Source organism: Orbicella faveolata, unplaced genomic scaffold (assembly GCF_042242905.1).
Source record: "Orbicella faveolata isolate gen_17 unplaced genomic scaffold, um_ofav_v1 contig_4, whole genome shotgun sequence".
NCBI lineage: Eukaryota > Metazoa > Cnidaria > Anthozoa > Scleractinia > Merulinidae > Orbicella > Orbicella faveolata.
The window spans coordinates 4,842,463-4,913,819 of record NW_028301569.1 but is presented as its reverse complement, the minus strand read 5'-3'; the positions used below and the strand labels follow the sequence as shown (position 1 = coordinate 4,913,819).

The window sequence follows — 71,357 nt, the reverse complement described above, 5'->3', positions numbered from 1 at the left end:
GCAAAGCAAATGTGTCAATCAGATTTTTCAAGCTTCAAAACGATTTCTTACGTCTATGGCTCTAGAGATATCACAAGGTTTTAAATCACTGCTAGACCGGGTGAATACTGGGAACAATCTTAGTTCACACTTAATATTTTCGAGTATTTTAAAGGTAAATACAAGAAAAACAATTTTGCTTCAACCATATTGCTTTGAAATGACGGAGGTGTCTTTTTATATTCTGTTTGGTTTAGCTAATTCTGTTTGATATGGCTTAAAAGCTGCATTACTGAGAAATACAACGTCTTGGCCTCGCTTGAGATGTAACCTTGTCTTCGGGTTCCTAAATCCAACCCTGACGCCGAGGCTACAATCAATAAATGAGTGGAAACAATATGTAATAAGCGATGTCTCAGTAATTTAGTGTTTATAACTTATCGATACACGCCAGATGTCGTCAACCAAAACTGATCTGGGATTAATTGGAGAAGACAATTTCTTGAAGCTCGAGAGAGGCAAGTGAATATTAGTACTGCATTTCATCTTTTCGCAAAAGCCCCGAAGAAACCATCATGATCACTATGGACTGCACTTAACAGTACTTTTGACTCGTATCATCTTGAGACTTGACCTACCCGATAGAAAGGTGTGAACATCAGTTAAAAATCATAATTACATCAGAACAGGTTTTACAGACGAAAATGGAGATTTTATTGATTGAAGATGGAAAACGCGATGATTACAAATTTCAAAATCTCATAAAGATTGCAGTTCTCAGTGCAAAAAGATCCTCATTGTTAGTAACACGTGCAGTACCCTACCGAAAAAGAGGTAATAGAATAGCGCTTAAAGAGCCCTCTAACACTAAGGCTTTAGAAAACCTCCTGCACGGAAGTTTCAAAACACAAAAGGAACGTTTATTATCGTTGAAGAATCACTGTACTATAATGATTGAAATGAACGATTTTACTAAAGGTTTAAATTACACGACAAATCAAAAGTTTTATTGCTCGACAGCTATTACGACCCTCATCTAAAGATGATTATTTTACCATTTAACGTCTCCCTTTCCATCACTACATTTGTGAGAAACTTTTTTATCTTTGCTGCCTAACACAAGGTACATGTATTGTATCTTCATTCACCATGAAAACTTCTTTTTCTTGTCTTGCAAGCACCGATCTCTGTGTGGGTCTTATCACATCGCTTCTCTATGTTTTCCTTATTGTGTCTCTAGAGCCCTCTCAACGCTGTTTCTACGTTGGTATCTTTTCAAATACTATGGGCCTAATTTACTGCTATAAGTGTAGACTGACTTCTCGCCTTGTTGTTGGGGCTAAGATAAACACAAAGAGCATAGGTCTAGATGGTTGTTGTTTTTTGTTTTGGTTATTTTCCGCGGGCAATACAACTTTATCCTTCTTTATCCTTCTTCTTAGTTTTCGTATCGCTGCAGGCATTTAGCGTACTTGGTGCTATCATCTTGTACAGCACTAGCTCAGCCTTCTGTTGCACAAAACGTGATCTATAGATCTTACTCTTTGGCATCACTGAGCAAATGGACAAGGCTTCGACTGAATTTCTCGTGAAACAGAAAAACGGTGCAAGTACACAGCATTTTCGGGTAGCATTGGTGTCTTGTTACAATTACTTGAATAACGGAATTCAAAGCTGGGTTTCCGCCTGAACTATTGGGTCTAACAAAACACACAAAGTAATTATATATGCACAAGTCAAGCGGTAAAAACAATTTATTTCGCTCTGGTTTTCCGAGTACATTCTGTTTGGTTAAAAAAGATAATAAAATATTTAATTTAAAGCAAGTATCAAGTCTCATTTTTAACACCAGCAGGTGTTTTGTTGCTGTTAAAAAGGATTGTTGTTTGTATACCGGTTTCACCATGATCAAGTGGACCAAGTTGATGTGTGAAATTGAACCTGAATTTCCATCTAAATACTATTAAAGTACTTATAGAACCGACTGTCCTCAGTACGTTGTGATGGAGCCGACTGTCCCTTCCATTTTCTCCTTCCCAAATTTCCAAAAAACGGGATCCCTTTTGTTTTTTGTTTTTTTACCGGAAACTAGTATCATTTGATTTGACTCAAAATGTACATGAAAATAGAAACGTGACATAGAAGCCTAAACCTCGTTGGAAAAACAGCAGGGAATCGCATAGACCATTTTAAATTAAAAGAACGAACTTGGTCTATATAAAAGACACACAGTAGTGTGGGCATTCAAATTCAAGATTTCCTCACAGTTTGAAGGTGTTCAATAAGATATTGCCAAGTTTAAACTCCATTTTTTTTTTTTTTTTACATTAATGACACAGGAGGTCCTTGTTGAACCGGGAGATTCAACCCAGGTCTGGAAAGAATAGTTTACCTAAACAGTTTGGACTATTTTAAAGGTAAGTACACATTTAAAAATGATTTCGTTCAAGCCAAAGTGGTTTTCGACTGCGCAACTGACTTTTTATTTTCTGCATAGTATAGCCAGAGCTATTATTTCCGTCAATGGATTACTAACAAATACAATGTCTTGGCCTTGCTTGAGATGAAACATTGTTTTCCCGTTGCTAAATTCATCTTCTTTTAGCGATAAATGCGAGAAGTTTCAATGATTTGATGTTTCGTACTGATCGACGCACGCCAAATTTTTTAACCACATGTACAACTTGTTAGTGATCGAACAAAACAACTTATTAAAGTTAAGACTAGGTGAATAAAGATAAGTGTAGTATTTAAACGTTTCAGAAAGCCTTGTAAAAATCATCACTATCTGGGTTAACTTTGCGTTCGATTCGTATCAACATGACAAGCCTCTCACCTGCACGATCCGTGGGAACATCTGCTCAAGGCAAAATGTCATTATATTCTTACCACAGAGACCAAGAAACAACCTTTAAAGACAAAAATAACGACATTTACTGATGATGGAAAAACAGTTGCTACAACTTATTATATTTTCTTTTCTTTCAGCGAAAATAATCTAAAACGGTGTCACGAGAGGCAAAGAGGCAAAGAAATCTCGAGAGGCAAAGTAATATTTGAACAGAGGATTTTCAGAACACTTTTGGTTTAACTAACAAAAAGACAGTACGTATAACATTCATCGCTAAGAACAAAATGTTAAATTTAACTCACAACAGAAACCTAACTAGAATTGAAGAGTTTTATTTCTCGTCGAGTCTTACCGAAAAAAGCCAAACATCACTGTTTCAGCGATTAACATTCTTCTTTCCATCACCGCGTTTATTAGGAACGCTCTGATCATCGCTGTTCTTCCAAAGGCGTCATTCCTTCATCCGCCATCAAAACTGCTGCGAGGTTGCCTTGCGAGCACCGATCTCTGTGTGGGTCTCGTTGCGCAGCCTCTTTAAGTTAACTATCTCTTGTCCTCAAAATGCTCCAAGCATTGCTACTATTCTTTACTACTTTTTAATTTCACATGTACAGTTTTTTGTGGAGTTTCTTTGATGACACTGACTGCAATAAGTATGGACAGATTACTCGCCGTTTTGTTGGGGTTAAGATACAGACAAGTAATAACCTTGAGGAGAGTATGGGTTTTTGCGGTTACAATTTGGCTTCTCAACATTGCAAATGCCGTAATATTGTATTACATCCCTCTTTATCGCCTTAGCATCTTGTCTGTAGAGGTGATCCTGTGTATAATAGTCTCAGCTTGCTGTTACATGAAAATCTATCGCATACTTCGCCACTACCAAGCTCAAGAACAACAGCATATTCACCAAGGACAACCGAACGGAGGAGAAATTCCCTTGAATATAACACGATACAGAAGAACAGTGTCCAGTGCGATATGGGTGCAGATGTCATTAGTGGCTTGTTATCTTCCCTTTGGTGCAGTGGCAGCTTCATTAGTTATTGACAGACCTCTCCCTTTTACACTAGATGGTACATTAACTCTTGTTATGTTTAACTCTACCTTGAATCCATTCCTGTACTGTTGGAAGATGAAAGAAATGAAGCAAGCAGTAAAGAACACGATCAGGCAAAAGATTGGCTTTTCCTCTTAACTCTATCGTGCATGCGAAGCCCTGGCATTTTTTTGACATCAACTCATTCATCTGTTAAGAAAAAACCAAAGTTCTCGAGTGACACGTAGGGGCCAAACCACCCCCCTAATGTTTCTTGAAGGCTATATTTGCTTGGTTTATATATTTCTGAACCAAGTTTGGCAGATGAGCTTTCTTTGTTCTCCAGTTTATTTCAATTTGGAAATTGTGACAAAATGTCAGATTATGACGTCATAATTGATGACGTCACCGAAACGTGCTATAATTTTTTGTAAAATCTGATAAAAAGATTATGTCATTGGTAAGGCCTTGACTTGAGGAGTAAAATGCCGGAAACTGTTTTTAGCTATCATGATTATTTTTCGAGATATGGTAAGTTAAATATTTTTTTGTTGTCCCCCCCGGAATTTGCTTAACCATACTGTCTTTCTTAAGTCAGTATCTCTGGTTTATTTTTTTCAGTTTTATTCTAGGAGGGCTAATAATCTAGAAAAATAGAAAGCTCGTATGGTTTTAGAAATTTGATTTTCGGCTTTGTTAGGATGGTATTAACGGTAAAAAAACGGGTGACGTCACCGGTTATGACGTAACAAAACTAATTTTAACGCAATAACACTAGAGATAAATTTTTATTCCGATTTTCTTCTTTATTTTTGCTTTAGTCATCTGGCACATCACATGTGCAACATAACTACATTTGCTAGAACAAAATTACGGCTCCAATTTGGGGATTTTTCTCAAGGGGGGGACCACATATTTTGCAGAATTATTTTTCATATTTAAAAATGCCATATTTCATTTAATTTTTGTGATATGGACTAGGCTTTGGTAGATTGTGCTCGAAAAAAAAGCTTATTATGCTTTTAGCAGTGCTCATATTTTTTAGAAATTATGCCAAAATTATGCTACTTTCTGAAAATTATGCTCTCTGTCACCGAAGTTATGCTACTTGGATTTTAAGGAAAATAAAGATCGCCAGTAGCTTAACTCTATCAATTTTGACTTTAATGAACATTCAGACAGTCCACCTTCCAGTCTTACAGTCTTCAGCATGGCAAATACGCATGTGCGCACCTCGAAAAGCCAAATGATATCCAAATCAACCATTTCTGGGTTCTGAATCCGGGTCAGAAAGTTACTTGTATATACTTGTTTTAGACGCCATCCAGGCAAAGCCCTCAGTTTAGTATAAAGACAACTATGCATGTTGTTAATCTCTCTGTTATCGGTTATTGTACTGAAGCATTACACAAGCCTGTAAATAGTCCACGAGAGCATGCTCTTGTGAATCATTGAACGATGAGTTAATAATAGAGAATACTCGTTCAGCGGCTGCAGACGAGGGCTGCACCAGCAGAACCTTCATAACTGCAGAAGACCAATGGGGTAGGTTATCAGATTGTTGCCTCCACCACTTCACTTTATCTTCTTCGCATGCCATTATGACGTCTTGTGCGGCGGCAAGATAGTTGGGCATTTCCGTAACGAGGTCATTAATTACATCGTTACTGTCCAAGAACGGAAACTGCCGTAGAGCCTCCACATTTGCTGGTGTCGGCCGCAGCCACTGCACAGTTACCGGACACATTATTCGTGCAGCCTTGAATGTGCTCAACGTGTCGTGCAATTCCACATTAAATTTACGCAAAAACCACTCAATTGCAGGCTGGACACTCCTTTTGGCCTCCTGTTCCAATGCTGCAACATTCTGTGCGGGATCAGCGTCGACCATAGCTACAGCTACGGCATGGACATTGGGTAAATGTACATTCTGACATGCATTGCAAACTCCTTGTAATGTCTCAAAGCATGACAAAACAAGAGGGCCATCGCCCTCTAAAACGTAAGTGGCCTTAACAAATACTTCGCCAACATCAATGAGTGCTGCTAGTTCAAGCTTGAGACTGATCACCTTATTCAGATCTGCGAAGAAATCAGCCAACTGACGCGAGGTCTGAGGAGCAACCTTCTCTCTAACCATGTCATCTATAAATCGTTGTACATCACCAAATTGTTCCATAAGCTGTTTGTACACTTCCCATCGGGACCACCAGCGAGTTTCGGAGTAACTTTTCGGCTTACGTCCAGTCAGTTCCTTCCACATTAGTCCCGCTTTGTGGCTTTGCGAAAATAAGCGGATCCACAGATTGCCAAACTCTGTCAGATTGGGGATAACAAAATGATTACCGACATTGTCCAGAGTGTGAGAGAAGCAAACAACATTGAATGTCTTAGGGAATATAAACTGGATGCGATTTAACGCAGCTTGGTTTACGCTGGCCCCATCTCTCATTGCAGCTATCAGAGATTCTCCTCTCACACCGTACTCGATACTTAAACACTCGTTGAGCACTTGAGCAAGCTGGTCACCATTCACTGCCTTGGCACAAATATTGATTCTGATCAGTCGTTGAACGATATTCCAATCATCATCGACAAAACGGACCAGGATCACGATCGCTTCACCCTGTCTCGTGCTGCCATCATAAATGACAGATACGTCCCTTGTTGATACTCCTTGGCGAATTTCTGCTTTAATTCTCTCAATCTCCTGCTTGTATATTATCGTTACGTAATCCATCATGTTCGAACTGTGACTCAGCCGATAGCCTTGCCTTTCAAGAAGCTTCGAAGTTTGTCCATCTTACGTATGGGTATTCCAGCCTTAAGAAACTCCTCTACCACCTGTAAACGGTATGCTCTCTCCTCGACTGGCAAGGTGCTATCCTTGTTGTGTTTTTCTTTACGAAGTGCTTCTTCGATCGTTTGATCTCGCTTTTTTGTCACTTTTAACTTCTCTTTGCCTGCGGCATGTTTTTTGGAAGCAAAGTGGTTTTTGAGAATGCTCTTTTTAGGGCTCAATATCTCCTTACACCCATTGCAAAACAGTTTTCCACCTCGAAGACACAAATTTTCCTCTGGAAATTCTTCGATTCGATCACGAAGACTCATGTTCTTTGGATCTGAGTTACCTCTTTCCTTGTACTTTCCAGTATTACTTTTAGGAACACGTTCTCTAGAGATTGAAGCTCTCGGTACGGCACTGGGAGTGCTGGAAGTGCTGGGAGTGGAATCAGTGGATGTACTCGAGGACGACGCCATCTTTGATCTAAGGCCTGAGGGGCCGAGCCGCCGAGCCATAAGCGTGGTGGCCTGAGGAGAGTCTCAGCCTCTCAGATATGTACGGGGTGACCTAACTAGAGTCTTCCAGACCTCGATATTTTCCAATAACAATACAGAAGTGAAGTACAAACTGAATTATTCTAGAACTATGATGGGTTTTTTTTTGTTTTCAAGGCATAAAAGCTCGGATTATGCTAGCAGTGCTAAACTGAAATAAAAGCTTTAAATTATGCTCGTTTTTCTAAATTATGCTAAAAATTATGCTAGCACAATCTACCAAAGCCTAATATGGACAAAATTTTTTCAGGTTTCAACTCCCCTTGATGTGCTCTTTCGAACACATTGTAAATAATATGCATATTAAAAACTTCAAAAGTGGCAAAAAACATGACGTCATCACTGTGACGTCACAACTTTGACATTTACTGACATTTTTCACGTAAATATAATTGGCAATAGGTCTCCTGTTCATCTGCCAAGTTTGGTGTAGAAACAGTCAATACTTTTTAAGTAATGTGAAATAATGTGAAATACCCAAGAACTGACGAAACATTTGGGGGGTGGTTTGGCCCCTACGTGGACGTCGAAAATATTACTTGTCCTGTATACAAAAGAAGATAAAGGCTATACTCTGAGAAAAGATAGCTGGGGTTGGATATAAACGTAAAGCAGTAATAAAAAATATTTTCCACTTATTTCTTTTAGTTGGTGAGACTCGGCATGGTGTTTGTTAATTACATCAATATTTACAATCCTCCGTATTTACTATCATTCACTTTTCCCTCGCGATTCTGTTAATATGGAAGCAGGATAAGATCGTCCATTGTTTGTTTCATTCAGTTGTCAATATCTGTAAAAGCCCTGAAGACTATTTTTCTCCCTAGCAAACAAAAAGAACACACAACTAAACTTTTATGTACTATTTGCGATTTATTTTAGAAATACCAAGTAATTATCTGCTATTACTGTTCTGTTCAAGAGAGTAACGTCCTCTAAATGTAGTCCCTTCAGCAATTACGATTTTTTGGCGCTTTTGTGTTCTGTACAAAGTCACATTTCGACTTATCAGTGTTCCGTTTACTTCTATATTTGCGATTTAAGCCTCGAAGTCATTGAAAAATTCCACTGAAAAGCGAACAAACCTGCGCGGCTCGTTTACCACTCTGGAAAATTCTGTTCCATTCGCCCCAGAAAATTTCCGGAAATTCACACCGGAATGTTTGGTCAAATGGAAAGCGCCCCTATATTATCACCTAAAATTTAACCGATAATTAAAATCCCGCCAAGCATATCCAGACTTTCAGAAGTTGTGCGTAGCCGTTAAAAAGATTCAATTAAAATCTGTAACAAGTTGAATAACTGTATTCGATGCCAGGTTTTCTTAACTATGGGGTCTGGCAGTACACAGTAAGCAAACAGCTGTAAGAAGCTGTAGTTTCCTTACTGCCTTCTGGTTGGTTGGAAAGTATCAATGCAAGTTATATGGACTCTCATTTTCCTCACCAGCAGGTGCTTCATTGCTGTGACATAGGGTTATTATCTGTGTACCAGTCTCATCGTGATAAAAATATACACAGTAAAATGAACTGAGGGATGAAACTGAATCTGAATTTGAATTTCAAGTAGTGCTTCAAATGAATACTTTGGAAAACAATTTTAGAAAATTTAATTAAAACAGCTAGACTACCAGTGGCTTCATGTTTGTCTGGCGGTGATAGAGATGACTTTCTTTATGTCATCCCTGTACAGCAATTTTCCTCTCTCCTCGACTTTGCAAAGAAACTATGTCTTACAAATATCTTTGCCCGAAACAGATAGTTTTAATTGGACTGAATAGTTGCATGTAAATGATAACGCAGGTGATATATTTATTAGCTCAAAGTTCGTTGATGACTCTTTACGGAAATGGAATCATCAAGCTGACATTTGATGACATTGGTTTAAAGCCGCATGAGATAGATCCACGGAAATGTCGACGAAAATGTCTCAACCTAAAGTAATCAGGACCACCAAGGGCCGCGAGTTCGATTTCCTGTTAGTGAAAGTTTATACGCTCTCTACTCGGAGTTTTGTTTTTATCAGTACCTCAGGAACTTGACATTGGGGACGTCTTTTTCAGTAATCAAAAAAGAGCCATTGGTCAACATATATGTTCAATTCTTTTTAGCCCACGAAAATCGAACATCAAATTATGACAATTAATCTTACTTCAAGCGACAGGGATCAACGTAAATTGAAACGCTTTCAGCTACTGAAGTTTAATCATAAGCAGCATTTGTGAAATTTTCATATTCCTCAAAGTTGAGAAGACTGTATTTTACTGAAAGAGGCCTCCAGAAGATCAGATCACTTTATTTTGTACCCATCGCTCAGGTAGGCAGTTGAAAAAACAGAATGGAAATGTGGTACATTGTGGACTCTCTTTGCCTGCTACAGCCTGAATTTGTCGGGAAAAAAACTTACATGTACATGTTTCAATTATGTTTGTTTGCTGTGTTCATCTTATTTTGAAAATTATTCTTTAGCAGCCTCCAAGTTCAGTTGAAGAGCTCTGTTAACTGGATCAAGAAAAAAAGGTAACTACAACAATAATGTATGTCGACTCACTCAAGATTTCATCTTCTGTATGATAATACTGTACGACGTAGAGTCGCTAAAAACGACTAGGAGCAGCAAAATACTGTTAGCAAACACGAAGTTTGGGAAAATAAAGTTTTGCATCTTAATCTTAAGGTTACCGTAGACCTTCAGAAGGGGTCTTTTGAGAAATGTCTTGTACTCGTATCACTTTTAACAAAACTATACAAGAATATATATCACCGTAAAGCCAATCAAATGAAGAATCAGAAGAAATAACTATTTTGAAGATTTCAGTTATTGATAGTGGGCGCAAGCCTTCAAACGCAAAACTGACAATGGTTGCTGAACTCGGTTGCCTGGATTCGCGTTGGCACTCACGATAAAACAAGCTGCATCTTGCCCATCAGCCGATGAAGGACTAAAAAAAGTGCGTGAGGCTTTTTCGATATTCCTTCTGGTTAATGAGAGAAGATATATTAAATTAGACGGATATAATATTATTTGGCCGATCTTCGCGACATGAAAAGGCCTAAGTAAGGACATATTTGAAATATCAAAAACAAAACACTTCGGCGAATTGATAATCGAGGAACATTTTGGTCAATTTTAGTGAAATATACCCTATTATATTGATTCAAAACTGAAGCCCGAGTTTTTGTCTCATACACTTTTGCAAGCTTACCACACCTTATCAAAAAAAATATCGACGCTGTCATGCTGTCGGCCAATGAAACACAAGCTTGGAACAAGATAGGCAGTAAAAATAACCCATTGCAATTTGATGGAAAATACTATTTTGCATTCATATTGATTTGCGATGACGGAAAATTGAGATACAAAAGAAAGGTTTCCGGCACAAGAAAACTGAATAGCAACAAAGTACTCTCTTCAGCGAAAGGGGAAAAAAAACGAATGCGAAACTAGCAACTAAAATCGATCAACCGCCAATCCGAAAGAAAACGAGAAAACTGTTAGAAACTCAGTAAGGTGAGCTTTTACCCAAGTACTATACTTAGAATCTTTTGGAGGCCATAGGTTGGTGGAACGATGGGCCTTTGTCGCTAGCGGTGAGTTCCGTCTTGTTGTTTTCATGGAACAATCCTTCCTCTTTACTCGTTTTGTTCGGCCCGGGTTTCTTACCTCATTTTATCCAAGTGGCAGGTGTTCTGTCTTGACAACGAACTCATAGGAATCATTTTTCTCCAAATTTCTTCTCCAAACTTCACTGGTCTTTCTTTAAGCGACGCGCAAAAGCAGTTGTAACTCTCAGATAAAAATGGCAATTTTAGCCCACGGCAGAAACCACAACAGAATTATAGAAACGCCAAGACACTGTTCTGATTGAAGAATAGTTTGTTGCTCGTAGTGAAATGGTTACTTTCTTTTTACTCAGTATCACTCGCATATTGACATACGTGAGTCCATATTCTGTGACATAAGTGAGATGCAAATGCCTGGGTCGTTCACTAAGGGCTGCTCAATGTTAGTTGTCTAGGAAAGCTACTTTCCGCACTTAACTTTAAACTTTTTTGTTTTGTTTTGTTTTGTTTTTTGTTTTCAGGAAAGGCAGATGAGGCTGTGTCATCTAAAGTAGGAATCTTCGAAAAAGACTCTGGAGATAAGAAGTTTTTGATAACAGAAAAAAGGGAATAATTATGATGCCGAATTTCACTGAAATTGGAAATTGCACGACAATTCAAGAGTTCCGTTGTTTGGAGAGCCTAAAGGAAACACATCGAACAATTATTTCAGCATTGAATATTCTCCTTTCCATCCTTGCTTTAATGGGGAATGTTCTGATTTTTGTTGCGCTTCAAAAAGTCTCTTCCCTTCATCCGCCATCAAAACTTCTCTTTGGTTGCCTCGCAAGCACAGATTTCTGCGTGGGCCTAATTTCACATCCTCTTTTTGTAACCTTTATTTTCGCTCCAGAACATTCCAAACTTTGCTACTATTCTACCATACTTTCAAATACAATAGGCTTCATTTTCTCCGGAGTATCTTTGTTAACAATATCGGCAATAAGTGTAGACAGACTTCTCGCCCTGATATTGAGGCTAAGATACAGGCAAGTGGTAACTTTGAGGCGAGTATGGGTCCTTGTGATCTTTTTTTGGCTTCTTAGCACTGGCTTTTCAATAGCAATGCTCTACAAGCGTCGCATAGCTGAAACGATTGCTTCCATAATAATGCTATTATGTCTAGTAACCTCCATATTTTGCTACATAAAGATTTATCTTACCCTTCACCGTCACAAAGCTCAAGTAAAGTCTGATACGTCCCAAGGAAAACCAAATGGAGCACGAATTCCACTGAATATAGCACGATACAGAAAGACCGTGTCCAGTGCTTTGTGGGTACAAATGACTTTACTTGTTTGTTATCTACCATTTGCTGTTGTAACAGGCTTGCGTGGCGTGCTTGGGTCACACTCAACAAATCTTCACCGAGCCCATGCTGTAACGATTACCTTTCTTTTGTTGAACTCCACGCTGAATCCATTCCTGTACTGTTGGAAAATAAAAGACGTGAGGGGAGCAGTTAAGGACTCCATCAAGAACTTGAAGTGTTTTCCGGGTTAGCTGTCTCGAAACCCTAGACGGTAGGGCAGACTGCTATCAAGATCGAGTCATTTATCTGTCAAGAAAACACCATTTTTCTTTTGGACTGATATCAAAATTGCTCCAAATACAGCTATCGATATCAGTTAGCAATTTGTGTGAAACTTTAGACAAGATAACATAGAAAAGTAAAGTTAGTTAACTTCAGGCATGATAAGATGTTATTTGTAAATAAGTAACGCAAGATATTAATGAATTGTAATCAATGTTAGAAAGTTGTGTTAGTGGATGCCGCCCCCCCCCCTTCCACCCGCGGATTGTTTAAAACTTTGTCAAGAGGATTTTCTCTAGGCACTTGTCAATTTGAGTAGCTGTTTGCTTATCTTTGAGATTATATGCTGAAAATTTGGTGAAAATCGGCTGACAAATAGTGGGGGGGTTTAAGGACAAGTGAGGTGTGGTTTATAGGTTTTTGTTACTTACGAGAAAATTGATGTTTATGATAATTATGTAATATTGGAAGCAGTCAGAATCATATTCTGGACCAGAAGTATGTTTAAATTATAAGAAACCTACTGATGTAGTAAAACGTCGAAAAGGTAAGGGGGTAAGTTTCTAAAGAAACTGTGGTGCTGCGTCGGTGGGGAGTATAACAAGATAATTTGGTTTTATCAACTGAGTTGATAAATATGAATTGGCCACTGTAAAGAGCTTCTCGAATCTCTTTACGTTGGCCAATTCACACATGATTATCAACCCAGTTGATAAAACTAAATTATCTCACAATATTATACCATCAGCCTGTAGGCGACAGAAATAGGTTATCTATTAAAGTGCCTATAACACCAAAAAGTTTTTTGCGCTTAATTAAATCTCTGTACGGAATTGGGAAAAATGTCGCAAAAATTTTTTAATTCGGTTCAAACCGCGATTTTTTATGATTTTTTAAAGATCGGAAAAATGGCACTTTTTCAAAACACGACCGAGTCACAGAGTCACTGAAAAGGGTCTGGGTATAGCGAAACTTGTGATGTCATTCCAGGCCATTGATCGCTTTCTTGTTTGGAACCGCGTTTGCTTCGCTTCGGAAGGTCAGAAATCTTGAAAATGCCAGATAAATGCGTTGTTTTCGGCTGTAATAATAAGCCAAGTAAGGCAGAAGGTATTTCGCTTCATCCCATACCTTTTGAAGGGGCTGATGAACCGCAGAAGCGAAAAAGAAGAAAGCAATGGGTTGACTTCGTAAAATCTAAGCGTGCTCATTGGGAGCCCACGAAGTACTCGGCAGTGTGCTCAAAGCATTTCCGAGAAGAGGACTACGAAGTAATGTTCCCTGGATTGACAAACGTCAATATGCAAAGAAGACTACGGAAAGATGAAATTGGCATTTGTGTTTGCCCGACGATCCAAGCGCCTTGTGTTTCGGGCGGAAGTAAACCAGAAAGCAAGCGAGCTGAGAGAAAGGTGAGAAATGCACATGTATTTTCTGCCATCGGCTCATTCGCATAGGCATCTGGTTCATCATCTGAGGTTTCGTGTTCGCTCAGGTTTGATGAACCCTCGACTTCTAAGTCGTACTCGACCTCGACCTCTGCGGCCTCAGAGTCCGAGCTAGAGTCATAGCTAGAATCGCTGGACGACATTATAAGTACGTTTGAATATTCAAACTTTTGTTGAGTCAAATAAAAGTTCTTTTGACGAAAAACTAACCCTCAGTACTCTATCCCACACACAAAACAACGTGAGAGTTTATACTGGAGCGACGCTGGCAATGGCCTGGAATGACGTCACTAGTCCCATTCTCCCGAATGCTCGGTCGTGCTCTTAACAGCGCCAACTTTAAAAATTCGTAAAAAATTCGGGTTTTAACCGAATTCAAAAATTTTTGCGACATTTTTCCCAATTCCATACAGAGATTTGATTAGGCGAAAAAAATGTTTTGGGGTTATAGGCACTTTAAAGATTGAAACTTTTCAAAATTGCATAAACAGGTACACACGAGGATTAACCCTCTTTGGCCTTTGGCGAAAGAGAAAGGACAGAGTGTCAGCGCTTATTTAAAACTATTTAACTTAAAGAGCATTCAAGACATAATGGTTGAATTTTTTCACTGTTCCTAACGCTATCAGGGAACAGTTTTGTAGGTCAAACGTTTGGTCACGTGACGTGCCGTTTCTTTGGCAACCAAGTTCTCAGAGAGTGTTTTACTGAACTTCGGCGATTTTCTTGAGGGTAGATACCTGTTCTTAATTCATTTTGGAGTTTATAAAGATTTTAGTTCAAATTCTTTAATTTTTAAAACATTGGAGCCGTTCTGACATTTGAATAATTTTTGAAATCCAGAAAGGGATATGATAATTCGACTGAATTATGACCTCGTAAAAATATAAAGCATAAAGTATGACGCAATTATTGACACTTGGTTATCACTAACGTAGACAAGACTGAATGCTTTAGATGCCATGCAAGTTTGATTGCTATATTAATTTACTTCTTTTGGAGATACATCAGTGGGTAGGGCGAAAAAAAAAAAAAGACATTATCCGAAAAGTCTGATGGGATTATAAGTGCAGAATGTAGGAAATTCTCACCATCACAAGCACAAAGAGCATTTAGTTGTTTAGAGCGGTTTTCAATTGAGTGTTGTAAAACCAAAACCAAACCAATTACTTACCAATTAGACTACTCAGCCAATCTCAAACCGTAGTAAAACCAAAACCAAAACCAAAACCAAAGTAATATTCTAATTACTTTCGACACTCAAATGAAAACCGCTCTATTTACATTTATCGATGTATTTATTTACCTATTTATTTATTGGAAATATTGTTAATCAGCGACAATGAAAAAACTAGTTCGGGCCAAATTGCCAAATTCATGAATAGGTATTTAACTTCTCACTGCTGTGTTTGGAAGCAGTTTGATCTTACCTGTGTAAATATATTTTTCGGCGTTCCAGTTAATAACATCAGTATTAAAGCAAGCCGTTAATGCAACTATTTCATTGTATTATTATCTCAACCGTTATTATTCTGTGTTCCTAATTGTTAAAACATAATTGCTCCCAGCTAGAATACCTCCATACTCTCTTCCCATCCTTCTTTCCCCTTTCACCTCGTTCAACTCTCGAATAAAAACTGTTTTATACACTCCTCACCCTTCAGAGTTTAGAGATCTCGCACATGTGTACCATGCATTCGAGTTTCAAACATATATCATCGGGCAAAATTTGGCCTCGTAAGATTAAAACTATGTTAAGCCCATTCAGCCTGGGAGACCGAGATCACATAGTGTTAGCGCTGATTTTTAAACTTTTCTGATTAAATTGGCACCAAAGCTATATTGTTGAAACTTGGTAACTCCTACTGAATGCTATCAGAGGCATTTTAGTACGTCAATTTTTTTATTTCTTTTTTATTTGATGGGTATTTTATTTGATGTCTCGTTGTAAGCTTAAATTTCTGCTTTAGTTCAGATTTGGGCATTATGCCAAGTTTATAACAATTCTTCCATGCCAAAAATTTCCTGATTTTCAAATCAATTGTGGCGCTGTTTTGACATTTATTTGAAAAACAAAGAAAACATCGTTTGGTTGATGTAATTTTGATGTAACACGTGACTAATAAGTAAACAATTTCGAAGGCTTTGCGCATCATTTACGCCTCACTTATACTTACTTATTGTGTTCAAACAGACCGGATAAAATATTTAACTGCATTGTTAATCAGTTTTCTGAAAGTCTAAATGATGATGATGGGATCTCACTTATCGGTTAAATTTTGCACCACCAGATAAAATTTCATTCCATTTCTCAGCTATCAGTGCATTTTGCCAAAAATCGCATCATTCCTATTTGTTTTGACAATTACAATTTTAACCCGGACTAAGCTATCCGTAAAACCCCATCCAGACCGTATTTTCTGTGTTGGCTCGTTATGGATTATTATTATATTATGCGCTCTCTGATTGGTTGATACTAGGGCATTATTCTCGCGTAATGCCCACGGGCCGATTACGGGCCTGCAAAAACTAAGTAAAGAGCCATATAATAAACTACTTATTAACCTCGGAACGTTCGGTCTTTACGAAAAAATCTCAAACCTCGGCCTTGCCGTATTGAGGGTCTGAGATTTTCCCGTTAAGACTTCACTCGGTTAATAAGTAGTTAATATTGTAGTATTGTTTAAGAAACAGGCTGTTAATTCCAGAAACAGCACAACTGTCTGATCGTGTCCATCACTGCTTCTAGCAATAGAAAAATGGATTCAAGGTCGAAAAGAAAAAGTAGCGTCAATGATATTGACCAAGTGATATGAAGCAATTACATGAGTGTTCCAGTGATTGAAAACAAAGGTACTAGTATCCCAGATGGAAAATAACAAGCCACTAATGTTATCGGAACCCGACGTGCATTGGACACAGTCTTTCTGTATCGCGATATACTTAGCGAAACTCCTCGTCCATTTGGCTCCCTTTGGCGCACGTGGTCGTGGGCTGTAGCTTGGCGATGGCGAAGTATAAGATAGATTTTCGTGTGACAGATGATTGAGGTTATTGCGCAAAATATCAGCAGGATGCAGCCAGTGCGTGCAGCGATACGAAGCCTATATAAGGATACAACTGCAATGCCCCGTGGACAATACCCAAAAGACAACAATAAAGACCCATACTCTTTATCTTAGCTCCAACAACAAGGCGAGAAGTCTGTCAAAACTTATAGCAGTAGGAGTCTGCAATGAAACTCCACAAAAAATTACACCCATAGTATTAATCAAAGGAAACTATGAAGAAGTCGTGGATACATTGCCTGCATATATTAACTTCATCTATAATTACTTTATAGTTGGTAATTTTCTAAATGACTTTTTGAAAGCCTTTTTGATGCTCAAGTAGTACATGTGTACTGTGACTAGGCAAGTCAATAAAAATCAAATTACAGGCTGTTTATACAGCTGCTTAAAAATTTTAAAATGGAATATATTAATTAATTTTGATTGGCATTGGAAAATAATTATTATTATATTAACTTGAACATGTGGTGTCAATTGGCTTCTACAGACTGTTGCACAAGGAAGCCATTAAATGAGGGTTCACCATAATCACCTGTCTCAAATTAACACCCAGTCAGAGTTGTTGGTTATCGTATGTATAATATTAGTGAGTCACCAGTGCAGTTTGCAATTGGGTCCAGGTAATTTGGTTGTGGTGCATCTTCAGTTGACATTTGAGTGTTGTATTAATAAAAGGTTGTATTGCAATCATGCAGAAAGTATGTCACATGGTTTTGACATTCATAAATTTAAGATAATCAGCTTGAGAATGCCCAGAATATTTTGCACAATTTTACTTTAGTGGGACGCGTTCGATCCACTGTAATTGGCTAGGCTGTAGTGGTCACCCTGCCTAATAATAAAAATTTTATGTATATAAGTATTTTAATTAGTCAAGCAAAGTTGAATAAATAAAAAAAAAGATATCCCAAACATGAACAATATGATTTTAGCTAGCTGGTAAATAGGAATAGAGAGAAAAATGTTTCCTCAAATATTTAATTAAGAATCATTTCAAACAGTTTTAGCATCCCTCTCAGAAAGATCTACTTGAAAAAGTTTGGTTGAAATGATACTCTGCCATGAAATCCTCTGCTACATCTTCTACCAAAAAAGTTTTTGTACATGTACATGTAGCTTCGAGCTTGAAACCCTTTTCACATATCTACAGTAGACCCATTACTTCTCCTTTCGTGGATAAATTAACAATGGCCTCCCACCTGATAAAACGTGCACCTTGGGCCAACTATAGGGAGGCTCCTCAGCTTGATGTAATTCAAAATAAAAAGGGTATTGCAGATTCTAATGTACACAATAAAAATAGCAATAGTTTTCTTTCTTCGAAACGGAAATCACATTAATTTATTCCTATCTTGGCAATTGTTTGTGTTCATTTCACGAGCAATGCAGAAATATTCAAAACCATTGTTGACAAGTTCAATTCATATCTACTTCAAGTTTTGATTTTTGTAAGTACATCACCAGCCACTATGCTTGTTTGACATGGCTTGTGTTTGACATGACTGGACAGTAAATCTCTCTCGCAAAACTGAACTGAACTGCATAGAATACAGCAGAAATATAGTTTGAAGAACAAAAAAATTAAAAGATTAAGCAATTTGAATTTTTTGGTTGAAGTAAGCTTATTTGAAAATACAAAATAATCAAATCACGGGTTTGGCACCGCCAGAATTTCAATGTGTACATAAAAAAATACAATACAGAAATTAACAGGCTACCTTAGGCTTACCTTGGACTCTAGAATGAGAGAAAGCGAGTGGAAAAGCACCAAATTCTCTAGCCGAGCAAAAAAAAAAGCTATGAGTCACGTCTAGTAAACAAAATCTCACTTCCTGCCTTTCACTTGTAACAATTCTTTGACCTCTCCGGCCGCGCTGTTGTAACCGATACATGACCACAGTCATAAATACCTCTCTCAGCTTTCATCTACGTGTGAGCAAAAGCCCTAGGCAAAATACTACATATTTACACAAGCGAAACACAAGAACCAAAATGGCCGCTCTCAATTTTGGAGGTCTTCGAGAAACTCGTACCCAGGCTCTCCATGTTATCGGCCAAAAGAGTGAGTGATACATTTGCACATTTTGCTCCATGACAATAGTTAATATCCACGGCTGAAAAGGATACCAACGTAGAAACAAGACAAGAAAAGAGAAGTTTTGATGGCGGATTAAGGGACGACTCCTTCTGAAGAGCACGGATCATCAAAAAGTTTCCCAGAATTGCAGTTACGGATAGAGTAACTTTCAATACTAAAATAATGATCTTTAGATATGTAACATTCTTGTGTTGCTTTATATTGTTTTCGTTCCCTATGCAAATCATGATATACCTACGGGACAAATAATTTACATTTTTCGCGCGTGTACCTATAGGAATTTGAGCTACGGTTTCGTTATTTTAAAATACCTTGCAAATCCGTTCGAGACTGAAACTCTGCATCGCGTACATATCCAGGATCTGTTCAATTCCTACTTTATCATTCTGGTGAAATTTCTGTAAGTCGCGTTTGTTATGGTTTTCTTTCTTTTTGCCTGGTTTCCTTCACTTATTATTGTTGTATTCATTTGCTATTTGCTTGTCATTTGTACGATGTTTGCAGTTCAGTGCAAGTTTAGTTTCCACCCGATTAATACTATGGCGAAACAGCAATAACAAGAGAAATGTTTGTTAAGACTTTTGGTGCAATAAAACTCTGGATTCGTCGTGTGGTTTAAATCTTCAGAAGCATTCATCGTTGCTGCGTGGTAATATAGTGATTACTCTATGAGAGTAAATGTTCCTTTTGCGTTGTCAAATTTTTCCGCTCTGACTTTAGCTCTGAGTAATCTGCAATAAAATTTAAAAAAGACATAATAAGATAGAAAATGGTTCGAGTTCATTTATTGGTAATATTAAGTGCTATTTCCCCTCTGCTAACATTGTCTGGTTTTTTTTTTTGTTGTTTTTTTTTTTTTTTCTGTTGTTGTTTTATTTTTTTTTTTTTTTTTAATTTTTGCGGGCAAATGATGACAGTCTTAAAAAAAGGAACTGACCTATATTATGGGATGGTTTCTAAGCAAATTCACGAGCATATAAAGCTTGAATATTTACTCACTCACTCTCTGGATTCCCATCTTTTGAGTAATAAATGGAGATTACAATAGCTCAAATATATAACTTGTGGCATGATTTTAGATCGTTTTATTACTGAACTTTCGCACACAGCTGACTGTAGATCGTCTTACTAAGCCTACTGATGAAAAAAGAAAACCCTTATCATATTCCAAGAACTGACAGGCATGTTTTAATCAAATCGTTACTATAACGTAGCAGCACTAAGATTATCTTCGTATTTCGCGCTTGCCGAATTTTTTTTTTTTTCCGTCCTAGCTGGGAAAATGTTCGCAGGCTACATCTTCGTCGACTTCGTCCACCTCGGGGCCTCCGCCATCGTCATCGGAACTCGCCAACGTCTCACGTTCATAAGGAGCTATCTTGCCCATTTCTGTTCCTAAATCTTCCACAATACTCTGTACCGAGTCCAGATCGTCTTTGAAAGTACTCGAGGTAAAGTCTTCGCCGCTTACAGCCATGTTCCAGAAGCGTACACGCGAATGACGTCACGATCTTTGATAAGTGCCCAGCTCCTTGACTACAGTTTTATCTTGAAATAGGGGATCGTATGGCTATTTCCCGTAAAAATAATTCCTAATAAACCTATTTTCAGGGAAAAAGAGCAAAAATGGAAGTAAAATCTTTTCATGTGCGCTTTAAGAAATTTCTATCTGAGAATAGTCTGCGTACAATTGTCCATGCCTTTATTACTTCTCGACTCAGCTATTGTTAGTTTAATGTATGGACTTCTACAAATTTCTTAGCTACAGCGTGTCCAAAATGCAGTTGTTAGACTTAATATGAACATGTCCAAGTACTCATACATAATGCCAGCTCTCTAGGAACTTCACTGGCTACCCATTGCTTATCAAATTTAGAGTAAGATTCTTATGCATACCTTTAAATCAATTTATGGAGTAGCAGATGGCCGATCCAAGAGGTTTTTGTTCTTATTTAATTCTGTTTGGACATTCCTAAATTAATAAGCTGTATAAAATCCTATAAGGAATTAAAAACATTCTGTTCAGCAGCTTCGTCAAGGAAACCCTGCTTTCCAACGAAACACAAAGGGTTCTAACACGGTGAGTTCTATTGTGCCACAAAAAGGTTTGCTCGATTACGAAAAGGTATTTATTAATTTTAGTATTGGTTATTACGATTCGTTTAGTTTTTTGTCTTTCTTTTTGAAGTTGCTATTTCATCGCACGGCCCCAAGAGAGACATTAAGAGAGATGGATATTTACTAAACTCAAAGGGAAACAGGCCATCAAAATAAATAAAACAAAGATCCGGTACAGTTGCAACAGAGTGCCGACACTGCGGTACTCAGCACCAGAACAAAAGGTAAGAAATGGCTAACGCCAAAACAAAGTTAAATATATATATATATATATCAGTACATATATAGAAATAGATTTTGTTTTTTTCGAAAGCGCTAAGTTGGTTGGGAAGAAACAGCACTTGAAACAAGTCTCGTGAACGTTAGCAAAATTAATAACTGAAAACATTATCAGCACCACGCAACAAAAACTTATTGTTTGCCATTTTTGTAACGAAAAAGAAAACTGAAGCGAAAATAGAATAGTTAATGACGGTAAATTACTGGATTCCCGTCAGTAGTTCACTTACCGGTCTTAAGTCCTCTTATAATGATATCTGGTGATTTTGAAAACATTATTTACCATTGCCTTTGGAATTCAAAGCTATCTTTACTGAATACCTTAAAATCTTAAGATCTTACTGAAATCTTAAAATCCGGCTACGTCAATTTCAAATTAGGACTTACCTGGCATTTTAGAATATTATGCTAATGTAATAGCAAGTTGAGTTGAATTGTAATAAAGTAATTTGGTATTAAAGTACGTAATTTAGTATTATCCCGAATCAACATCACCTGCTGTAATCAGATTGTAAAGGAAATTAAGGACTGAATTCATTTAAGAGGTGCACTTAAAATAAGAAGTGATCTGAAAACACGGAGCAAGAAAACTATTACACACTCAGTCAGTCGAAGGAAGATGAATTTCGCCACTATCAACCGCACAATAATTAGTTGTGGTCTCGCATTTCTTCCTATAAATGCCGAAAATATTTCTTCTAATGTTCGCGCTGTATTCATCGCCAGAATGGTCATGAACGCTCTCACCTGTCCTTTCATAATTTTGCTCAATATCCTGGTGATGGTTGCAGTGAAAGCCAAACGACAGCTTCGCACTATATCTAACATAGCACTCGCCTGTTTAGCCACAACTGACCTCGTGGTGGGACTACTTGTTCAGCCTTTTCATATCATACACGGAAGTTATCTTGTCAGTGGTCAAGGAAACATATTCTGCAACCTAGACAAAGTATCAATGACTCTCACTGGCAAATTTCTGACGGCATCAGTTTGTCATTTAATTTTGTTGAGTGCAGAGCGTTATGTCGCGGTTAGACACCCCTTCACGTATGAGAACCAGGTAACTGAAGTTCGTATCATCATAGCTTCTGGTCTGGCGTGGGTTATAGCCCTATTGCTTCCCATGCAAGACGTCTTCAAAACTAACACAGATTTTTCAAGCAACTTTGTAGTGTTCATAGTCGGGCCAGTTTTTCTCTATTTTCCCGCAATGATTTATTTTAATTGTGTTGTATACAAGGAGGTCCGCCGCAACGAGAAACAAATTGCTGCTAACCAAATTTCCTTAGAAGCGAAGGACGACAACTGTTGTTCTACTGGCTTCTTTTCTTTGCTTTATTCCAATAAATATCTTCTTCGCCGTTTTGGCTTCCACTACCAACAAGAACCCTGCAAATGGAGGACAAACTGCTATTTATCTTCTTCCTTTGATACCGGTACTGAATTCGTTATTAAATCCGTTGATTTACTCCGTTAGAATAAGATATTTTCGCGTTGCCTTCATTGAGTTGCTCTCGAGAAAAGCCGTTGCACAAGCTGAGGAACTTGAAAGGAAAATCTTTGGACCGAGACAGATTGGAGTCATAGCTAATGAGGAACAAGAACAAAATATTAGGGTGAGCTGAGAAGATGTGCGATAAGGGAATGAGACATTTGACGATGAACATGATATTACAGTGTGAACACTGAGCCGCTACAAATATATGAACATTTCTGTAAAGACGTTTGTTATGTAGCCTGTTCTCCTAAAATTTTTGGAATCGATGGTTTCAGTCCATAAGATCATGTCCGATCCATAGCGAAAAAAATAAAGCAATACATTTATCATGGTACCTGTTGTATGGAACATGTCGTAGGATTAAGAGAGATGAAAAAAAAAAAAAAAGAGCGAGAGAGAAAATAAAACAGAAATCGATGCATGCAAGTCAAAATTTTGAAAGAATATTCATTGTAAGCGCAAACCTGAATGTATTCTGTGAATGTGTTAAAATTACATAAATTGTAAACGCGTGAAAGTTTTTGAACTTTGGTAATCTAATATGATAGATATTATTTGGGGCGGGGGGGGGGGGGGGACATAAAAACACTCATTTGTTCCGCTCAGTTGCAGACCGCTTGGACTTTATTTTCCCCTTTATCAAAGATAATTGACAATCACTCCTATAGTACACGTTGGATATCAGATGGTAAATAACCCAGGAGGCCCGTAGAATCGAGTTGGCTATAAAAATCTCATATCCAACAAGCGCAAATGGGAAAATGTTAAATTCTGTACGCTTGTATACTTGGATTCAAATTCAGAACCTCTGAGGCCATCCTGATGGTTTTTCGTGGCTGGTAACGGACCGAGTTCACTTCGGTGAGTGAGTGAGTGAGTGAGTGAGTGAGTGAGTGAGTGAGTGAGTGAGTGAGTGAGTGAGTGAGTGAGTGAGTGAGTGAGAACTTTATTAAAGTGTCAAAAACCTTATGCCCTGGAAATAATACACCATACTAATTAGAGACACTCCTTAAAAAGTATACTAATACTAATATTAATACATCAAAAAAATGAATGACTTGAAGGGCATTATGTGCAGCATAGGATGCAGTCCTTACAGCCCGTGTCCATTAAGCGAGTTATATCCCATTTGCGAATATAGTTTGTAAAAGCCGGCAGTGTCTTGGCTGATGTGTCAGTCATAGACAGTTTCCCCCTGAATTTGGGTCCTACATAAGGCAGAGTGCTTCCCATAAGTAACAGTGTTGTATCTAGGAGTAGAAAAATCTGATTGTCTCAGGTTGTATGCGGAAGTATGCTCGTTAAAAATGTTACAGATGCTATTAGGACATAGTCTATGTTTAACTTTATACATGAGAATACAGATGTCTTATAAACGCCTGTTCGCTAGAGCTGGCAACTTGGCTCTCTCCAGTAGCTGAGTGTAGTTAGCATGCTTGTCCTTGTAAACGGCCCTCAAGCCCCTTTCCTGTAGTCGTTCAAGTTTTCGGGCATCGCTAGCTCTGCAAAAGTGCCACACTAGGTGACAATAAGTAAAGTAAGGTAGTACAGCTGACTTCTATAACTCAAACTACTCAACTCCTTAAGGGGTTTTTCGCAAGAGCCAAACAAGAGACCGGATTTTTGCCCTCGGCCGGTCCGAGCTCGGCCATGTCGAACAGTTTCTTATCTGCTCACTGGAAATTGGTTTCTTATAGACTACGCTGGCAATTTTGCCTGTCTTCCTCAGGTCTTTTACAAATGCTCTAGTACTTTATATTATGTGCTTTAGTGAAAACAGGGTCGGCGATTATTAAAAAGGTCTTATTGTGCGGTGGTGACCGGAGAAAGCGGTCAATCATCGAGTCAATAGCAGTTAGCTCTGAGCTATCTTTAAAAGAGGGAACGGGAAATCGGTGAATAGGAATGGGGAACGGGGAGCGGGATATCTTTAAAATGAGGAATCTTTAAAATCGGGAATCTTTAAAATCGGGAATCTTTAAAATCGGGAATCATTAAAAGCGGGAATCTTTAAGACGGGAAATCTTTAAAAGCGGGAATCTTTAAAATGGGGAATCTTTAAAATGAGGAATCTTTAAAATGGGGAATCTTTAAAATGGGGAATCTTTAAAATGGGGAATCTTTAAAATGGGGAATTTTTAAAAGCGGAAATCTTTAAAATGGGGAATCTTCAAAAGCGGACATCTTTAAAACGGGGAATCTTTGAAAGCGGGAATCTTTAAAAGTGGGAATCTTTAAGGGCGGGAACCTTTAAAAGCGGGAAACTTTAAAATGAGAAATCTTTAAAAGCGGGAATTGTTAAAATGGGGAATCTTTAAAGGCGGGAATCTTTAAAATGGGGAATCTTTAAAACGTGGAATCTTTAAAAGCGGGAATCTTTAAAACGGGCAGTCTTTAAAAGGGGGAATCTTTAAAATGGGGAATCTTTAAAACCAGGAATCTTTAAAACCGGGAATCTTTAAAACCAGGAATCTTTAAAACCGAGAATCTTTAAAACCGGGAATCTTTAAAAAGGGGAATCTTTAAAAGCGGGAATCTTTAAAATGGGGAATCTTATTTAAGCAGGAATCTTTAAAAGCAGGTGATTTCTTGACAACCACTGTTTTCCACCTTCCGGCTCGAATCTCTGTCCTTGTTCCTGGTTTTTGTGATAAAAGCGGCCCCAAGTGACCCTTGCTCTATCACATATTGTTCGCAGAGATTATTCCACTCAAACTGTGGAAGACCTTCAAAGCGACCGATTCTTTCTTCTTTAAAGTGAATGCAATGGGCACTTTGAAATTGTCTTTGCAAGACCGCATGGCGTAGAAAGAGGTATCATGAAGCGCACAATGACGGAAAATACGCGAAATTCACGCCAAAATCTCTAACAACCGACAGATGAGAGTTTCTAAGTCAGATAGCCTATAATATTGTCATGGAATAGTAAATTATCCTCAACTCTTAACTTAAAAAGTAAGCTAATACAAATTACGTCACAGAACACCGCCGCCACATCGTTTGGGTATCTAATTACTCTATTGCTGGTTTTCAGTGTCACGCCATTCAAACTAGATCAAAACAAAAATCAAAACAGCTCAATAGATAAAGTCCAGAATCTTGAAAAGAAAGAAGGTAAAGATGCAAAGACTCTCGCCAAGATTCAGGTCACAGCAATTTTTCTTATGCAAGATATGCGGTGAAATTTTGTGCCCAAATTTATAGAGATTTTCATGGAGACACCATGCTGTTGCCCATCCTGATGTGCACCAACATGGCGGCCGGAAACCAACAGAAACATCCGTCACTGAGTTTTGTTGCAAAAGCGTGAATTTATCTCTCGCGGAACTCAAGAAAATTTTAAAAATAATACTTTTTCTAATACATGTTCAACTGTTCAGATAACCAAATTCCCCGAAATTAGTGACTTTTTTAACCAACATGACAGCTCTCTTGCCCGTCATGTAAATGCCGCGTCACGCAGAAGCTTTAGAAATTCAAGCGTAGTCTATTACAAAACCAAGAACCCAGTCAAAAAACTTGCACGAACATTATTTTTCAGCTGCTCTTCGACAGTAAAATCTCAGGAGGATCAATAGTTTTGTAGTTTGAATTCTGGTGAGGTCATGTGGGAACCAGATTTAGAGGACTGTTGATTTATCGATTAAATAAACAAAAATGTGTTTTCCTTGCCATATATTTGTAGTAAAGTCGTAAGACGTCAGCACATGATAAGGCTAGGACAAATATCTATCGCTGCGAAATTCAATTTAAAAACGTCACAGTCCGGCGATAAGATGAATCCAGCCGGTTTGATTCTTCGGTCGGTGTAACAGATCTCAAAAAGTGAGAATCAAGATTTGAACCGTTCCACTATCCCGCTAGACCGATTATATTAAATTTTAGTATAATTTCAGAGCTGAACAAAGAGTTTCCAGCAATCTGATTGGTTGAGCGATTCCTTATATGACCTTATATTTACCGCGCCAGGCGGTTTACATGACATTTTCGAGGCCTGGCTACTAAGCTCGCCATCTTTGCCATCTCGGCAAGTAAACATGGCCGACAGTTGCTGAATGAATTTTTCATTTATTCCGAAGACATCACTCTAAGTCCAGGATATTTGAAAGGATGGAGAATTTTCAAAATGACCGCTGTTGCCCTTGCACCAAAAACCCTCTCAAGAACTCGTGTTCAAGGCAGTTAAGAATCGTAAACGCAGTGGATGCGTTGATCGCCACAGCAGGTCAGAACGACTGACCGAAATCTGTTTTTCTCCAAACTAAAGCCACTCATTTGAGACGATGATAACAACTGTGAATGAAGTCAACAGCTTTTTGCTCTAAGAACAAGTTTCCTTTTCCTCAGCTGGAAAGGTGAGGTAAAAAAAAATGCAGCTTGAACAGTTGTCACTTTCAGTGCGATCGTCTTACCTGCTTAATCCACAGAAGTCGATTTTTTTGAGAAGCTTTCCAATGGCAACTATTCTCTTTCTCCACCAAGCGAACTGGAAAAACTCGCTATTCTCGAAAACTAAGTGCGTTGTATTTAATTATCGTGACGCCATAATTAGTCATAAGTGTTTTGCGACGTTTTCGCTGCCATTGTGGTTTGTGTAAGTGAAGTCCCTGCGTTAGTGATCTATAAAAACTCACATGTCAACTTATCCGTGTTCTTTTTACTTCTATATTTGCGATTAAGCCTCGAAGTCATTGAAAAATTTCACTGAAAAGCGAACAAACCTGCGCGGCTCGTTTTCCAGTGACTCTGAAAAATTCTGTTCTACTCGCCCCAGAAAATTTCCAAAAATTCCCACCGGAATTTTTGGTCGAATGGATAGCGCCCTATTTTATCACCTAAAATTTAAACGATAATTGAGATCCCGCCAACCATATCCAGACTTTTAGAAGGTGTGCTTAGCCGTTAAAAAGAAGAAATTTAAATCTGTAATGAGTTGAATAACTGTATTCAATGCACGGTTTTCTTAACTATGGGGTCTGGCAGAGCACAATAAGTAAACAACTGTAAGAAGCTGTAGTTTTCTAACTACGTTCTGGTTGGTTTTAAGGTGGTTCTATACAGTTTTTAATGTACCATACCTAGCATTTTCAATTGGCGTTTTACTAACCTTCCCTTACTCTGATCGACGTGGAAATTACACCAGTTTTTGGAAAAAGATTGAAGTTTGGTTGAATATGTTTTTTAAGGTAATCGATATTTCCATGGAAACGATAAACTAAAAATATGAAAATCGGTAAAGCATGAATTGTGTACGAACCAGATCTGTTATAGAAAATCTGATGCCAATTTCTGAAATTACGATGTATGGCAAGGGGAATATGCAAGAATAAAAAAGTTCTATAGGTTTGATTTCGAATAAATCGCAAAAAACATTTTAAACCATGCTTTTTGTTTGATGAAATTAAATAGACTGAAGCAAGGACACTGCATGTTTTAATGAAAATTCTCCAAAGGACAAAATGTATTTTGAAGTTTTGTTTGGAAGCGACGAAAGTTTTGTTGGTTTGTGTTTTCTTGATCTCGAGAACGAGACTCACCGTCACTTCCATAATAAATTTAGAACAATTTTCGATTTTAAGCGCTTCTTCTAAACTCTTAAGGACGGCTCGATAGAATATTTCAAAACGTTAATCGTGTATGCCTGATAATGTTAACAATTTTATTCCAAAGTTTCATTAGCATCGATACACTGGAACACTTTGAAATTTGTCGATGAAGTAGGCGCTCGAACCCACGAAAAAGTTGCGTTACAAAATCCCGATCTAAAACAAATTATGCTAAAATATTCAGATCTATGTGTGTAACATTCCTCCGTGATCTATACATTTCATTGATGCATATTTTAAATAATAATTCGATTTATCCTTGATTGACTTTTTGACGACATTACTTGTGCGCAATTTTCAGACCTTTTCCTCCTGAAAAAAAAAAATTATTATTTTCCCCAATACCTTTCTGTTCTTTGTCACTCAAGGTAGAGCTTTGGAATTCTTTCTGAACAGTCCTTTCGCTGGCATGGAAAGAAGGGCCAAAAGTCCCCTCGATCCGTATTTCAACAAACATCCCGCAAATTTGCATTCAGGTATTGTAGCGAAATGTACTGATCACGGGAGAATGTTACACACATAGATCTAACGTTTTAAAATAATCTATCGAGCCGTTGCTAAGATTTTACAAAAAGCGCTGAAAATCGAAAATTGTTCTAAATTTATTATGGAAGTGACGTTGAGAAAAAGTCTCGTTCTTGAGATCAGGAAAACACAAACCAACAAACCTTTCATGGCTTCAAAACAAAACTTAGCTTCAAGACACATTTTTGTGTCTTTTGGGGCAATTTCATTAAAATCGCGTTCTTCTTTCAGTCCGTTTAATTTAATTAAACAAAAAGCACGGTTTGAAATGTTTTTACGATTTGTTCGAAATCAAACATACAGAATTTTATTATTCTTGCATATTCCTTTGCCATACATCATAATTTCAGAAATTGGCATCAGATTTTTGATAACAGATTTGGTTCGTACAAAATTCATGTTTTACCGATATTCATATTTTTGGTTTGTTGTTTGTTGTTTGTTGTTTGTTGTTTCCATGAAAATATCAACTACCTCAAAAACCACTTTCAACCAAACTTCAATCTTTTTTCCAAAAACTGGTGTAATTTCCACATCGATCAGAGTAAGGGAAGGTTAGTAAAACGCCAATTGAAAATGCTAAGCATGCCTCAGAAAAAAACTGTATCGAGCCACCTTAAAGTACCAATGCAAGTTATATTGGACCTCGTTTCCGTCACCAGCAGGTGCTTCATTGCTGTGAAATAGGGTTATTGTCAGTGTACCAGTCTCATTATGATAAGAAAAACAGTTGAATTGAGAGATAAAACTGGATCTGAATTTGAATTCGATTTATGCTTGAAATGAATGCTATTGAATCACTTAGGAAAACAATTCTAAGAAATTTAATTAAAACAGCTGGACTACCAGTGGCGGTCATGTTTGTTTGGCGCTGATAGAGATGACTTTCTTTATGTCATCCAGTAGAGCAATTTTCCTCCCTTCTCGACTTTGCAAAGAAACTATGTCTTGCAAGTATCTTTGCCCGAAACAAATAGGTTTGATTGGACTGAATAATTGCATGAAAATGATAACGCAGGAGACATATCTATTAGCTCAAGGTTCGTTACAAAGGATGCGTTGATGCTTCCTTACGGAAATGGAATCATCAAGCTGACATTTGATGACATTGTTCTAAAGCCACACAAGATAGATCCACGGAAATGTCAACGAAAAGGTCTCAACCTAAAGTAATCAGGACCACCAAGGGCCGGAAGTTTGATTTCCTGTTAGTGAAAGTTTATTTGCACTCTGTTCGGAGAAGACATCTTTTTCAATAATCAAAATGGAGACATTGGTCAACATATTTGTTCAATTCATCTTTGCTCACGGAAATGGAACATCACCTTACGATAACAATTATAATAATAATATATAATATAAAAATAATAAGCGGCAGTTGCGAATTTTTTTTTTTTTTCCGTGAAAGTTAAAAAGACTGTATTTTGCTGAAAGAGGCCTCCAGAAGATCAGATACCCATCGCTTAGGTAAGCAGTTGAACAAACAAAATGGAAATGTAAATTATGGAGTGTCATTGCGTGCTACAGCCTGAATTTGTGGGAAACATTTACATATACATATTTCAATTCTGTTTGGTGTGCTGTATTCATATTCTAAAAATTATTCCACAGCAGCCTGCAAGTTCAGTTAGAGAGTTCTGTTAACTGAATCAAGGAAAAAATGGTAACCACATCAATAATGTATGTCGACTCACTCAAGATTTCATCTACTAGTATAATATAATGCTGCAAAAACGTCTAGGAGAAGTAAAATAATGTCATCAAACACGAAGTTTGGGAAGATAATGTTTTGCATCTTAATCTTAAGGTTACCTTAGACCCTCAGAAGAACTTCCTGTTCGCTTTTACCAAAACTATATAAAAAGGACTGTATCAACGTAAAGCCAATCACATTTTGAATCAAAAGAAATAACTATTTTGAAGACTTTATTTATTGATAAGCGGGCGCAAGACTGACAGTGGTTGCTGAACTCAGTTACCTGGATTCGTGTTCTCACATACGATAAAACAAGCTGAATCATGCCAATAATTAGCAAATGACGACTACAAAAAGTGCGTGAGGTTTGTTCGATATTCGTTTTGGCTAATGAGGAAATAAATGTAGAATTACACGAATATAATATTAGTTGGCCGATCTTCGTGACATGAGAGGGCCTAAGAAAGGAAGTATTTGAAATGTAAAAAAAGAAAAGACTTCGGCACATTAATAATCAAGGAACGTTTTAGCGAATTTTCGTGAGAATTTACCCAAATCTATACACCCTATTAATTCGCTTAAAGGAAAGGAATCAAGTCAAAAATAAAGCCCGAGTTTTTATCTCTTAAAGAATCGCAACCTGATTACACCTTACCAAAAAAAACTGTCAAAGTTGTCATACCGTCGTATCGTACTGTCATATCGTCATGAAATACAAGCTTGGAACAAGATAGCCCTAACAGAAATAAGCCATTGCAATTTGCTGGAAAATACTATTTTACATTCTTATTGATTTGCGATGATGGGAATTTGAGACACAACAGAAAGGCTTCTGCCACGGGAAAACTGAGTAGTAACAAAGCACTCCGGTTCGGCGAAAGAGAAAAAAACCGTAGAAGAAACGACTGCGCAACTAGCAACTAAAATCGATCAAACGCCGATCTGAAACAAAACGCGGAAACTGTTAGAAACTCAGTTGGGTGAGCGTTTACTGGAGTACTATAATTACAACCTTTTGAAGGCCACAGGTTGGTCGAACATTGGCCCTTTGTCGCTAGCGGTGAGTTCCTTCTTGTTGCTATCATGGAACGATCCTTCCTCTTTACTTGTTTTTTTCAGCCCGGGATTCTCAACATATTTTATCAGGGTGGAGTTTTGTCTTCACAACGAACTCATGCGAGTCTTTTATCGCCAAATTTCTTCTCCAAATTTCATCGATCTTTCTTTAAACGACGCGCAAAGGCAGTTGTAATTCTCACATAAAAATGCGATTTAGCCCACGGCCAGGAGCCCACGGCAAAAACCGCAACAGAATTATAGAAAAGCCAAGACACTGTTCTGATTGAAGAATAGTTTGTTGCTCATAGTAAAACTCTTACCTTTTTCTCTTCTTACTCGCATATTGGCATATGTAAATCCATGATCTATGACATAAGGAAGTGAGATGCAAATGCCTGGGTCGTTCACTAAGGGCTGCTCAATGTTAGTTGTCTAGGAGAGCTACTTTCTACACTTAACTATAAATTTCTCTTTTTTCAGGAAAGACAGATGAAACTATAACATCTGAAGTAGGATTCCTCAAAAACGACCCAGAAGATAAGAAGATTTTGATAACAGAAAGAAAAGGGAAAATTATCGAGACAAAACATAATGCCGAATTTTACTGAAATTGGAAACTGCACGACAATTCAAGAGTTCTGTTGCTTGGAGAGCCTTAAGGAACCACATCGAACAATTATTTCGGCATTGAATATTCTCCTTTCCATTATTGCTTTAATGGGGAATGTTCTGATTTTTGTTGCTCTTCGAAAAGTCTCTTCCCTTCACTCGCCATCAAAACTTCTGTTTGGTTGCCTTGCAAGCACCGATTTCTGTGTGGGCTTAATTTCACATCCTCTTTTTGTGACCTTTATTTTCGCTCCAGAACATTCCAAACTTTGCTACTATTCTACCATACTTTCAAATACGATAGGTTACATTTTCTGTGGGGTATCTTTGTTAACAATAACGGCAATAAGTGTAGACAGACTTCTCGCCCTGATCTTGAGGCTAAGATACAGGCAAGTGGTAACCTTGAGGCGAGTATGGGTCCTTGTGGGGTTTTTTTGGCTTTTTAGCACTGGCTTTTCAATAACAATGCTTTACAAGCGTCGCATAGCTGAAACGATTACCTCCATAACAATGCTGTCATGTCTAGTAACCTTCATATTTTGTTATATGAAGGTTTATCTTACCCTTCACCGTCACCAAGCTCGATTACATAATAATACATCCCAAGGACAACAAAGCGAAGCACGAATTCCATTGAATATAGCACGATACAGAAAGACCGTGTCCAGCGCTTTGTGGGTACAAATGACTTTACTTGCTTGTTATCTGCCATTTGCTGTTGTTACAGGTTTACGTGGCGTGCTTGGATTACACTCACCAACTTTTCACCAAGCTCATGCTGTAACGATCACTCTTCTTTTGTTGAACTCCACGTTGAATCCATTTCTGTACTGTTGGAAACTGAAAGACGTGAGGCGAGCAGTGAAGGACACGATCAAGGAGGTGAACTGTTTCCCTGGTTAGTGGTCTCGAAACCCTAGCGGTATGGCTGATTGCCATCAAGAGTCACTTATTAGTCAAGAAAACATTACTTACCAAACGAGCATTTTTTTTCACTGTTAACAAAACTGCTCCAAATACAGTTACCAGTTATCACTATGTTTTAATATTTAGCCAAGATGATATAGCAAAGTATGTAAAGTTAGTTAACCTTAAACATTACAAGATATTATTTGTAAGTAAAGCGAGATATTAATGAATTGTAAGCCGGCAATGTTAGTATTGTAAGTTGTGTAAGTGGTTGCTGCCCCCACTCCACCCTCGGGCTCTTTAAAACTTTGTCAACAGGATTTTCTCTAGGCACTTGTCCATTTAAGTAGGCGTTCGTTTATCTTTGAGACATATTTGCTGAGAATGTGGTGAAAATCGGCTCGCACATTAAGGGGATTTCCAAGGACAAGTGAGGTGTGTACGTGAGCTACGAGAAAGTTAATGGTTATTATAATGTAATATTGGAAGCTGTCAGAGCTATAAGTTTTACGCCAAAATACAAAAATTACGATGGAAAAAAGGGAAAAATCTAAAAGTTTCTGCCATGTTGGATTACGTCACTGGGCCCCCAGCAGCGTTTTTTCACAGGTATACCATAATACTAACATCATCTTGTAGGCGACAGAGACAGGTTCTCTATATTAAGGGTAAAACGTTTCAAAATAGCGCACCTCAACGACAAAATGCTGGGGTCCAACCACCTCCCCTTCCTCCTCCGTATGGGGTTATGAGTTTGCATGTACGTACAAGGGTAAGCCCTCTTTGACCTTTGGTGGAAGACAAAGGAAAAAAAGGAAAAAATGCACGCGCGCTTATTTCAAACTTTTTCAACTTAAAGAGCATTCAAGAGATATTATGGTTGAATTTTGTCAATTTTCCTAAATTTATCAGGGAACATTTTTTGTACATATCTGTCAAACGTTTGGTCGCATGACGTGCCATTTCTATGGCAACCAAGTTCTCAAAGAGCTTTTTTTATTACACTTTCGCGGTTTTCTTGAGGTTAGATCTCTATTCTTGATTCATTTTGGATGTTACAAAGATTACATTTCAAATTTTTTACAGTTTTGAAAACAATTGGAGCTGTTGCAACTTATTTAAATAATGTTTGAAATCCAAGATGGTCAATTTGAAATATGACGTATAAGTATAAAATGTGACTTCAAGATTGACACGTAATTATCACTAAAATAGCCACATTTGGATGCTTTAGATGCCATGCCAGTTTGATTGCTGTTGAGTCAATACTTTTGGAGACAAATCAGCGGGTAGAGCGTAAAAAAGCCAAAATCTTAAAAGTCCGAGGACAAAGTAAGTGCAGACTATAGGAAATTCTCACCATCACAACAAGCATTTAGATGTTTATTCATATTTATCGTTTTATTTAGTTGGTTAGTTAGTTAGTTAGTTAGTTAGTTAGTTAGTTAGTTAGTTAGTTAGTTAGTTAGTTAGTTAGTTAGTTAGGTAGTTAGGTAGGTAGATAGGTAGGTAGGTAGGTAGGTAGGTAGTTAGTTAGTTATTCAAAGATTTTGCCAAGCTTAAAATTGATTTCTTACGTTTATGACTCTGGAGGTTTTCAATCATTACTGGACCAGGCGGAACAATCTTAGTTCACAATTGATCTTGTTTGTCTAGAAAGAAGACAGTAGTAACAATCATTGTCGAGAAAAAAATGCAGAACTTAACTGAAATTAAAAACCAAACTACAACTGAAGAGTTTTATTACTTGACCGCTCTTACTGAGCCAAAGCTAAAGATAATTTTTTTCAGCAATTAATATTCTTCTTTCCATCACCGCGCTTCTGGGAAATGTTCTGATCATCATTGTTCTTCCAAAAGTGTCATCTCTCTTCATCCACAATCAAAACTGTTACTAGGTTACCTTGCTAGCACCGATGTCTGTGTGGATTTCGTTACACAAGCTCTTTACGTTAATTAACAAACAATTATGGTAAGGCTTACACCTCATTAATAAAAGCCAAACCTAATAATGTAGTAATAATGTAGTAATACAGCAGCTTCGTCAAAGAAACTCTGCTTTCCAACGAAACACAAAGGGTTCTTACTCGGTGAGTTCTAACGTGCCACGTAAAGCTTGCTCGATTACGAAAGGGTGTATATTAATTTTGGCATTGGTAATTACGATTCGTTTAGTTTTTGTTTTTGTTTTTGACGTTGCTATTTCATCCTACGGCCCCAAGAGAGACATTAACACAGATGGATGTTTCGTAACTCTCAAAGGGAAACAGGCGCGCCATCAAAATAAATAAAACAAGGATTCGGCACAATTGCAACAGATCGCTAGAGACCGACACTGCGGTACTCAGCACCAAAACAAAAGGTAGAAAATAGCTAAAGCCAAAACAAAGTTCAAAAAATATATATATATTTCCATATATAAATAATAAGTTTTTTTTTTTCGAAACCGCTAAGTTGGTTGGGATGAAACAGAACTTGAAACATGTCTCATGACCATTAGCAAAATTAACAATTGAGAACATTATTATTTGCCATTTTTGCAATGAAAAAAAAACGGAAGCTAATAATAGAATAGTCAATTACGGTAAATTACTGGATTTCCGACAGTAGTGCACTTACCGGTCTCAAGTCCTCTTATAATGATACTTGGTGTTTTTGAAAACATTATTTCACATTTTCTTTGGAATTCAACGTTATCTTTACTGAATACCTTAAAATCTTAAGCTCTCAAAATTTTAAAACCCGGCTATGTGCATTTAAAATTAGGACGTACCTGGCATTTTAGATAAGAATAGTATGCTAATGTAATGAAAATTTTAGCTGAATTGTAATAAAGTGATTTGGTATTAGAGTACGTAAGTTTAGTATTATCCCGGATTAACATGAATGAATGAGCATCACCTGCTGTAATCAGACTATAAAGGAAATCAAGGACTGAACTCATTTGAGAGGGGAAGTAAGAAAGGTAAGCGATCTGAAAACACGAAGCAAGGAAATTATTACACACTCAGTCAGTCGAAGGAAGATGAATTTCACCACTATCAACCGCACAATAATTAGTTGTGGTCTCGCATTTCTTCCTATAAATGCCGAAAATATTTCTTCCGATGTTCGCGCTGTATTCATCGCCAGAATGGTCGTGAACTCTTTCACCTGTCCTTTCATAATTTTGCTCAACATCCTGGTGATGGTTGCAGTGAAAACCAAACGACAGCTTCGCACTAAATCTAACATAGCACTCGCCTGTTTAGCCACAACTGACCTCGTGGTGGGACTACTTGTTCAGCCTTTTCATATCATACACGGAAGTTATCTTCTCAGTGGTCAAGGAAACATATTCTGCAACCTAGACAAACTATCAGTGACTCTCACTGGCAAATTTCTGACGGCATCAGTTTGTCATTTAATTTTGTTGAGTGCAGAGCGTTATGTCGCGGTTAGACACCCCTTCACGTATGAGAACCAGGTGACTGAAGTTCATATCATCATAGCCTCTGGTCTGGCGTGGGTTATAGCCCTATTGCTTCCCATGCAAGACGTCTTCAAAACTAACACAGATTTTTCAAGTAACTTTGTTGTGTTTATAGTCGGGCCACTTTTGCTCTATTTCCCCGCAATGATTTATTTTAATTGTGTTGTGTACAAGGAGGTCCGCCGCAGCGAGAAACAAATTGCTGCTAACCAAATTTCCTTAGAAGCGAAGGAGAAGTTACTGAAAAGCAAGAAAGCTTTCTACACGACAACTGTTGTTCTACTGGCTTCTTTTCTTTGCTATATTCCAATAAATATTTTTTTCGCTATTTTGGCTTCCACTACCAACAGGAACCCAGCAAATGGAGGAGAAACTGCTATTTATCTTATTGCTTTGATACCAGTACTGAATTCGTTATTTAATCCGTTAATTTACTCTGTTAGAATAAGATATTTTCGCGTAGCCTTCATTCAGTTGCTGTCGAGAAAAACCGTTGCACAAGCTGAGGAAGTTGAAAGGAAAATGTTTGGACCAAGGCAGATTGGAGTCATAGCTAATGTTGAACAAGTACAAAATATTAGGACGAGCCGAGATGATGTGTGATAAGGGAATGAGACATTTGACTATGGACAAGTTATTAATATTATGACATTACAGTGTGAACACTGAGGCCGCTACAAATATATGAACATTTCTGTAAAGACATTTGTTATGTAGCCTGTTTTTCTAAACATTTTGGAATCGAAAGTTTCAGTCAGTCGGCCATAAGATCATGTCCGATCTATGGCGGAAAGAATTATAGAATTCAAATTAGAGCAGTACATTTAGTATGGTACCTATTGTATGGAACATGTCGTAGGATCGAGAGAGAAGTGAAAGAGATATCGATACAAGTCAAAATTTTAGAACAATTTTCATTGTAAGCGTAAACCTGAATGTATTCTGTGAATGTGTTAAAATGATATAAATTGTATACGCGAGAAATTTTTTGAACTTTGTTAATGATGGTGGATATTATAAAAACACTCATTTGTTCCTTTCAGTTGCAGCGGCTTGGACTTTATTTTTCCCTTTATCACAAATAATTGACAATCATTCATTGGATATGAGTTGGCTATAACAATCATATATCCAACAAGCTCGAATGGGATAATTTTTTCATTAAATTTCATTATTAAATTCTTTATGTACGCTTGTATACTTGGCTTCAACTTCAGAACCTGTGAGGCCACCCTGATGGTTTTTCATGGCTGGTAAAGAACCGAGCCGACTTCGGTTCAACTCAAAATACTCAACACCTTGAGGAGTTTTTCACAAGGGCCAGCGCTTTAGCTGGCGTTGATTCTCTCGTCGTCGTCTTCCAAAAAGGAGACCGGATTTTTCCTCTCGACCGGTCCGAGCACGCCGATGTCGAACAGTTTCTTTATTTGATCAGTAGAAATGGGTCTCTTATGGACTATGGCAATGTTCCCCGTGTTCCTCAGGTCTTTTACAAATGCTCTAATACTTTATATTATGACCCCCAGTAAAAGCAGGGTCAGTGATTATTGAAAAGGTCTTATTAATGTGCGGTGCGACCGAAGAAAGCGGTCAATCACCGTGTCAACGTGACTGAAATGCTTTTGTAGAAACGTCCTTCCTTTTTCCTCGCGGACGTGTGAAAATTATTGAGGTACACATCAATTAAGCTCTTCTTAGCTCATTTCTTCCATTGGCTTCGCCGAAAACTTATTATACATACGTTAAGGGTATTTTTTTACGTGACAATGATGAACGTTTCTATCAGATCAGTTTTTAAACCACTTAGTTAAAACTTACACGAGATTTTAAAAGGATTTTGTCTCCATTGCCACGCTTGACAAATAGTTAAATTTTAAAATATAACTCTTAAGTATTTTTTAAAAAAAGGGGGTCTCGCAGAATTTTCTTTAAAAGGAAGCAGGACATACATAAGTGATTGTGACCAAGACAGCTGATCTTGGATCCGCCATCTTGGATCTACCTTCTTCCACGTTAAAAACACCTTTATACTAAAGTAAAATGTGGCAAAAGTGTTTACAAATTGAAGGTATTGTACCTTATTATGTAGTTAAACATGCATGCGTACAATTAGTTGAAAAAGCTTTCTTAAGCTGGAGAAGCACAAAAATGTATAGATATAGTTGGAAAATATTGCCTTAAAAAGATAATTCACGAGGTGGAGTAATGATTTCATAATTTACTCAACAATGTTCATCTAGCTTTACGGATTCCTTTTACTGACATTTAAAATGCCTTAATCTTTTTTATCCTCCTCCTCCTCATCTTCCTGGGTAGCTTACACGATCTTGCACAAGAACAGAACATCTTGATGCCCTTCTCCAAGGCGACACATTTCTGAAAGATAGGAGGATAAATATCTTGCATAATTTACATTGCGGTATGCAAAGCACCATGGGATCGATCATGTTCCTTATTGTTGAAACATGTAGTTCCCAGTTGCCTTCCTTCAATGTTCTTAGAAGTCTTGAGAGAATCTTTACCATATCCAGGTAAGATAACCAGAACTCGGATAGCTTGCCATTCTCATGCCAGAGGATCTCCATGTACTTGTCAAAACGCTTGACGAAATCGACACTACAAGAACTGGTCATAAGCTTCTGGAAATGCCTTTCGCAGATATCATCATACAAATCGACAATCTCACTGAAGAAGCTATCAACAGTAGTCTTGGATTCCTAGTGATTCTCCTCTATCCAGGCCCCGAATCCTTGCTACGCCAGTCTCATGAGGGCTTCATACATGATCTTATGGAGTCTAACCCGGCCTCAGAAACTTCTGCTATCACACCAGATTCGACGGATAGGTCTCTCAAGCGGGCATCCTGGAAGCGCTTGTCAATAATGGTCAACAGGATGCAGGCTGTGTGGAATACTCCTATCCCAAGCACGATATTTTTGAATCTCTCACTTTGTTTCCACTGGGATTCAGTTACCTTTGCATAGAGTCCTTGGTCAAAGACGAGAACGATACTCTTCAACTTGAACATATTCTTGATCTTGATCGACTGCACTAGAACGTCGTGAATGGTAGCCATGTCTGTAGCGGGTGCGTCAATAGTCGGCAGATATTCGATGACATCCTGCTAACCTGCGAACAGGCTCCCGGCGAGGACGGAAAAAAATTTCGGCGAGCACGAAACAGAAGAATTCGGAGAGCTAGCAAAGCTAAGCGATCGGGGCTTCGTTCGGGCTCACCGGGAGCCTGTTCGCAGGCTAACATCCTGCGAGACTTGTAAATCTCGTTACGAATGTTACGAACGAAAAGCCGACGTTTTCAAATTCTTCCGGTTTGAAGAACGTTTTCGAAAAGCCCTGTTTTCGTGACGGATTAGTGTGGACAGTAGGCCTAACCGTAGAAAGAAAGCTGCGTTTTCACAATTTCTCCGGCGTAGTGTGAACGCTGCTTAAAGACGACATGAAAAACCGAAGAGTAAAAACAGAGCAAATTCTATGGTCGTCAAATAATAATAAAAAAAAAAAAACGAACAAACAAACAAAGAAACAACAACAACAATAACAACAACAACAACAACAACAACAACAAAACGCAGGACTAAACATACAAGGGTGAGGTTTAATGCGCTGTGTATACAAATAACCTTTACATTTTGGAACTTTACAATCAAGAAAAAATATCCTAAAATTCCGAAAAAAAAATACCTTGCAGTGTTATAGAATAAAGCTTGTCCGTAGTTTTTTTTGTTTTTTTTTGTCTTGTTTTGCTTTTTATTTAAATTTTTTTTGTTTAGGAGAGGGGGGCGGTGGTGTTGAAGGGGTTATTACTCCACGTGAGTTACTATGCTTCACATCGGAAGGACTTTTGTGTCTCGGAATTTTATCATAATAGTAACTGAGGTACGGGAATTGACCGCTCAGGGACTCTTCCTCCCTGAACGGTTCTTCATTAAGAGCCGGGATAAGAGATGTTCGCATTCTGCCTGACAGCGTGCCGGGCCGACCTGTGAGTCAACAAATGTTACTGATTCTCTCCGACAAAGAACGACGAAGATGTCTTAAACGCCGGGAAGCGGCAAAGTACTTGTACTTCAATCTCTTAATGATTTGCAGCATCTTCACGATGAAAGAGAATATAAGGTAAACAAGTACTGCCTTTACGCCTCCAAACACCAGTGCTGGGGAAAGAATCACGAGGAATGAGGACAAAGCCACCACAAATGTTCCCCCAAGGACTGTTAGCGCACTTACTGACACTACCACGAATGAGCTTGATACAAAGATGAGGAACAAGAGGAGTGGCAGAAAAACAAGGCTAACTAGGATAGCCAGGAAGAGCGAGAAGACTGGGTGGTTTACGATTGATTCCTTGATTTGTCTGAGCATGCGCACTGCTCGGCAATTCTTTAAAGTATTCACTCCTTGCGCCACTGCTCGCAGATTATTCATCAGCCAAGGGCACATGTAGTCGATATCTTCGATCCAAGTTATGACGAATGGGCACTAGAGAAGAAAATACAAGAAAATTGAAAGAATTCCTTCAAGCCCCTAGTATTGATAAACTAAATTTTTGATACAAATGAAAAAAAAATGAATTATGTGTTTTAATCACAGAAGCTTCCAGAGTCTACAAAATTGTTCCCAAAAAGTTTGTTTTGTCTTTATTTCAGCTGCATTGAGCAGTTGGTCTACTTTTACGAGCTAAGGAAAAGACCTTGTTCGCTCTTTTTGTTCTAACAGCAAGTTTTCTTTTCTTCAGCTGAAAAGCTAAGGTCGCAAAAAAAATTCAGTTTGAGCATGTGTAACTTTCAGTGCGGTCGTCTTACCTGCTTAATCCATAGAAGTCGATTTCTTAAAAGCTTTACAATAGCAACTATTCTCTTTCTTCTACAAGCGAGCTGAAAAGACTGGCTATTCTCGACACTAAATGCGCTGTATTTAATTCTCGCCACGCCATAATTAGTCATACGTGACGTTTGGACTACGAAACGCCCGACTTCACGCGCGCGCTAAATTAAAAAAGTGGGAGCTTAAATGGCCTCTCCACAAATATCACGTAAAATCGCCTAGACACCTTTCAGGAAATTCTCAAAAAATTTCTAAATATCACAAAATGTTTTCTAAATAGTTCGAATTTTTCTCTAAATATCGCATATTTTTGTTTTGAAAATAAACCGATTTTTAATCACCTAGGTCACCTTTTTTCCAGTAGTAAAAAGATTAGAGGAAGAAGATTAAGACGCCTCAATGTTATTACTTGGTAAAAATCAAGAGAAAATGAGGGATAAGGGATAAGGGATTTAAACGTATTTTTCGTGAGGACATAGACCGTTTGCATAAAAGAGGCCTAAATTTGAATAACAATACTTTGCACACTCTCAGCCTCGTACTCAAGTTTTCAGACAAAGGATTTTTTACATGAATGCGAGGCTTAGAATGTATAAGTATTGTTATTCAAATTTCGGCGCCATTTATGTAATATATCAAACACGAGAGACAGTGTCTTATCGGGCTATCCAAGCACCGCGAAGAGAGTTGAAAATACGACGTGCTGCGGACGGTATTTTTGTCGACACTCGAGGTGTTTGGATAGCCAATGAAACACTGTCTCGAGTGTTTGATATATCTTCTCAATCGAAACAAAAACTAAGGAGTAAACGGAGAAGTGAAATCTTCAAAATCTATGCTAATTAAGATCGGCTATCCAAATCTCCTTCACGGTTGTGATTAATTTTTCGTTGTTTTAAGTTAATGAATTATTAATGAGTTTGAGAAACAAAGGGTCTACGAGCACTGCAGAAACTGACTGGTGGATTACTTCAGGTTAATGAAATTTTCGATAATATGGAAGACAAGACAAATTCTGCTTGCTCCACCATGTCTTTAAAGTTAGCAAAAACAACAGATTTATTTCCGTCGGAATGTAGAGTTTATTGCCGTCTGTAGAGTTTATCCGAAATGCATTTACCTGTACCGTATCTATTCAAAATTGAGCCGTTGTCGATCTACTTGCTTCGACGATAATTGTAAAAATTTATTGAACTGGTTGCTAACTTATAGTAAGTCAGTATTTAAGTTTTGACTGAATAATTTGTATAAACATGCTATCGTAAAGCACTCCCCTTTTTGTTATTATTGTATTTACTTGGAAGCACTCTTCACGTTATTGCTGTATATAGCAGAATTCTTGGTGTCACTGTTGTATAGTGATTTATTAAACACGAGTGCTGAACTGGAAAATACATCACTCGCAAAATTCATACGAAACGACGTCCGGGAACCTTGTGGCGTATTTTCCATATCCTCACTTGTAAGGATATGGATGACGTCATTTCCCGTTTTTCACGCTTGTTTGTGGAAATAATCAGTGAAAATGGCAAGCATTGGACCTTTTCGGCGACACGCCGATCATTTTGACTTTACTCTTTAAGCCCTGGCCAAAAGGACTCGCGAGTAGTCGCAAGTAGCCTCAAGTTGAACTTTCGGGGAGATTTCCGTTGGCAAGTTTCCTTGCCAGTACACGCAAGTCACACAAAAAAACACATTTCCAAGCTACATATCCTGCATTTCATTGGCTAATAGGTTGCTATAACAACGAATGGACGTCGCTCAACTTCTGTTGACTTGGGTTGTGTAGCGAAACGGTGAAAAACTAGCGTCGACTTGCGGGCAAATTTGATCTTGGCCAAAGTGAGCGCAAGTCATCGCAAGTCAACGCAAGTGCGAGCAAGGCCTGGCCAAAGAGAGTCGCAAGTAGACCCAAGTTCTCAATTTCGAGTCCGTTTGGCCAGGGATTTACGTTCATGTAGTGGTATGTCCACTCTACATGCTGTGGCTACCTCGTCTACAACAGTCCAAACAGTTAAGTGACATTGTCAGAGAAAAGAGGGCAGTACCAAAACATCGAGGTCGGCTGTTTACCTTCATCTTTTCACAGTATAAAAGCTATCCGAAAAGATTAACAACAATGACATTTGCCGAGGTAGGCGTTCGTTTTTCTTCGAGATATCACCACATCATGATATTCGCCTCTCAAGCAGTCTAAAATGGCCGAAATTTCGGGCAACTGTAAGTGAGCCAAAAAGATACTTCGTACAAATTCCAGAAACTCTAATTTTCGTGCGATGATATTTGTCCCCTTATTAGTTGATTGAGAAGTACTAGAGGTCTTTCGCTTTAATTCTACGGTTTTCACGAGGTTCTAAATATCGCCGCCGAATCGTTAATGAGCGTGACCCAAATTTTAGCCATTTTCAGCGAGTCGTTTTTCAAAAGTGCGGCAGTTTATTTCCACAGAAACACATTTTTGTGATAGTATTTCGCATTGTTATTGCACGCAAGTCGACGCAAGTTTTTCACCGTTTGGCTACCCGATCCAAGTCAACGCAAGTTGAGTGACGTCCATTAACCTATTATTAGCCAATGAAATACAGGATATGTCTGCCTTGAAATGAGTTTTTTTGCGACCTGCGTGTACTTGCGAGGAAACTTGCGAGTCCGTTTGGCCACCCAACGCAAGTCTCTACGCAAGTTTAACTTGTGGCTACTTGCGACTACTTGCGAGTCTGTTCGACCAGGGCTTTAGAGTGCCAACGAGATGGTCGAGGAAAGACGTCAGAGGTGGTGTCTATTAGGCGCAGCCCAATGCAATCAATGAAACACAGATTACGACAAAACCTCCCTACTCTCCGGCCTACGAAAGGATCATAAAGGACAGACGACTGGAATGTAAAAAAAAAAAAGAAATGAATAACCATCTCAATACGTGTAAATTGCGTTGACTTGGATCGGGTAGCCAAACGGTGAAAAACTTGCGTCGACTTGCGTGCAAATTTGATCTCCACCAAAGTGAGCGCAAGTCATCGCAAGTCAACGCAAGTGCACGCAAGACCTGGCCAAACGGAGTCGCAAGTAGACGCAAGTTCTCAACTTGCGTCTACTTGCGACTCCGTTTGGCCAGGGCTTAATAATTGAAGAAAAACTGACCCGCTTCCTGCAATGCTTGGCGATTTTTCTGATCCGAAAGAAGAGCTAATGTTTTCAAAACCAAAGAGAGACCTTTAGATAAGATCGACATTTCGAAGTCCTGTCGTCTAACCTTTGAATCTGTAACGCGTCACGTCTTCCGAAAAAAGTAGAAATCGACGTAAACAAGGGGTTTGCAGAAGTCCCAAAGTTAAATTCAGGGAAAGCTTCGCTCACTATTAACTTGCAGTTTGTTCTACTAAACGGTAAAAAAGACCAGCGAAGTGAGGATCTGTTTTTCCATGCAGCCTGACGTTAAAAAAAGAATTTTCGCGGGAAAATTTTAGCCTAAATAATGGTAAGGATTTGGCGAGTTTGGAAAGTTTACATAGGTTAATAACGATGTCACAGCTTAAATATTCTATTCTGCGGTCCACTTAACTATTTTTTTGCGGATCTTTCAGTAAATCATGGGTAACAATCGCAGAAAGTTGGTATAAGGTGATATTCTTGGCTAAAAATTTGGCGGGAAATATTTCTGACTAATGATTTTATTTTTGGACTTTCCGAGAGCGGTTACTCCGATTTGCCTGTAGATACCAATTTTAACTAAACTGGATATTGATAGCAATGCAAAATACTATCACAAAAATGTGTTTCTGTGGAAATAAACTGCCGCACTTTTAAAAAACGACTCGCTGAAAATGGCTAAAATTTGGGTCACGCTCATTAACGATTCGGCAGCGATATTTGGAACCTCGTGAAAAGCGTAGAATTAAAGCGAAAGACCTCTAGTATTTCTCAATCAACTAATAAGGGGACAAATATCATCGCACGAAAATTAGAGTTTCTGGAATTTGTACGAAGTATCTTTTAGACTCACCTAAAGTTGCCCGAAATTTCGGTCATTTTAGACCGCTTGAGAGGCGAATATCATGATGTGGTGATATCTCGAAGAAAAAACGAATGCCTACCTCGGCAAATGTCATTGTTGTTAATCTTTTCGGATAGCTTTTATACTGTGAAAAGATGAAGGTAAATAAGCGACCTCGATGTTTTGGTACCGCCCTCTTTTCTCTGACAATGACACTTAACTAGTTTACGGGGAAACCACAAACCTCGGTTTTACTGAATTAACCTCACCGCTCGGTGAAAACAGGAAAACAGAGGACCGGACGTTCGAGTTTGATAAATATCATATTATGTGACAATTGATTTGGCTAAAAATTTTTGAAGAGAATGGGGTTAAAGCTCCTGTAAGCTTCCTTTCCTTCTGGTAAACGACTCCACGAGTTGGAAAAAAAATTATCGGTGGCGTGATCACAAATTAATTTCCCGTCTAAAATTTATCATTGGAAGACTAACTCTAAAAATTGAAATCTGTTTCTTACTAAAAACTCTAACCCTACATGAAATTTGCGGTTGTCATGGCAACGTCAGAAATGATGCACACACGATTGACTTATAAAAATGTTCGCAGAGGATGAATGAACAGCCATCGAAAGTTTCTGCTCCTTACGGTAAATCGTATTTTCAAAAATTTAAAAAAAACCTTATTGGGGTTGGCGAGCACCCTTCCCCCACCCACCGCCCCCACCCTTCGCCCCCACCCTCCGCTCCCTCGCCCCCGCGCTTGCACGTCCGTAGTTCTCCCGCGGTTAATCTTACCACGCGTGTTGCGTAGATGTTTTCGTGGAGAATGAAAAAGCGTGTAAGGCTGGAATTTATGGAACTGAAAGTGAGCTAAAAATAACTTGAGAGAGATTGCCATGGAAATAGTCTTACATTAGAGATAAACCACTTAGCGTTCTTGTTCTCTTTCTCATACAAGTGGGTGCAGTCGATGTTAAGAAAACAAACATGTACCCAGGTCATGTTTTGTAATTTGAATTGCGATATAAAAGTGAAACACAAATGAAACGTGTCGATTTTGTGATGTATATAAAAATATATTTTATCGCCAGTCGAAATTGAAAACTTATCCCACGGTTCGAAAGTGTGATATTCCTCGTGCCATTGCTATTTTTTGTCAAGATTTCATTTCAGCTGATGCAGACTACAACTTTGAATTTCATTCTGAGTTCAATTTAAATTTCGAAAAGATTTTCAGACTGTTAAAGCCTTTTTGGAAAGGTAGGTGTACAGAAAGTTAAACGCAAAGTTTTGTCCCAAAGAATTGTTGTATAATTAAGATAATCTCTCCCAGTTTAGATGGACGGCAATTTTTAATATAAGTAAATTGTAAGTGCTCAAGATCAAATTATAAACTCGGCAAATTCGACAAGCCTTGTAAGCATTACACAATATAATATACTGGAGTGGAAATTAAATTCAGTCTTATATATGTTCCAGCTGAACTAAACATTCTGAACTAAATATTATCCTTTGACTCATTGAACTGACAAAGTAAAAATAAGGGAATTAGAGTTCTTTCTTGCCAACGTCTAGCAACGCATTTTTAGTTTAGCTGCTTGTAGTTAAAGGTTAAAACACGATATAAAGCAAAACCGAACGAACCTTTGTTGCTTTTTCTTGCAGGGAACGTTTCTCTCGTGGACATACCTGTTACGTTTGTACTTTTTCATACTCTGAACAGAAGTGAAGTGGTGAGTAGAACCTTAATTTTCGCTTTCCTTGGTCTTAGTCACCTAACTCTGTCGTGACTAAATCTAAATAACCTTTGTGTCCATAGTTGACTGTGTTATTGGTTACTTTACAACAAAATGTTTTGACTCAATAAACAATAAAATTGTCAGTGATAATCAACAATAATGTTTGACTGTGAATAACAATCATTCAACGCGTACGGCTTTTAATTGTAATATTCATGTTTGGGAATTCTAATAATATTCCGCCAATTTTAGCTCTGTCATTTTTTGTATACAAAATGCAGACTGAAAATGACAGTATTCACCTTTCAAAACATTCCGAAGAGTCTCTCCATTATCGTCAGTTACAATGAACTAGCATGCATTGTTTTTGAATTTTTAAGTTTGAAGTAAGCAATTCAAAAAAGCGCAACGTGACTGAGCAATACAGTGTAGAAAAAGTTAGATATCGTGTAGAAATCATTGTTTTTATGTCGTCACTGTACATTGAAAAAACTAAAACAGCACTAATGCGTTGTTTTCCTTTTAAAGGAAGATTCCTTTTGCTGACCCAGATTGAATTTGCCTTCATTCGGATTTTGACATCTCAAGAAACGGTAAAGACAGTCAGTTAAGAAAAGAGATATGAGATATCGTCTTTTCGAGTCTCTCGTTAGATGGTTTTACTGTGAGTTTACTGAGAATATTATTTAATTAAGCACTAACGTACTTTTGTCCTTTCTAGGGGGGGACCCCTGTTCCTGACGCAGATCGAGTGAGATCTCATTCTCATTCTCACATTGCACATATAGGTTAGAAAAGTAATTAGCTTTGGTCACTATCTGTATTCAGAGTAAATACGTGTTGTGCAAATAGAGCCAGGAAGGGTTTGAATTTTCAGTGTAGAATTTATACTTGAAACGTCCATCATCGACGACTGTCAGTTTTGTTGGTTGATCTTCCCGTGTGGTCTTGTCAAGTTTGTTTAGTTTTCCTCGTTTGTTTTCTTTCAGTTTAACTTTGCAATTCTACATTAGTCAGTCATCATTGTCACACAAGTGCATTTGTCGTCAGCTGTAGCTTTCAGTTTTGCGCGTTAATCAGTGTCTGTGACTACAACTTTGCTCATCTACTTTCCTCAAGGAATTTTAAGTTTGATCAGGAGCCATAATCGGGGACGGAGACCGTAAGCGCGCGCCATTTCTAGTATTGGGGTTGTCCCCATGATATGGGACAATAATTCTATTTTTAGAACAAATTGCGCCATCGCCTGCGGCACACGCCCGTACATGCTGCGAGGATTTTTGCGGATGTCGCGCGGGGGGAATGGCGTCCGAAATTCCCGAAATTTTTCATGTTTTTGGCCCACAACTCAACGCGTTTACGTCTGTTGGAATTTTTCTTAAGTATTTTCGTCGTAAGCTGCTCCAGGTTGAGTGAAGTAAGACAGTGTGGAATTTAGGTATGTTCCGCTTTCAGCTTAGATATATATCGCTGACCAAGTTGTGTTCCAACGGATGCTTCTTTTACATGAGCTGTACATTACTCCACTTTAAATTTCACATATGTTGAAGATTAACAGCTTTTCCATTACACAGCAAACAACTAGCTGGATATATTTAGACATGGCAGAGCGTCAGGACTTCATAGTTTCCGCGCTCCTCTTGCCACACGTTTGCGAGGAATTTGCCAGTCTCTCGCGACCGAAAAGTAAAACAAAATAATTGCTGGTTTGCGTTTCGCCTGAATTGCAAGCAATACTTGATGTTTCATCAAGGCCCAATAACTTTACGTCCGTAGATACTGCTCAATTTTATTCGTGTAAAAATTCAGTAAATTCTCTGTTTTCGATGAATGACCATGAATGAGAGCGCCCGCTGACGCTTGTTTTGTACAGTCAGTAAACATGACAAATTGTACTTCCGCCGCACTTTCGTGTGAAAGCGTATATCGAACTCAAACAATAACTCTATAGTTTTTGAATATGTTTAAGATTGATAAATGTTTGAGAACATATTAAAAGCTAAGCTGAAAATATGCGAATAAAGCAGAAATAATCAGCAAAGTTACGATGACGCTTTCTTTAATCAACTTCGAATAACGATTTCGATTTTGTTGATCGAGTTATCAAAACTCCTTGTCTATTTTAATTTTCGCAGTGTAAAACTTCACATGTTTATGTTGAAGAAACACTCATGATGTTAGTAGGCTTTTGGCGTTGGTGAAAATTGTTGCAGCATCTCAGCACAAAAGACAACGAAAGAAATCTTTGTCAAGATTGACAATTGAAAACACCGACTCGGACTAGCTTGAAAGTGCACGCGCTGCACAACATGCAAATGAGCTACTCAAAAACTTTTGCAAACTCGCCAAACAAACAGAAACGATAAGTAACTATCAAAAACAGGTTTTGGTTATGATTAAGCATTGTTTGGGGAATCCTCAAATTAAATTGATGTTAGAGTAAAGAGTTTTCTTTCATAACTTTTCTTCACTTGAGCAAACGCAAAAGCTTACGCGTTCATCTAACGCGAGCAGATATTATTCATTCACAGCGAGCAGATATTATTCATTCACAGTCTTGTTTTCGACCCTGAAAAACTCACCTTTTCCATCAGCTCAGAGCATAAAACGACATATAAGAGCCCTTGATCTTATTCCTTGCCTTTTTCCCTGTCATCGCTGGGAAAATCTGCAAGAGAATCTCGCAACTCTCACCATTTGATCACGCAACGTGACAACATCCACGTGAAAGCCCCCGACATGTGCGTGGATCCGCGCGGATATATGACCTCAGGATGGCGCAATTTGTTCTAAAAATGGAACATTTGTCCCATATCATAGGTGCGCGCAGATCCCAAGACTTACGGTCTCCGTCCCCGATTATGGCTCCTGGTTTGATGCGTTTATCTTCATGTTATTTAATTTTTGGTATGGATTTCAGTTTTGTACGTCTGACATCCTTTGTACTTTTTTTGTGCGTCTTAACAGTCGCATGATGCTAGGGAGTAAAACATGGACATTTTAAAGAAATCATCGTCTAAATAAACCTGAAATAATATTTTTGTATACTTCAGACAAAGTTGTGTTATACAGTGAAACTGTTGGGTTCTGTATTTTTTTCCACGGAGCGAAAGAGAAGTGGTGAGTACAAGCTTGGTACTATTTCAATTTGATTAAAATTCATTAATAATAAGCAAAGGGAACGCTATGCAGCTACCCCTTTTTCAACAAATTTTAACTCAATAGTAAGATAAGATTTATCGTAGTCTCAGGTGGTGTTGGACACGGTTCACGTGACAGTATTTGACCAATTATATGACGTCTCAGCCGGAGCAATGGCGGACATTTTTCGTTGCGAATGAAGAGTAGGTTGTCGTTTCTCGACCGATTTCTGCACTCACCATGAAAATCAAGCGAACCTTTTCTAGGAGCTGCTAGTGTAATATCTAGACCAGTTATTTGCCAAGCCTCAAGTGCAGGTAAGCAATTTTTGCATCAGAACTAGTCAATGGAAATCATGCTATGTTGAAAACGTTTGTTTACCACACGCGCTTGACATGGATATTCTTTTGGTCGTTTGCGGGGTAACAGGGATCAGTATTGTGAATTATTTTTGCTTGAAACTTTAGTTTGAGAGTAGGCTTTGGTAGATTGTGCTAGCATAATTTTTAGCATAATTTAGAAAAACGAGCATAATTTAAAGCTTTTATTTCAGTTTAGCACTGCTAGCATAATCCGAGCTTTTATGCCTTGAAAACAAAAAAAAAACCCATCATAGTTCTAGAATAATTCAGTTTGTACTTTACTTCTGTATTGTTATTGGAAAATATCGAGGTCTGGAAGACTCTAGCTAAGTCACCCCGTACATATCTGAGAGGCTGAGACTCTCCTCAGGCCACCACGCTTATGGCTCGGCGGCTCGGCCCCTCAGGCCTTAGATCAAAGATGGCGTCGTCCTCGAGTACATCCACTGATTCCACTCCCAGCACTTCCAGCACTCCCAGTGCCGTACCGAGAGCTTCAATCTCTAGACTCTGCAGCCGCTGAACGAGTATTCTCTATTCTTAACTCATCGTTCAATGATTCACAAGAGCATGCTCTCGTGGACTATTTACAGGCTTGTGTAATGCTTCAGTACAATAACCGATAACAGAGAGATTAACAACATGCATAGTTGTCTTTATACTAAACTGAGGGCTTTGCCTGGATGGCGTCTAAAACAAGTATATACAAGTAACTTTCTGACCCGGATTCAGAACCCAGAAATGGTTGATTTGGATATCATTTGGCTTTTCGAGGTGCGCACATGCGTATTTGCCATGCTGAAGACTGTAAGACTGGAAGGTGGACTGTCTGAATGTTCATTAAAGTCAAAATTGATAGAGTTAAGCTACTGGCGATCTTTATTTTCCTTAAAATCCAAGTAGCATAACTTCGGTGACAGAGAGCATAATTTTCAGAAAGTAGCATAATTTTGGCATAATTTCTAAAAAATATGAGCACTGCTAAAAGCATAATAAGCTTTTTTTTCGAGCACAATCTACCAAAGCCTATTTGAGAGTTGAACTTCAAGAAAAGTTCGGCGGGCCCAGGCGGGCCCCGCCGTTTTAACGGTCAAAATCGGACTTGAAGTTGGGGCATTTTCCTTGATTTGAGAGATGTTCGCGGTATTTCGCGGGAGTGATTGTGTGATTTCTACCCATGTTTTAAGAGTATAATTTTGTGGTTCGGCTTGTTCCCTTTATATCTTAATGTTTTCTTGTTATTTTCTTTTTTTGGTGGTGCGTATGTCATCCGTTTGTTAGACCGATGTTCAAGATTTTTTGGATCCTGCTTTGGACACTAGTCCATTAAAGATATCAGCTCATTTATAGTGAATTTTCACTATCATGATCACTGCTTGTCTTGAATTGTTATCTCTAACAGAAATTTACTACTCTTGGATCGGATGTTATTGTTCAGTCATCTATGGCTGATTATTTGATCTCCCACTTCTTTATGCTTGTTTTCCTTTGAATATTGGTAGTCGTGGGAGACTATACATAAGGTTAAATCAATAAATAATAAGTGTTTCATGTGTGTAGTTTCGCATAATTGTCAACCCACCTGGAGCAGAACGAGCCAATGTGTTTGAAGTAAATGCTGAATTACCAACTGGTATTTTAAAAGACTATGGGCTTGGAATTAACTTTGCTATCATGATTTCCCAAGAACTAAATTTATCCACTTACACTGTAGTGATCAAATTTAGAATGGTTATCAAATTTAGAATGGAATAGACCAAAAAAAAATTTATAATGAAATAATGCAAGTGACTACTTAGAAAGCTGCATGGCAATCCCAAGTTTTAAGAGCTACTGCAAGTGTTCAATATAGTGCATCTGCTTTTATTTTAAAATGTTGTTACAATTTAGTTATCTCAGTCAAAACATCTCACTATAGATGATCTAAGATACAGCTACATGCTAGATTATTCTGAACTCAGTTGGTCACAGTCATTACGAGTCGACACGAGGAAGTGCTGTGGAGACTGTTTTTGGCAGAATAATTAACAGCCAATGTAGGAAATGTTATTATCAGTACATGATCACTGTGTTGTTGACCACAGGACTTGCAGTAAATAGTAAATTTTAAACTGACAGATATTTCAAATGACCTACATAGCACTGTTCTGGGTAAAGAGCTCCCTTTAGTTTACACAAGTTACATTGAAACTTAAACTTCAGCAGAGGTGTGATATGAGGACATGTAATGAAGGCATGTCAGGACCATGTGCTATTCATTCATTGCTAATTCACCGTGCCTATCATTCACAATCTTCCAGTTTTATTTAATAATTTATAAGCGAACTTAGTACTGACCGCTGTTTCCAGAATATGGTTTTTGTGCTATTTTGCTGGTTTTTTGTTGTGCTTGTCAGTACTTTGCAAATATTCAGTTTAAAAGCATACTTTGGAATTGAAATATCATTTGCAAGTTAATGTAAGTCTTTTTTTTTTTCACATTTCCCATCTGCAATTTTAGTTGCAACCACTTGAAATAGCTTGAGCTATATTATTTGTCTAAAGTATTTATTTCATGTAACTCAACCAAGCTTTCTTTCCATTGAGCCATTTTCCTTTTACATGGCCTCACATGTACTGAGAGCCAAGGAATGGACACTTGGAGCAAATGCAAGTTTTATCCAACACCTAAGCACTAGGTGAAGAGAAATCTCAAACTCCCATCACTTTGACCATTGATATTGCCAGTGGCAATGTCCGACGCAAAGTCATTTGTAGACCTTTTTACTTTAAACGCACTCAAGGAAGTTGAGGAAGACCAAAATCGTGTTTATTACATTGAATACAAATTTAAATAGATCCACACAGTACATATTTCATCTTGGATTTGTAAGTTGAACAAGAATTTGCTGGAAGTGTGACCTGGTACAGGGGACCAATACAATTATTTTTTACCACTTACATTGAAGCAAAACATACCCTACTTCTCCTACTAAGCTTCTGCTTTCTTAATTCCATTTATTCCAAATTATTTTTGTTATTTTGAAAGAGCGATACCTCAGTAGCAAGCTGTTTATGATTCCTTTTGATTAATTAGGAAATACAGCGGGCGAAACTAGATTAATCAAGCTTTACACAAGTTTTCAAGGACAAAACATTGCTTTGATTTGGAATTATTCAACCCTTTCCTTCGTAGGTTTTACTTCTCAGCTTCCTTATCGTCGAACGAAAACATAATATCTGTCAACAACTATGTTGTTGGCCATCGATACACTCATATACAAGTCGAGATATCTAAGAAGGATAGTGCCGAAGGTAGGTTCAATTCCGGCAAGTTAACATCGAATTCGAAAAGGTCAGAAACGGAAATAATTTATCTTTCAACCGTAGAGATTCGACGAACCGCGAAGCTTTGATTCCTAAAATAATCTGTTCAGCACTGAAAATGGTGGCTTTGTAAATCGAGCAGAAGTCATCTACAGCTATTACTTGGCCTGCGGAACATTTGATATGGCTGTCATTCCAGATTTCTTTCACCATCGGAAGCGAGCGAACCTCCTATAAGTCATATTTCCACATCACCATCAGCGCGTGGAGATGTTTGCCGCTCAGCTATCAGATGAAAATGAGCTCTAGGGAAAATTTCTCCCGGCATGCTTTGCGAGTTGTGTCCAACACCGCCTGTCGTAGTCTTTAACCATGTTTCGCTGCCAGCAATTTTTCCAAAATAAAGTGCAGATTCATTTTAATTTTATTAAAGATGTTTTCGACCTTCTGAAAGCACTCGAAACATTGTTAAAAAATTCATCTAATTTGTCGTCTTATTCTTTGTCATCATTAAGTTGAAAATGTAATAAAAGGATTTCAGTCCAAAGAAAAGCCCATTCAGTACTACATGTATAATACTTACTTCCTTATTATATCGCAAGAAAGTCCGGGACTAGCTAACCCAGAATGATTTGCATTTCACATTAAGAGTTCGAATTCTGCAACTTGAAACCTGCAGGAATTCAAGTCTAGTCTAAAATTCGATCAAAAACATCTGGCGAAACATAAAACGTAGTATTATTCATTCCTTTGTTTTATCTTGGAACAATGAACGCTCAACAAACGTTTCAGATGAATTCTTCTACTCAAGCTCCCAAGACTTCCGTACAACCCGTTGTCCAATTTTTAACAAAGGAGAATATTCCTTCCCCTGACCCAAGTAACCCTTTGTATACATGCTTAATTGTAAGACTAGGATGTGAAAAGAAACCGGCCAGTATTAAAAATCTTTCTATTCCATTTTTTATTCATTTCATTCCAGCCAGATATTAGTGCAAATTAAAATGTTTTACAATAAAAACCCGCATAAAAGTACACGTGCTTTGGGGGTTCAGGCTGATTTTGTTCTTATATATCGGGTTTTTTCTGCAAAATCAACCTGAAAATGTTCTTTAGGTGTTCTTAAAATTGTTTCTAAAAAATAAATACTGCATAGACTACTAACAGATGAAATCAATGTGCAAGCGCAACATTTTAATTAATCAATGGATTTCATGTCAGCATGCTGTGTCTGCAGCAATTAATAAAGAATGTGATTGACAGAAGGTAACAGTCATTTAGTTACATAAATTAGCCAAGTCCAAAACCAATTGCTAAATGTGTCCTGGAAATTCCCATACCTGCTTAAATAAGAACAATTTTCATCTTTCAGGCTGAATGTGTTCTTATGTATATGGTACTTTTTTGACCAAATTTCAGCCTGAGCGTTCTTAATCCACTTGTTCTTTTATGCGGGTTTTTACTGTATTCTCTTAAGCCATTTCTTAACTAAGTCAGAAACCCTTACCACTACAATCCCGTCTCACTTCCACTAGGTTTGCGGAAACGAGTTGAATAGTAATACATATAGTTCCTCACGCCTTCACTGACAAATGAAGTCAAAGACGAATGCAATTGCAACTGTAATTTTCATTTAGTCCTGACAGAAGTGTTTGACATGAACAACATGGACGAAGTTCTACAAGCCATCTCTATCGGCCTCATAGTTGCTTGCTTCCTTCTCAACACCAATCGAGCTCTAAAGAGCATCGAAATATGCAAGGAATGCTTGGTCATAGTGAAACACAAAGCAGGAATCAAAGACGATAAACTAGCCATATTATTCTACAAGAGGTTGTATTTGATGTTGTCGAAGGCTTATTGTGCAGTCAACAACAACAAAAATGCCATAAAATATGCAGAAAAAATTCTCGAGATTTACCGTGATAGTGGAGAAAGACTTGCAGAATATGATCTAAGCTTCGATCTAGGAAAAATGTATTTGCGTCAAAGCAAATACGAAGAAGCAAGAAAACTCTACGAGAAAGCCCTACTAATCAGTACAGAAATCGGCGGCAAAAAGGCAGAAGCTTCCTGTTACGGAAATCTTGGAAAGGTGTATCAATCACTAGGCGAGTATCATAAAGCACGAGAAAATGTTGAGAAATCACTTGTGATCGCAAAAGAAATTGGTGACAGAAATGGAGAAGCCGCCTGTTACGTAGATCTTGGAGCTGTGTATGAAGCAGTTGGCGAGTATCACAAAGCGAGAGAACATCTTGAGAAATCACTTATGATCAGAAAAGAAATCGGTCACAGAAATGGAGAAGCCGCCTGTTACGGAAACCTTGGAGTTGTGTATCAATCAGTTGGCGAGTATGACAAGGCGAGAGAACATCAGGAGAAATCACTTGTGATCACAAAAGAAATCGGTGACAGAAATGGAGAAGCCGCCTGTTACGGAAACCTTGGAGTTGTGTATCAATCAGTTGGCGAGTATGACAAGGCGAGAGAACATCAGGAGAAATCACTTGTGATCAAAAAAGAAATCGGTGACAGAAATGGAGAAGCCGCCTGTTACGGAAACCTTGGAGTTGTGTATCAATCAGTTGGCGAGTATGACAAGGCGAGAGAACATCAGGAGAAATCACTTGTGATCAACAAAGAAATCGGTGACAGAAATGGAGAAGCCACCTGTTACGTAAATCTTGCAGCTGTGTATGAAGCAGTTGGCGAGTATGACAAGGCGAGAGAACATCTTGAGAAATCACTTGTGATCAAGAAAGAAATCGGTGACAGAAATGGAGAAGCCACCTGTTACTTAAATCTTGGAGCTGTGTATGAATCAGTTGGCGAGTATGACAAGGCGAGAGAACACCTTGAGAAATCACTTGTGATCAAGAAAGAAATCGGAGACAGAAATGGAGAAGCCGCCTGTTACTTAAATCTTGGAGCTGTGTATCAATCAGTTGGCGAGTATGACAAGGCGAGAGAACACCTTGAGAAATCACTTGTGATCAAAAAAGAAATCGGTCACAGAAATGGAGAAGCCACCTGTTACTTAAATCTTGGAGCTGTGTATCAATCAGTTGGCGAGTATGACAAGGCGAGAGAACATCAGGAGAAATCACTTGTGATCAACAAAGAAATCGGTGACAGAAATGGAGAAGCCACCTGTTACGTAAATCTTGCAGCTGTGTATGAAGCAGTTGGCGAGTATGACAAGGCGAGAGAACATCTTGAGAAATCACTTGTGATCAAGAAAGAAATCGGTCACAGAAATGGAGAAGCCACCTGTTACTTAAATCTTGGAGCTGTGTATCAATCAGTTGGCGAGTATGACAAGGCGAGAGAACATCATGAGAAATCACTTGTGATCAAAAAAGAAATCGGTGACAGAAATGGAGAAGCCGTCTGTTACTTACATCTTGGAGCTGTGTATGAATCAGTTGGCGAGTATGACAGGGCGAGAGAACATCATGAGAAATCACTTCTGATCAAGAAAGAAATCGGTGACAGAAATGGAGAAGCCGCCTGTTACTTAAATCTTGGAGCTGTGTATGAATCAGTTGGCGAGTATGACAAGGCGAGAGAACATCTTGAGAAATCACTTGTGATCACAAAAGAAATCGGCCACAGAAATGGAGAAGCCGCCTGTTACAGAAACCTTGGACATCTCTATCGATTAGTTGGCGAGTATGACATGGCTAGAAAACATCTCGAAAAATCACTTGCGATCACAAAAGAAATCGGCAGCAGAAATGGAGAAGCCTCCAGCTACTTAAGGCTTGGTTCTCTGTATCAATCAGTCGGCGAAGAAGATGAGGCTAACAAACACTTTGAGACAGCATTGGTGATCAAAAGAAAAACTGGTGACAAGAAAGGGGTAATTTCTTGTTGCAATAGACTCGCTGCTTCCTTTCACTCTCTCGGTAAATATCCCATGGCTAACAGTTATAATCAGGAAGCACTTATGATCGCATCAGAAATTGGACATAGGGCTGAGAAAGCCGCCTCTTTATTAATGCAAGGATATATCTTGTACTCAATTGGTCACCGTGTCAAAGCTAAAGAATATTGCGAAGAAGCAATTGCGATTAGTAAAGAAATTGGACACCGAGCAACAGAAGCCAATTGTTCCTTACTGTTAGGAAACGTTCTTTTCAAAGATGGGGAAAATGTTAAGGCTGAGGAGCATTTTATGAAGTCGATTCAGATAAGTGAGGACATTGGCGATATTTTACAGCTTTTCCAATCGCTCTACGGACTAGCACGCTTAAGAGTGCAAGAAGGAAAGAATCAGGAAGCTATCTCGTACTTACTTGCTAGTGTCGAAAAATGCGAGAAAATACGCGGCTCCATACAAGATAACGATCAATGGAAGATATCGTTCTTGGACAACAAGATTTCCCCCTACCGTAATCTCTGTACATTGCTTTGTAAATCCGAAAATCCCGAAGCAGCCTTGTATGTTTCAGAGCTTGGGAAGGCAAGGGCTTTGGCAGATCTAATGTCAGCTCAGTACTCTATGAGGAATCCAGTCTCCGCTAATCCTCAAACATGGTCCGGTATTGAAAGCATAATGGACAAAGAACTTAATTGTTCTTGTCTATACGTCTTCTATTCTTCTGACAGCATATATTTCTGCATTCTTAAAAGTAGTGGAGTCAAACATTTCCGAAAGATCAAAGGAAGTGAAGCTATCGCTCATGAAGGATTTGCCCAGAATATGGAAGACTTTTTTGCCACCAAAAGCTTCAGAAGTTTTGACATGTCACCTAAGGAGCTACGCAAGAATGTGTCTTTAAATGTCGTACAAGGAGAGTCAAAATCATACGAGGATGACAGCCATGAAGGTTTCCGAATTGGAAATGAAAGTAAAGAAAACCAAGGTCCAAAAATGAATCTTCCTCTGTGTCACAGACTAATCATCGCTCCTGTGGTTGACTTGCTTGACGGCTCGGAGATCATCATCGTTCCTGATCGTACTTTATACAACATTCCATTTGCCGCATTGCCTGATGACAGTGGAAAGACGCTATCCGAGACTTTCAAGATCCGCGTCGCCCCTTCTTTAACAACTCTCAGGCTCATCCATGACAGTCCAGCAAACTATCACAGCCAGACCGGTGCACTGATAGTGGGGAATCCTGATGTTGGTGAGGTGATTTTCAAAGGACGTCTTACGCCCGTCTCGCGACTGCCGAGTGCAGAAGAGGAAGCAAAGATGGTAGGAAGAAAGCTGGGTGTTGAGCCTTTACTAGGACAGCAGGCTACTAAGCAGGCGGTACTTCAAGCGATGGAATCAGTGGCTCTGATACATTTGGCTGCTCACGGTGATGCAGAAAGAGGAGAAATTGCTCTGGCACCTTCTATTCGCATTCCTAACGGTATACCTCGAGAAGGACTCTACTTATTGACAATGTCGGACATTTCAAAGGTCAAACTGCGAGCTAAACTGGTAGTCCTTAGCTGTTGCCATAGTGCACGTGGAGAGATTAAGGCCGAGGGAGCGGTCGGAATTGCTCGAGCATTCCTAGGATCTGGCGCACGCTCGGTGTTGGTGTCAATGTGGGCCATAGAAGACAGCTCAACAGAGAAGTTAATAAGTCATTTCTACGATCACCTTGTTCGTGGGGAAAGCGCTAGTCACTCTCTTCACCAGGCCATGAAGTGGATGAGATGTAACGGCTACTCTGACGTGAAGCAGTGGGCGCCTTTTATACTGATTGGAGATAACGTGACCTTTCATTTTGGAAAGTAAGGTAAGATTACTTGAAAAAGTGTTTTTTTGTTTTTTAGCAAAAAGTACCTAATAATTGTTCAGTATTTTGCCGAGGAGTTATCGATCAGGCTGAGTTTATTTTCAAAAAGAGTAAGATGCAGCATATCTGATCATTTGATTATTATTGCTTTTTTTTTTTTTTTTTTGTTCTGCTGCAACGGACATGGTGTTCTAATATAACTGACCTGCTTTCGATGAGAGACCATGAAATTACGTAATAACCCGAAATGCATTTTTACTGACCAAATTTCAGATATAAATCGTATTCAGCTGTAAATGGTACAATGAAACTTCCATGGTTCCAGCTCAAGTCTGAATGACAATGATTTTATACTGCGTTTTATCAAACAAATAAGGAAGCCACTACCATATTATTTTAATGGTGTCTATTGTAATTGCGAAGTACATTTGAGAAATTTAGAAAGCACAAGCCACAAGGTAATGTCTTCCACATTTCTCAAGTTTTTTTAATGAATCGTAACGTTTTATGGCAAATTAATTTATTTCTTTGATTTATTCACTTTTTATATAGATTTAACGGTGGCGCCACGATAATACACGAAAAACACGATTATTTACGTTTTATACAAATGTAGCTTTTCAGGCAATCAGCTAACGCCTTGTTTAGAAAACCGGTTCAACTGAGATTGACTGAAGTAGTCGAACAAGCCTTTTTCATAGCTTTACACTTTGTTTGTTTGTTCTCTTTCAGATGTCTTGGTTGAACTGACTGACTGACCAGCGGAAACAAGTGAGAAAGACAAAGCAGAATGACCTCAAGAGACAGTTTTCAAGCCAGTGGTGTGTCTCAGTTAGTAATGTAATTTGACCCTTTTCAACAGTTTTGGTACCCTTTTAACCTTTTAATCATTCAACAGCAGGATTCAAACTGGGATAAATGCTATGCAAAACGTTTCAACTTTTTGTTTAGTATGTATTTTTGAAGCAAAAACTAGTTTTACTCACGAGTACGCAATGACTTATTAGAGCTATTACCTGCAAGTTGTTTTCAGTCAAACAACAGTTGAAACTTGATCATGAGGTAGCTCAAAACACTTTCCAGCACTTTCCAAGACTATGGTTTTGATAAGTCATTACAAGCACTCTTTGTCAGTTGATGCTCCAATCATTGAACCTTAAAACTGCCAAATCATTGATAAACGCATTGTTATCATCTTCGTGACACTGTAGGTTACCATAGCATTAGTATGGTCTGTACTAAAGACACTCTTAATTTTAGCTTTAAGTACCTATGTTTATTCGAAAATTTAAGCTAGCTCTGAGCCCCATGCACAGAATTCTTTTAAACTTTGGCAATAATTGCATCTTGTCCTTATCAAAATTCGATAATAAAGAATACATGGGTTTTACCGCGCCGTTTTTGAAATATAAATACCTAAAACTAAAGTTAAGGGTGTTTTCAGTCTATCGTACCTCTGCTATCGCGACCCAAATTGTCCTGTTCTATAGATAAGGCACCTAAAACGACTGACACTAAGTAACAATTGTTAACATGACTTAGAAAGAGAATATTATTCTAAGCAAATTAAGTTGGGTCAACAACGTAGTGTATAGGGCATTTCTTACCGAACCAGCTTTCAGAATGAAAGAGCTTTAGGAGTTAAATTTTTTATCAATTATTAGAAGTCTTTAGAAGAAACAAAAAGCCAAACAAATGTGAATTTAAATTTCTACTAAAAAATTGAAGTTGAAATGAAATTATTTCTACTAGTTAGGTTTGTAATTTTATTTTGTAAATAGTTCGCCGGGAAGCGTTGACCCTTAGTTAAATATACATTAGGAATTTAGGAGTTTGAAATAATTATAAAGAAGTGTGAGGAACTATATTTGCGTGGCATTTATCGCGAAAACGTCATCATAAGGCTGTTATTGTTGATTTAAAGGAGTAATAAATTAAACTAAAACTCTAAAGACGAGAAGTCCATTTATGTAAACTACTTCCCAGACTGAACAAAGCTGTTGCTAGTGTGTAGCGATGCGGGATTCTCACAAAATTTCTGCGACGTTGAAATTGCGAACTAAAAGGGAACAGTATTGAAGGACAATGGCCTCTGGAAATTTTCATTTCGAATTCGAAATATGGTACACGGGGGTGACAGGAAAAACACAAGTCTTTCCCTTTTGGCTACTGTTGGGTGAGTTATCCATGTTTTGTTTTATAATCTTAACAATTCGATTATTCCAGAGGGAAACAGTTCAGAAAAAAAGGGGAAAAGTTTGATCTTTATCACATTGCACCTTCTCAGCCATTTTAATAAACCTGATCGTTTTCTAAGAACGCCAATTGCCTAAAATTTTCCAGCCCAAAAATTTCATCATGCGAAATTAGGTTTTGAACGAAAAACGCGCTCTCATTGAAAGCGAAAAAGACTTGTCTGACTCGTGCAAGATTGTTTGCTCTCATCGTTATGAGTCAAAAACGCAACTTACTTTAGAAGATGTCGTGACAACCTAAACCCATTGGGGAAATCCCTTCAGTCTTATTAAAAGAACGAGTTGTCTTACTGGTTAGAGTCTGCTTCTCTTTTATTTGTCATTTCGGGTTATTCATGGGAAGACGGCAACAAAGAAATCTACTCCGGCCTGTTGTTCGATAGAAAAAGAGGAATACGAGAGCGTTTTAACTTGAGGTTTTGTGTTCATTCACTTTGGTTTTGCATTTCCACTTTTCTTGTTTAGTTACTGAAACACTCGCGCCATTTTCTCATCCAATCAGAAGTAAAGCCAACTGAATCGTAACTCGCTCGCGCACGTTTTCCCGCGCTTCACGCCGATCACGTGCTTAATGCGATAATTGATTGGTTTACTCGATCGCTCGTGTCTTTTGTGATTGGTTACGTTGGCTTGGATTTTCAGATTCAAATGAAAATCTCTCTGTGTAGAGCTTTTAACTAGAGCTAGCGGTTGCATCTTGACTATTTTAAGAATCATTGTCAGAGAAAACCTGGCAGTACCAAAACGTGGAGGTCGGCTATTTACCTACATCTTTTGACAGTATAAAAGCTATCCGAAAAGATTAACAACCATGACATTTGCCGAGGTAGGCGTTCGTTTTTCTTCGAGATATCACCACATTATGATATTCGCCATTCAAGCGGTCTAAAATGGCCGAAATTTCAGGCAACTTTAGGTGGGCCTAAGAGATACTTCGTACAAATTCCAGGAGACTCTAATTTTCGTGCGATAATATTTGTCCCCTTATTAGTTGATTGAGAAATACTAAAGGTCTTTCGCTTTAATTCTACGGTTTTCACGAGGTTCCAAATATCGCCGCCGAATCGTTAATGAGCGTGACCCAAATTTTAACCATTTTCAGCGAGTCGTTTTTCAAAATTGCGGCAGTTTATTTCCACAGAAACACATTTTTGTGATAGTATTTTGCATTGTTATCAATATCCAGTTTAGTTAAAATTGGTATCTACAGGCAAATCGGTGTAATCCGTCTCGCAAAGTCCAAAAAAAAAATCATCAGTCAGAAATATTTCCTGCTAAATTTTTAGCTAAGAATATCACCTTATACCGACTTTCTGCAATTGTTAACCATGATTTCTGAAAGATCTCCAAAACACTGTTAGCTGGACTGCAGAATAGAATATTTAAGCTGTGACATTGTTATTAATCTATGTAAACTTTCCAAACTCGCCAAATCCTTACCATTATTTAGGCTAAAATTTTCCCGCCAAAATTCTATTTCTAACGTCACGTTGCATGGAAAAACAGATCCTCACTTCGCTGGTCGTTTTTGCTGTTTAGTAGAACAAACTGCAAGTTAATAGTGAGCGAAGCTTTTCCCTGAATTTAATTTTGGGACTTCTGCAAACCCCTTGTTTACATCGATTTCTCCTTTTTCGGAAGGCGTGACGCGTTACAGATTCAAAGGTCAGACGACTGGACTTCGAAATGTCGATCTTACCTAAACGTCTCTCCTTGGTTTTGAAAACATTAGCTCTTCTTTCGGATCAGAAAAATCGCCAAGCATTGCAGGAAGCGGGTCAGTTTTTTCTTCAATTACTAAGCCCTGGCCAAACGGAGTCGCAAGTAGACGCAAGTTCTCAACTTGCGTCTCCTTGCGACTCCGTTTGGCCAGGTCTTGCGTGTACTTGCGTTAACTTGCGATGCCTTGCGCTCACTTTGGTGGAGATCAAATTTGCACGCAAGTCGACGCAAGTTTTTCACCGTTTGGCTACCCGACCCCAGTCAACGCAAGTTGAGTGACGTCCATTAACCTACTATTAGCCAATGAAATACAGGATATGTCTGCCTTGAAATGGGTATTTTTGCGACCTGCGTGTACTTGCGAGGAAACTTGCGAGTCCGTTTGGCCACCCAACACAAGTCTCTACGCAAGTTTAACTTGTGGCTACTTGCGACTACTTGCGAGTCCGTTTGACCAGGGCTTTAGACTGCAAACGAGATGGTCGAGGAAAGACGTCAGAGGTGGTGTCTATTAGGAGCAGCCGAATGTAATCAATGAAACACAGATTACGACAAAACTTCCCTACTCTCCGGCCTACGAAAGGATCATAAAGGACAGACGACTGGAATGTAAAAAAAAAAAAAGAAATGAATAACCATCTCAATACGTGTAATCGCTGCTAGATTACACGATTGTAAGCGGAAATTTTACTTGCGTTCATTGTTGTGGTTTTTATCGTCGCAGGTTGGTACACCGTCTTGTTTTCCGTTTCATTTCCTTTGATAGTACCTCTTGTACGCAATTGACTTACGACCACTTGCTATGGAGCTTGAGATTTTTTTGCTGATTCAAAGGTCGCTTAACATGTCTCGAAAACTTAGACCCGGAAAAATCTTCTGAATTTAGCACAATTAATTGAAGAATAAGGATCCTTAGTATATATATATAGCACCCGAAACCGTCACGCCACGCACCTCGTGCCCTAGAGATTGTAACTTAACTTGAAACTCGAATGGCTTCTAAGTATAAAATAGATTTGACAAATTTGCTTTATACTTATAATGCAACCGAAAAACCATACGAATCCTGGGTATTATTTTCGTGATCTGATCAGAGGAATGTACCATCGCGGGCTAATGTTTTTTTTTTTTCTTGTCTCTGCAGATTCTGCCTATGACGTTGTATCGACGAACAGTAAACAAGACGTCTTGAAGCAATCCGCGGTAAACACGAAGTGGAAAAAGGTTGCTACTTTTTCGGGTCTGAGTTTTCGTTTTCGAGGGTCTCAGTTTACGGGTCTGAAGTCTGACTTTAATTCAATCTCGCAAGTTGCTCAAAAAAATCCACAGAAAATTAAATGATGAAAACCAAACACTCAGCTCACTTACATGTAAATGTCAAAAATGAAAACAACGTTATTTAATGAATTGTTAGAAAACTAAATGGAATTGACATGTCCTCTAGGACAGTAGATTTTTCTTCCACCCCCATGCAGTAGTAATGGTGGCTCATATGGGCCGTAACCAGTTAGGAGCCGAGAAAGACAATAGGCTATTGTTGGGAGAACAATGGGCTCTATTGTTCTCCAAATCCAAGATGGCGCCTTGAAAAATCGGGCCAATCAGGAGCCGAATTAAGAATTCAAGATGGCGACACCCACGAAAGTCGGCCATGTTGGAAAATAGTCCACCAGCCTCGACGGAGGACCTAGGACCGGTCTCACGGATTTCCATAGCGACACAAATCACGCCAGGGTCACGTGAAAATTCTCATGCAACTTCAAACTCGATACTTACAGTGTCCTGTAGTCCTAAACGACAGAGGTCCGTCTGGCAAGCGGCCAGACTGAGAGACTTGGGTCCGAGTCTAGCCTATACAGGGTGTGGCAAAGCATCGTGGGACGATGACCTCATCGGTATCCAATCAGAAAGAATTAAAGTACTTACAGCTCGGCTTTCCCAGTCCCTTCCCTTTAAATGAGCGAAACGTTTACAAAACAAAATATTTCTCGGTAGAGATGAAAAAAGCCGAGAAAGACAATAGGCTATTGTTTGGAGAACAATGGATGCTATTGTTCTCCAAATCCAAGGTGGCGCTATTCATTTTAAGCCAATCCGGAGCCGAATTAAGAATTCAAGATGGCAGCGCTCACAAAAGTCGGCCACGCTGGAAAACAGCCCACTAGCCTCGACGGAGGACTGGGATCGGTCTCACGGATTTCCATGGCGACACAAATCACGCCAGGGTCACGCAAAAAATGTCACGCGACTTCAAAGTGGATAAAGCGTCCTGTGGTCCTAAATGACACAGGTCCGTCTGGCAAGCGGCCAGACCAAGAGACTTGGGTCCGAGTCTAGCCCATATAGGGTGGTGCAAAGCATCATGGGACGATGACCTCATCGGTATCCAATCAGAATAAAGTACTCACAGCTGGGCTTCCCCAGTCCCCCTCCGTTAAGGAGAGTATTAAACCAAACATTACACAATGTCAAATGTCACGAACTTTAATATAAAAACTTTCGCGCTCACATTAAAAGATATGACGTCATTGCCATGTTGATCGAGTAAAAAGACCAGTTTCTATCGTCGTGATACAATTTTTCAAATGACCTTTAATATCCAAAACATTTGCGCTAAAATCACAGAAAGCCGGTCATTGTGTCTCAAATAAGATAACACTATCAAAAGAAATGGAACAGGAATAATTTTATCCAGCGTGAATGCAATCTTTGACAAGTAACGAATATTAAGCGAAGACCAAATTTTTATAGGGTAAAAGGTGAGAACAAAAAAAAATACATTTGAAATACTTCAAGTGGAAATGAATTGCTAATGGCAGTTTCCAATAAAATCTAAACTCCTTGATCTTGACTGTTCCCTCGAGAAAAGTATCATTCAAAGGAATCTTGAACAAAAAAAGGCATTTTGGGCGACCATTGAAGAATTAACATAATTAGTCAGAGATGAAACATGGAATAAATTAAAACCGAAAAGCACTGTTTAGAAGGTGAAATCATGATAGACTGTATCTTAACCCTTGAGAATAAAATCAAAGGAATTTCAAATAAACGTTTCGCGCTTGAAGTACAAACACTGCAAATCGCTCCTAATTCAACAATTATAGTTGTCTAAGCGGGTTTTCAATAGCGCCAAAAATAAATCACTTACATCAAACATAGTCCTTTCCTCCAAAGCGTCACACAACTAGCAATCTCTCAACTCCATAGCCACGAAGACAGGAAAGAATGTTACGCTTAGAAAAGAAGACGTGTGCTGAACGTTGTCACAAGTAAAATGAATTCTATCAAGTCCGATTGACTTATAAACGGGTATTCACAAAACAATACACAATGTGACGTGGTTAACAACCAATGAGAGGATGGGGGATAGGGGGTACGCGATATCACGTGGTCAAGAATCAATGAGAAGACGGCAATGTCATTAAATTGTTATAAGCAAAACAAAGAGTCTGAGTCTTTATAACGTTTATTGAATAATAACTGCAAAGAAAGAATTGATTATAATTTTAACTCTTAAAGTCTTGACCGTAGGTATTCCACAAAGTGTTGGGAGCTAAACTCGTTTCCAGTTTCTCAGATTCTTTGTCCCACCTCTTCCTCCTCCTCCTTCTTCACCACCTCCTCCTCCTCCTTTCCTCCACCACCTCCTCCTCCTGGTCCTTCTTCTCATTTCATCCTCCTGCTCCACCTCCTCCTCCTCCACCTCTTCCTCCTCCTCCTCCACCTCCTCACCTCATTCTCCTCTTCTACCTCCTCTTCCTCCTCCTCCTCCAACTCCTCATCTTCCTTCTTCTCCACCTCTTCTTCCTTCTGCTTCTCCTCCACCTCCTCCACCTCCCCCTCCCCCTCTTCCTCTCTTTCCTTCATCTCCTGCTCAATCTCCTCCTCCTTTTCCGATGGTGGTGGTGGCGAATGTGGTGGTGGTCGCAGGGGTGTTACTGGTGGTGGAGGTGGAGGTGGAGGTGGACGTAATGGTGGCTGGTGTGGTGGACGTGATGGTGGGGGACGTGGTGGTGGTGGAGGTGGTGGTGGCGAATGTGGTGGTGGTGGTAGTAGAGGTTGAGGTGGTGGTGGTGGTGGAGGTGTTACTAGTGGTGGTGGTGGTGGTGGTCATGGTGGTCATGGTCGTGTGGTGGAGGTGGTGGTGGTAAATGTGGTGAAGGTGGTGGAGGTGGAGGTGGTGGTGGTGATGATGTTATGATGTGGTGGAGTTCTTGGAAATATTAACAGCGTATTTCCAGAACTTGAAATCCCCACCACATCCACCACCTTCACCACCACCACCACCTCCACCTCCACCACCTCCACCACATTCACCACCACCACCTCCACCACCACCACCAGTAACACCTCCACCACCACCATGACTTCCACCTGCACTACCACCACCACCGCCAGCTCCACCACCACCACATCCACCACACCAACCACCATCACGTCCACCTCCACCTCCACCTCCACCTCCACCACCACCACTACATTCGCCACCACCACCTCCAAAAAAGGAGGAGGGGTAGGAGGTGGAGGAGGAGATGGAGGAGGAGATCGAGAAAATGGAGGAACAGGAGGAGGAGGTGGAGGAGGCGAAGGAGAAGCAGAAGGAAGAGGTGAAGAAGAAAGAGGATGAGGAGTTGCACGAGGAGGAGGAGATGGAGGAGGACGAAGAGGAGGTGGAGGAGGAGGAGGAGGAGGAGGAGCTGGTGAAGGAGGAGGAGGAAGAGGTGGGACAAAGAATCTGAGAAACTGGAAACGAGTTTAGCTCCCAACACTTTGTGGAATACCTACGGTCAAGACTTTAAGAGTTAAAATTATAATCAATTCTTTCTTTGCAGTTATTATTCAATAAACGTTATAAAGACTCAGACTCTTTGTTTTGCTTATAACAATTTAATGACATTGCCGTCTTCTCATTGATTCTTGACCACGTGATATCGCGTACCCCCTATCCCCCATCCTCTCATTGGTTGTTAACCACGTCACATTGTGTATTGTTTTGTGAATACCCGTTTATAAGTCAATCGGACTTGATAAAATTCATTTTACTTGTGACAACGTTCAGCACACGTCTTCTTTTCTAAGCGTAACATTCTTTCCTGTCTTCGTGGCTATGGAGTTGAGAGATTGCTAGTTGTGTGACGCTTTGGAGGAAAGGACTATGTTTGATGTAAGTGATCTATTTTTGGCGCTATTGAAAACCCGCTTAGGCAACTATAATTGTTGAATTAGGAGCGATTTACAGTGTTTGTACTTCAAGCGCGAAACGTTTATTTGAAATTCCTTTGATTTTATGCTTTTCACCACCCTATATAGGCTAGACTCGGACCCAAGTCTCTCGGTCTGGCCGCTTGCCGGACGGACCTGTGTCATTTAAGACCACAGGACGCTGTATCGACTTCGAAGTGGCGTGACATTTTTTGCGTGACCCTGGCGTGATTTGTGTCGCCATGGAAATCCGTGACACCGATCCCAGTCCTACGTCAACGCTAGTGGGCTGTTTTCCAGCATGGCCGACTGTCGTGAGTACTGCCATCTTGAATTCTTAATTCGGCTCCGGATTGGCTTAAAATAAATAGCGCCATCTTGGATTTGGAGAACAATAGCATCCATTGTTCTCCAAACAATGGCCTATTGTCTTTCTCGGCTTTTTTCATCTCTACCGAGAAATATTTTGGTTTGTGAGCGTTTTGCTCATTTAAAGGGAGCGGACTGGGAAAGCTGAGTGTAAGTACTTTAATTCATTTTGATTGGATACCGATGAGGTCATCGTCCCACGATGCTTTGCCACACCCTGTATAGGCTAGACTCGGACCCAAGTCTCTCATTCTGGCCGCTTGCCAGACGGACCTCTGTCGTTTAGGACTACAGGACACTGTAAGTATCGAGTTTGAAGTTGCATGAGAATTTTTGCGTGACCCCGGCGTGATTTGTGTCGCCATGGAAATCCGTGAGACCGATCCCAGGTCCTCCGTCGAGGCTGGTGGACTATTTTCCAACATGGCCGACTTTCATGGGTGTCGCCATCTTGAATTCTTAATTCGGCTCCTGATATGCCCGATTTTTCAAGGCGCCATCTTGGATTTGGAGAACAATAGAGCTCATCGTTCTCCGAACAATAGCCTATTGTCTTTCTCGGCTCCTGACTGGTTGCGGCCCATATGAGCCACCATTACTACTCCTTGCGAACAACGTTTGGGTGGTAGTGAGGTGGGAGGAGTCTCTTCTCCGTTGCCACTATGTAATGGTACTTCGTTCCACCTCTGCACCCTCCTTGAATGGGGTAGGAAGGATGAAAACACTACTCTCTGGACAAGATTAATCCTCAGAGCAACTTAGTTCCGTCCAAAATGTAATTTAATTTACGTTCATGTTTCACAAACGTGTAGTCTCGTTCTTTATGAACTCTCAAATAGTTGCCAATAACAGCAGTAAAATTAACAAGTAGTTTTCAATACAAACTTGAATGTAATTTCGTTGCATTAGAGGGGTTTTGAGGGCAATATTGACAAACCAACAGTATATTACTTTTGTTGAAAGTAAAAGTTTCAGTGCAGAAAACAAGACGGTTTACTAACCTGCGACGATACAAACGGCAACCAGTTAAACGCCAGAAAGATTTCCGCTGGCAATCCTGGCATAGCAACGATTACACGTATTGATATATTTATTCCAGTCCTCTGTCCTTTATGATCCTTTCGTAGACCGGAGAGCAAGGAGCTGTATTTCCTAATTGTGTACATTAAGCTGCGCCAAATAGACACCACCTCTGACGTCTTTCCTCGACGATCTCGTTTGCACTCTAATAACTGAAGAAAAACTGACCCGCCACCTGCAGTGCTAGGCGATTTTTCTGATCCGGAAGAACAGCTAATGCTTTCAAAACCAAGGCGAGACCTTTAGGTAAGATCGACATTTCGAAGTCCTGTCGTCTGACCTTTGAATCTGTAACGCGTCACGCCGTCCGAAAAAGGGGAAATCGATGTAAACAAGGGGTTTGCAGAAGTCCCAAAGTTAAATTCAGGGGAAAGCTTGGCTCACTATTAACTTGCAGTTTGTTCTACTAAACGGCAAAAAAGACCAGCGAAGTGAGGATCTGTTTTTCCATGCAGCGTGACGTTAAAAATAGAATTTTCGCGGGAAAATTTTAGCCTAAATAATGGTAAGGATTTGGCGAGTTTGGAAAGTTTACATAGGTTGATAACGATGACACAGCTTAAATATTCTATTCTACGGTCCATTTAACTATTTTTTTGTCGTTATAAGGTGATATTCTTGGCTTAAAATTTGGCGGGAAATATTTCTGACTAATGATTTTATTTTTGGACTTTGCGAGAGCGATTACTCCGGCGATATATGGAACCTCGTGAAAACCGTGGAATTAAAGCGAAAGACCTCTAGTATTTCTCGATCAACTAATAAGGGGACAAATATCATCGCACGAAAATTAGAGTTTCTGGAATTTGTACGAAGTATCTTTTAGGCTCACCTAAAGTTGCCCGAAATTTCGGCCATTTTAGACCGC

At 38.9% G+C, this 71,357-nt stretch overlaps 5 protein-coding genes and 5 pseudogenes across 6 annotated transcripts; 6 read left to right on the top strand and 4 right to left on the bottom strand.

The window, feature by feature from the left end:
- The first annotated feature begins 3,114 nt into the window (after positions 1–3,114).
- On the top strand, positions 3,115–4,067 carry LOC149101141 (adenosine receptor A3-like; annotated as a pseudogene).
- A 949-nt stretch (positions 4,068–5,016) lies between these two features.
- LOC149101140 (uncharacterized) lies at positions 5,017–7,440 on the bottom strand (annotated as a pseudogene).
- Positions 7,441–9,165: 1,725 nt separating this feature from the next.
- Positions 9,166–13,139, top strand: LOC110051506 (adenosine receptor A3-like). Its single transcript, XM_020757530.2, has 3 exons — positions 9,166–9,524; positions 9,677–9,727; positions 11,293–13,139. The coding sequence occupies exon 3, from the start codon at positions 11,387–11,389 to the stop codon at positions 12,311–12,313; it is 927 nt and encodes a 308-aa protein (XP_020613189.1). The 5' UTR covers positions 9,166–9,524; positions 9,677–9,727; positions 11,293–11,386; the 3' UTR covers positions 12,314–13,139.
- Positions 13,140–13,331: 192 nt separating this feature from the next.
- LOC149101139 (uncharacterized) lies at positions 13,332–14,213 on the bottom strand. The gene is made up of 2 exons (XM_089276347.1): positions 13,691–14,213; positions 13,332–13,541 (listed from the first exon to the last, which is right to left on the bottom strand). Exons 1-2 carry the CDS (start codon positions 13,933–13,935, stop codon positions 13,385–13,387), a joined length of 402 nt encoding a protein of 133 aa, XP_089132473.1. The 5' UTR covers positions 13,936–14,213; the 3' UTR covers positions 13,332–13,384.
- Positions 14,214–21,977: 7,764 nt separating this feature from the next.
- On the top strand, positions 21,978–23,243 carry LOC149101138 (histamine H2 receptor-like; annotated as a pseudogene).
- Positions 23,244–30,378: 7,135 nt separating this feature from the next.
- Positions 30,379–33,819, top strand: LOC149101137 (melanocyte-stimulating hormone receptor-like). 2 transcript variants are annotated; one of them, XM_089276443.1, is made up of 2 exons: positions 30,379–30,454; positions 32,223–33,819. In XM_089276443.1, exon 2 carries the CDS (start codon positions 32,334–32,336, stop codon positions 33,255–33,257), a length of 924 nt encoding a protein of 307 aa, XP_089132569.1. In that variant the 5' UTR covers positions 30,379–30,454; positions 32,223–32,333; the 3' UTR covers positions 33,258–33,819. The 2 variants fall into 2 exon arrangements, with proteins under 2 accessions (XP_089132569.1, XP_089132570.1); XM_089276444.1 differs by lacking the exon at positions 30,379–30,454 and adding an exon at positions 30,928–31,743.
- A 2,396-nt stretch (positions 33,820–36,215) lies between these two features.
- On the top strand, positions 36,216–37,671 carry LOC149101136 (histamine H2 receptor-like). Its single transcript, XM_089276317.1, has one exon. The coding sequence runs from the start codon at positions 36,289–36,291 to the stop codon at positions 37,336–37,338; it is 1,050 nt and encodes a 349-aa protein (XP_089132443.1). The 5' UTR covers positions 36,216–36,288; the 3' UTR covers positions 37,339–37,671.
- A 2,798-nt stretch (positions 37,672–40,469) lies between these two features.
- On the bottom strand, positions 40,470–41,698 carry LOC110048957 (uncharacterized; annotated as a pseudogene).
- Positions 41,699–55,759: 14,061 nt separating this feature from the next.
- Positions 55,760–60,408, top strand: LOC110063402 (uncharacterized). The gene has a single exon (XM_089276088.1). It carries the CDS (start codon positions 55,775–55,777, stop codon positions 59,858–59,860), a length of 4,086 nt encoding a protein of 1,361 aa, XP_089132214.1. The 5' UTR covers positions 55,760–55,774; the 3' UTR covers positions 59,861–60,408.
- A 7,304-nt stretch (positions 60,409–67,712) lies between these two features.
- Positions 67,713–69,660, bottom strand: LOC149101135 (uncharacterized; annotated as a pseudogene).
- Positions 69,661–71,357: the final 1,697 nt, after the last annotated feature.

What these genes read in the sequence shown, in the direction of transcription:
- LOC110063402 (XM_089276088.1), top strand. Translation starts at nt 55,775, where the DNA reads ATGAACAACATGGACGAAGTTCTACAAGCCATCTCTATCGGCCTCATA.
- LOC149101137 (XM_089276443.1), top strand. Translation starts at nt 32,334, where the DNA reads ATGCCGAATTTTACTGAAATTGGAAACTGCACGACAATTCAAGAGTTC.
- LOC149101136 (XM_089276317.1), top strand. Translation starts at nt 36,289, where the DNA reads ATGAATTTCACCACTATCAACCGCACAATAATTAGTTGTGGTCTCGCA.
- LOC149101139 (XM_089276347.1), bottom strand. Translation starts at nt 13,935, where the DNA reads ATGTCGTCCAGCGATTCTAGCTATGACTCTAGCTCGGACTCTGAGGCC. An exon ending in CAAGGCGCTTGGATCGTCGG is followed by an intron (nt 13,542 to 13,690) that starts GCAAACACAAAT and finishes GAGCACGCTTAG; the next exon opens with ATTTTACGAAGTCAACCCAT.
- LOC110051506 (XM_020757530.2), top strand. Translation starts at nt 11,387, where the DNA reads ATGATGCCGAATTTCACTGAAATTGGAAATTGCACGACAATTCAAGAG.